At 46.2% G+C, this 72,089-nt stretch overlaps 1 protein-coding gene and 1 pseudogene across 2 annotated transcripts; both read left to right on the top strand.

Moving 5' to 3' along the window:
• The first annotated feature begins 35,449 nt into the window (after positions 1-35,449).
• LOC136484120 (disease resistance protein RGA5-like) lies at positions 35,450-41,066 on the top strand. Of its 2 annotated transcripts, XM_066481306.1 has the most exons (6): positions 35,450-35,736; positions 35,829-36,657; positions 37,070-39,019; positions 39,146-39,214; positions 40,243-40,328; positions 40,934-41,066. In XM_066481306.1, the coding sequence occupies exons 2-3, from the start codon at positions 35,843-35,845 to the stop codon at positions 39,006-39,008; spliced, it is 2,754 nt and encodes a 917-aa protein (XP_066337403.1). In that variant the 5' UTR covers positions 35,450-35,736; positions 35,829-35,842; the 3' UTR covers positions 39,009-39,019; positions 39,146-39,214; positions 40,243-40,328; positions 40,934-41,066. The 2 variants fall into 2 exon arrangements, with proteins under 2 accessions (XP_066337403.1, XP_066337402.1); XM_066481305.1 differs by lacking the exon at positions 40,934-41,066 and having other exon boundaries at positions 40,243-40,562.
• Positions 41,067-47,957: 6,891 nt separating this feature from the next.
• Positions 47,958-48,823, top strand: LOC136480593 (disease resistance protein RGA5-like; annotated as a pseudogene).
• The last annotated feature ends 23,266 nt before the right edge of the window (positions 48,824-72,089 follow it).

Below are 72,089 nucleotides of genomic sequence, written 5' to 3'. Positions count from 1 at the left end.
ATGTACGCCAAGACGCTCGACGAGATGGGCGTCGACTGGATGAACCTCCACCCCATCCAAGCGCCTTTCCATGGAGTCGTACCTGGCAGATAGGCTGTGCCACTGGGACAGATCGATCTGCCCGTCACCTTCAGGGATTAGTCCAATTACAGGACTGAGACCCTCACCTTTGATGTGGTGGGGTTCCTTGGAACCTTCCACGCCATCCTAGGACATCCATGTTATGCGAAGTTCATGGCCGTCCCCAACTATATATACCTCAAGCTGAAGATGCCGGGCCCCCGCGGGGTCATCACCGTTGGCACCTCCTTCCAGCGGGCCTACGAATGCGAGGTCGAGTGCTGCGGCCATGCCACAGCAATCGTTGCCTCCTGCCACACCACAGCAATCCACGGTGGGGCCTATGGTCACCATGCCACACCGAGAACTTTGGTTGGGAACATGTTCCTACAAGGCTTCTACCAGCCCACTATAGTAGCTGACACCGAACAAATCATACGCACCTGCAAAGGGTGTCAGTACTACGCTCGGTAGACTCACCTCCCAGCCCAGGCACTCCAAATGATCCCCATCACGTGGCCCTTCATGGTCTAGGGGCTCGACCTGGTTGGGCCTCTCAAAATGGCGCCCAGGGGCTTCACCCACCTACTGGTCACCATTGAAAAGTTCACGAAATGGATCGAAGCTCGACCGATCTCCATGATCAAATCCGTGCAAGCGGTGCTGTTCTTCCTCGACATCATCCATGGCTTTGGAGTACCAAACTCCATCATCACAGACAATGGCATGCAGTTCACCGGTAAGAATTTCATTCGATTATGCGATGAACAACACATCCGGGTCGATTGGGCGGCCGTCGCGCACCCCCGGATGAATGGGCAGGTCAAGCGCGCAAACGGCATGCTCCTATAGTGTAACACCTCGGGTGTTAGCCTTTCATAACTTGACTTGCATAGCATGAGCATGATCATAAAGCATTCATATATAAGCTTTGACACTTGAAACATTGGATTGAAACGTCTGCAACGTTTGTTTATTATCGCATGTTTCTTAAACATATGCAACTTTTCTCGTTATTTCATGTCTCCATGTGTCTATGCATATGATCATGAGTGGACACATGTACTTGGTGGATGTGAGTCACACAAACATGTAGCCACACCTAGGGTAGCAAATAGAACCTTGTTCAAGGTTACATTTCATGAACCAACACTTAAGCTTTCTTGTGATTACACTAACTAGCTCAATGAGTGACTACTACATGAAATGATTGGATAACCTTCCAAATTGCTTAAACATGTTTAGAATATCATTATGAACAACTTTGATATTCATGGTTAGGGGTAAAAAGGTCATTGAGCCATGCTTTGATGTGTATCATCATATAAATGTGACATGTTTGACCAAGTTTGAACTAGGTGTTACAGACCTTGCATGGAGGAGATCACTAAAGCAAAGTTGTAGTGTTTGACATAAGGAATAACTTTTATTTTTGGGTCATTGACTGAATCAGCTCCTAGCATGCTTGAATGGGTCCCACAAAAATCAGCAAAAATCAACAAATCAACACTTAAGAAATTTTGCTAAGTCCTGGTTCAGTGACAGTCTGACAGCCTGACTTTGGAATGAAATAACTCGAGATTGGTTGAAAGTTTGGGCGTGAGTCCTAAACAAGAAATGAAGATGGTACATCGGTCTACAAGTTCCATTTAGATGGGTTACGCAATAGAGCTACGGGTTAGCTGTTAAATCATTGTCAAAACACGCTGTCAGGCATCACATTTCGGGTCTGAATCGACTGAATCGAAATCTTCAGTGGCCGACACCGGCAGGAACCGCGCGCTGCGTGGAGGTCGCGGTGGCCGCGCGTCGCCGTTGCCCTAACCGCGCAGGCCACGATGCGCCGGAGCGTGGCATTATCACGCCAGCAACCGCCCGCTCTTGTCCGCGCCCTCATTTCACATTTCTCGGCCCTCCTTCGTCCTTGCGCGCAACCGCTGAGCTCCCGCAGCACCGAGCAGCTCTGCCGTCGCCGTAGCCAGCGCCAGCTCATCCTAGTCGCTTCTCCACCACTGCAACACCTCCACCTGAGCTCCAGTGACTCACCGCCTCGGCCCGCGCTCGCTGACCGCACTTGGTAAGCAACAGCGCCGTGCGCTAGCTCGCCGGAGCATCCCCGCCGCGCCCGTCACCGTGGCTGGGGCACCTCCCTCCACCGTAGACCGTGCAACCTTGCGCGATAGGTTTGCCTGAGCCCATGGAAGCTCGTCCGTGCCTTTTAGTGCCTCGCCGTGGTCTCCATCAGCGTAGCGCCGTTGTCCGGCTCCGCCGTGCCGCCATGATTGCCGCCACCGTACTTAGCTCCGTCAATAGGCTCGGTCAAGTAGGTCACTAGGTCCGGGAAGTAGTGGGGGTCATGTCGTGAAGACGTCACCACCGGCAGACTCGCCGTCGACGAGCTCCAGCCGCGCAACGTCGAGCGGCGCCGTCGTGCTCTGTTTTGTCTCGCTGACCGGTGGGTCCCGCGTGTCAGCGACTCCATGTATTAAAGCCAGTTCATTTTGAATGCATATTTCATATGTTTTGTAATTTTTGTATCTTTAGTTTGGTAGCTTCAAAAATTGTGAAATAAACTTGTTAGTGTCCCTTAGGAAGTGTAGTATTTAGGAAAAATATGTTCTTGACATTTACAGTAGAAATTTTTGGAGATTTAAATAGGGATTTGAAATGTGCTTTTGAGTGCATTCAAATTTGTTTATTTTATATCTAGAGTGCCTGTGCTCCAAAAATTATGAAATTTTTGTGGTAAGCTAGTCTTAGCATATATGAGCTCTGGTAAAAATTTGAAGATGAGTGCATGTGTAGATTTGTAGTTATAGATTTTTCTTTTATAATTAGGAGATCCTTGTGTAAATTTTATAAATTATTTAGGAATCCAAAATTCATGAAATTTGTTGGAGGTGATCCTAATACCATAAGTATGCTAAAAAAATTGGAAATCTATTGCTTGACACTTTTCAATAGGGTTTTCCATTTATGCTATTTCAAGCCTTGCTGCCTTGCCATGTTTGTATAGAATGTTCTACTTGGCAAAATGGCATGAAACTTTACAGTAGTCCTTTGATAGCATTAGTAAGGCACTGTAAATTTTTAAGAATTTTTGAAACACATCTGTTATATGTTTATTATTTAACCTAGATATCTAAATAAAATAATAAAGGCATTTAAATAAATAGTTTGGGCTTCACCATTATATTATCTTAAATGTATTTGGTATGCTTAAACTGTTGGTAGATTTTATGTTGTCAAATTTTGAATGATTACATGAAGTAGAAGTATTGTTACTTTGTATTGCATATTGAATAGTTTCCGGACAGATTCTGGAGTTTGATGAGTTGCATGTTGAAAATGATGTGTACTGTAAAAATGGTTAATAACAAAGTTGTAGAGAATTTGATAAGCTTTCCAGAAAGTCCAGGATCACTGTATTTGGATTAGTAGAACTCCAGTTATGAGTGAAACAAGTAGCTACTGTTTTGTGGCATAATCGATGCATTGTGGAAATAGTTAATTAAATAATCGAGAAGAGATATGCACCTACTCAATAAACATGATGCACTTGTTAACATATATGCATTCGTAATACTTATGCCACATTCATGCATCTAGGATCGAAGGAAGAGATCATGTTGCTGGAATTCAAAGAAGCAGAGGAAGGGGACCATCAGGAGAATCCGCAAGCCGCAGCTCCCGAAGGCGTGGAGTAGAACCCTGAAGAGCTTCCGGAGTGTCCTGACCACCGCCCTACTTCCTTTCTGCGAGGCAAGCCCCGGAGCATTATAAGTCTCCCAGTAATTTACAAATGTTTACTTAAGTACTTATGATTGATGCATTAGGTTATAAGAGTTGAATGAAACCACTTGATGCATATAAATTCCTTGTCCAGATATTACACCTTTAACCGGTATAGGTCTAGGATCGAATATATGCTTAGCCATGCTTAGACTGGTAGAAGTTGGGTGATGTCCTGTCACCTGTGAGATGTAGGTGGATACCGGAGCATGGTTGGCTATATCTGCTATCATGGAACAGAACCATGGGGTAAAAGAAAATCAAGACCGGACGGGAAGTCGATAGAGAAGCAGCAAGACATGGAGGTCTTGGGTGTGGATCTATCCCTGTCTGTGTCAGTTAAGGACCGTACCATTGTTGGCGCTTCTGACAAGATTGAACGCATGCCTCTCACTTAGCTAGCCGGATAACTCGTTCTGACCGCGAAGCCGAGTAATTCAACTCAGGCCGGGACCCATTCTGTTGTGCGCTCCTTCCAGGGAACGATCAGACTGAGCCCAAGGGCAGGCTTGGCCTGAGCATCCTAGCATCTGGTGTTCCAGATTGTGTGGCACGGTACGGACCCATGAAATGTGTACTTGAGTTGTACCAAAGGTGACCTAAGGCTATCGTGGCTGGTAGACCTGGGTTTGTGTTAGGAATAAATTTCCAGCTGGTTCAAATCGATTTGAATTGCTGTCTCTCCCGGATAGTGAGAAACTTGGCTAGTCCCAACATCATAGTAACTGTGTTATGAAACATGATGGTTCGAATAAATATGGAATTACAATACCTGCTATGGTTACTATTGTATGCTTCTAAATGATATACCACATGTTTGGCACATGATAGTTGCTAATCTAGAAATGGATAGTTATAATTAACTTGATAAAGGCATCGTAATGGTCCAACTACGTTAATTGCTTTTATGCAAAATGTTGTCAAGTTATGTCCACTTATACAGTCTTGCATAATCCTTGGAGTCATTTTATTTCTGGTTCATGACAGGTAAGTCTAGCTGAGTACCTTCTTGTACTCAGGGTTTATTTTCCCATTGTTGCAGATGTCACTGTGTATCATGGTTATTGCAAGAGTTGCTTCTATCCCGCCGTGGATGAGGAGTAAACCTTGGGCAGGCTTCTTTATTAATTCCTATCCTTGCTTTTGTGGACCGTGATCCGGCTGGCACTGTATTAAACTATGTTGGATACTTTATTTTCGAACTTAATTGCTTCCGCTTTATTTATCAAACTCAGTTTGTAATAACTTTTATTCGTACTCTGATGACGAAATGTATCTGTGAACTTTATGTAATATGTGGCATGTATGTTGAATCCTGTACGATCTTGGTTGTTGTAAATCGTTTATCGAGACCCATCGTAGTACTCGACAGACTACCGGGTTTATATGGGTTCAAGTATGACAGTTCGACCGCTTGCGGGCTGCCATTGTACTTGTACTCTTATAAATTGGTCAGTTCTGCGACATACAGGGCCTCAAGCCCAGGATCTTCAACCGGTTGAACAAGTTCGGCGCGCACTGGGTCACCGAGCTCCCGGCGGTGCTCGGGAGCCTAAGGACAACTCCTAGCCGGGCCACTGGCTACACACCCTTCTTCATGATGTACGGTTCCGAGGCCATCCTATCGACGGAGCTCGATTATGGAGCACCAAGAATCAGAGCATATGACGAATAGGGAGCCGAGGCATCCCACCAAGACACCATGAACCAACTAGACGAAGCCCGCGACATCACCCTCCTCCGTAAGGCCAAGTATCAATAGGCGTTACGATGGTACCACAGCCAACGGGTGCAGGACCGATCCTTCAACGTCGGGGACCATGTCCTCCGCCTCGTGCAAAGCAACAAGGACCGCTACAAGCTCTCCCCACCCTAGGAAGGGCCGTACATCATCGCAGAAGTACTTCGGCCAGGCGCCTACAAGTTGAAAACCATCGACGGCAAGGTCTTCACCAACGCCTAGAACATTGAGCAGCTACGTCACTTTTACCCTTAACAAACGCATACTTTTCCTTATCAGTTTTTATCTTCACAAATCCCCAATCTTTAGTGACATCCGACCCCTACAAATTGCGTGGGATCGGACCTCACTCGGGGGCTGATATAAATGATACAAGTACGTTTATCTTGCAAACACTTCCTGTATTACCTTCACAAACTTTCTCTGGGTCTTCCCTCTTTTTCTCACGGCAAGTCCTAAGGGCTAGAATTTCAGGAACAAAGTCTGAGTAATAACTGGTAGGACTACGGGAAACCCATGCCCTAGTGGCTATGGCCTTCTTGCTCACCAACGTGATCAGAACTGTTTCACCCGCACTCCTAGCCTTTACAACCTGAGCCATGGGAAGGGTCGGAGGGCACTGAAACCTCTTCTACAAAGAAGGGAAGCTAAAAAGCAGTTTGCCATAACAAAAGATGAAAATTTGTTCATTCTTTGCACAAATTCACTGCTTACACAGTGATTTCATCACGAAAAGCACTAATGTACTCATAAATACAAATGACTGTTAATTCTAGGGCTCCCCCACAAACTTATTCAAACACAGTTTCTGACCAGCCCCACTACGGGTACTGCTGTGGCCACCGCGCCATGCTCTCCATCAGCAAACATCTGGGCATGTACATGGGCTAGTTCGTCTACTGCGGCCACCGCGCCATGCTCTCTATCAGCGATGTCCTACCACTCCGTGGGATTCTCAAAGGCGCCGTCATCTGCAATATCGAGCACCATGTCGGCGACTGTGGTGCCCTCCCTGAGGCGTCCAGGGACTGCACCATCGTGATCAGCCGCAACCCCGACAGCAGCACCTACGCTAGAGTATCCAGGGACTATACCATCGTCATCAGCCACAACCCTGATAGCGGCGCCTCTGCCGGGGCGTCTAGGGACTACGCCATCGTCATCAGCCGCAAACCCTAACAACGGTGTCCGCGCAGGGGACGCCTCCCGCCAAAGGAAGGCCACAATGAATGACAGCAAAGTCGACGATGCTCGGCACCCTCCAGTGCCCCTCCTCCTTCGACAGCGGTGGCCCCTCCATAGCAAGGGCGGCTCGCACCATCTCATCTACATTGGATGACCTCCAGCTCAACATCACGCTCTGGATTCACAAGCGGATCTGTGAGTTCTTCTCTCCCTCGCATCACCCTCTCTTACTCAAGAACCGTCACATTCAGTGAAAAAGGAAGGAGAAGAAGTAGCGGCTCAGAGGCTGGCAAGGGAATGGGATGAGAACTCCTCTCCCCCTCCCTATTTAAAGAAGGGGCTCAATAGCAGAGGAAAGGCAAAAGGTTGGGACGAAAGACTCTCTGCCTTCCCCTATTCAATGCAAATGCGAAATCAATGCTGACAAAAATCCAAGGGGACGCACCGAAAATGATGGGACGCGCTCTGGTCGATGGGACATTGCCTGGTCAAACATGACGTTGTCAGGTATGGCCTACCACTAATGTGCATCGAGCGCAAGAACCAGGCACACCCACATGCAGGCGACCCTCCGCTTCCCCAGGCAGGACCATGGAAAGACCCGATGATAGAACCCCCATCCAAGGGAAGCCCAATGGGCCTCCTAGGTCGATCGGACAGCCTAGGTAAAACAACTAATGAATGACCACTGAAAGATAAGCACCTCTGTTTACTTACTTTGAGCGTTAATTTCCTTACCGAGCCTTCGACCCCAGCAACGGCAAAGGCACGGACATTGCTCGGGGGCTGCCTAGGGTGTCTACCTGCTTAGATATCCTCTTCGCCCGACCCCTCCGTATGTATAAAAACTAGAGGCACGGCACACGGGTATAAAACTTTGAGTAAAACTGGACGAACCGCCAGACCCTACACCCCGACGGCTATAGTGTTTTTTGTTCGCCAGAATAATCGAACTCATAGTCCCCCGCATCTCCAGCTTCGGCATCCGCCTTCTCAAGAAGGGTTCGGAGGGGTCCACCTATGAAATCTCCTCCAAGGAGAAGCTATCAGGCCGCCCAAGTCAATCCAACGGCTCGAATCGCCACCAAGATACAGAAACAAAAATTGCGATACTCATATAGGTTGCACCAACCAAATCGCAAAACGTCGGACTTGAACCCCGCATGGACACGTTTGGTAGGAGCTTCCCATCGCTCATACCACCAAGGTAACGTTACCAACCCCACTTTCATTTCAATTAAATTATACATTCAAACATTGCATATGCAAATCACTGCATCCCAATGCTTCGTGTTGCGTCACGAAACGACAGTCGCCTCATTCGATATGAGCGGCAACAACCGAGGTTCGAAAGCCGGCCCTCGAAGGGCTCGAGGCCGCCTCACATCAAACAGAGCAAGGGGAGAAAAACTAAGATGAGCCCTAGCGGCCTCGCCCAACCCCATTCAGAAGCGAATAGGGACACCTCGACCTTTCTCGTTTGATTCTAACCTTGAGCTAGACCCACAGAATCTTCGTCGAGGAGAGGCTAACGGGCCACATGAGCCCAGCGAACAGCTCGGGCATCTACCGGGAGGCGGGTTAAGAAGTAGTGGAATGCCACATGAGGACTCTACTGACCCCATCAACAAATGATGGATCCGGATTCCACATGAACATACCCGTTACCGAGCTCATTGAGCATGGCACTCGAGCCATCGAGGCAAGTGTCGTCAACTCAGCACCTCCAGTTGCGGAAACCAAGGATGGGGTAACATGCAAATACATGGCCAACCCCTATCAGACCCTAAAGGGCTCGGGGGCTTGGGCCGCTCAATCCAAGATCGAGAGACCGAGTTCGAAGGCTGACCAGCGAAGGGTCCGGGACCGCCTCGCGATCGAACAAGAGCTAGGGGAGAAAACACAGATGAGCCTCAACGGCCTTTGCTCAACCCGCATTAAGGCGAATAGGGTCATCTCAACCTTCTTGTTCAATCCAGCCTCTAGCCGAGCCCATAAAACCCCCATTGAGGGGGAATCTATTGGAAGGCGGGCCAAGGAGCAACAGAACGCCACCCGAGGGCTTTGCCTACCCTGTCGCAAAGCAAATAGGATCGGATTCCGTCTGAACATCCCCGTTAGCAAGCTCATAAAGCACATCACTTGAGCCATCAAGGCAAGTGACGTCGCCTTAACCCCTCCGGTTGTGAAAAACCGCTGATGGGGCTGTAGTCACAAATGAGCCGGCCCTTGACCGAATCCCCACCACGCGTGGGGGCTCGAGGAAGGCCAGACCAACGATAAGACTGAATGCATGGTCACACAGTGATCACCAAAATCCTAAGTAAAGGGTACGTGCGAATACAAACGCAAGTTCGCTACCCTCATTCCGGTCTCTAGTAACATCCAACCCCAGCGACCGCAAAAGGTCGGATCTCACTCGGGGGCTAATAAAGGTACGAGTACCTCCTTTCTTTTTTCAAAACAGTCACTACATCATACCTCCTCTGGCGGCAAGGTTTGGGGGAATAGATTGGTAAGGCCGCAAAAAAGCCCATGCCCCGATGGCTACTGTAATTTTGCTCACCAGCACAGTCAAAACCTCCCTTAAAAACCTCAGGCCCTATGGTCTTAACAAACAGAAGGGTCGGTCGCATAAATCTTTTTTCGCAAAAGGGGAAGAAGGTAAGATCAAACAAACGAAACAAAAAATACGAAACAAAGTCATGAATCTACTTTTGGACACAAAAGTACCAACACTTGTTCACATATTACAGATAAGCGTTTATCAAACTTATTCAACTAACTACTTCTGTGAAGGGAGAACCTTTTCTTTCAGCCTATCCGCCAGGTTCCGTGCAAGGGGAGTCACCGCCTTCTCGATCTCTTCCAGCTCAGGGTCTTCATAGACAAGCGCGAAGTCGAGGCTCATTACCTCCAGGTTGATTTCCCGATCATAATGAGAACGGGCAACAACGAAGGCTTGGGTGATCCCGGCGTGAAAGGCATTCTCCTCAAGCTGGCCCACCCGAGCCAAGATACCAGTAGCACAAGTCATAAGGGAACTGGCGCCCTCCTCTTGTGTCACCAATAGGCCATCGTAGACCACCGTGATGGCGGAGCACAGGAGATTATGCTCATCGCTTTCTGGCCGTCGCACCTCGGTGAGATCGGTGCACAGTCTGGTAGAAGCTTCCTCGGCCTCCAACCTTTGGGCCACCGCAACTCCAAGATCTGTCCGGAGGGTCTCAGCCTCCTAACGCGCTTCATTGCACTCTCTGATGGCTCGGTAGCGCGCCTCACGGGCCGTGCTGTGTTCCAAGCAAAGTCTTTCTTCGGTCCGGCGCAACTCGTCCCACTCCCTGCGCAGCTGGTCGATCAGCGTGGCATCCTGATCCACCTTCTGCTGAAGGGCCATGGACCTAGCCTCGGCCTTCCGCCTGAGATCCTACTCCGCCGCCAGCTCATCCAGGACCTCGACGACCCGCTGACTGGCCTTGGCGTCCTTCTAGAGCAGCTTGTCCCGCTCCTTTTGGATCCTGGTGGCTGCCTCCTCATCTAGCTTCACCCTCGCCGACAAATCCTCAAACATCACATGGACCTCCTCCGCGTCCCGGCAGGCCTCGGCCTCCCGCTGCTGGGTGACAACAAGCTACACGCTCATGTCTCCTCGCAGCCGGGCCTCCTCGGTAAGGCGGTCCCACTCCGCCTTTTGCTCGCGGAGGAATCGGGATTTGTTCCGGCTACGAGCAGCGATACACTGAAAAGAAGACCGGTATCAAAAATACGAAAACACAAAAATACGTGAAGGGAGAAGATTAAGCGTGTACCTGGTCAGTGGGAATGAGGATCTCATGTAGGGCACCACTGGCCTAGCTCAAGGCATCCATCACAGCCGAGAACCCGATGTCAAGGTTTTCCCACTGCATGCTCTCGAAAGCATCATTGAGCGTGAAAAGAACAGACGTTTGGTCCTGAGCGGCCATCCACTAGACCGGCGGCTCACCCCGTGCGGGGGAGCGGTTGCCCCATAACAACAAGATCGGGGATGACCTTCTGCGGTTCCTCTCCACCACCGCCACGATGCTTGGAGACCGTCTGGCCATGTCTCCCTCCATCTGGCCTGGCTCGAGCGCCGCGGCCTGGGCCACCGGTGGCGCGGATTACGCCACCCCCTCGGATGCCACCATGGCAGCATCTGACCCCATGCGGGTTTGTCACTATTGCAGCCACCTCTATCTGGGCCCTCGGTGGCATGGACTGCACTGCTTCCTCGGACGCCATCGTGGCTGCATCTGACTCCGCCCGGCCACGTCAGGCGCTGTCGCTTGGGCCGCTAGGGGCACGGATTGCGCTAGCCCCTCAAACACCACCACGGATGCATCTAGCTGCTCTTGGCTTGGTATAGTCGTGGCCACCTGCTCGGCAACCACCGAGGGCACAGGCGCCACCACGGGCGCCGCCGGACTGGCCAATGAGGCCACAACATCAGCGCCGCTCCTGCCTGCAACAGGGGCGATGTCGGGCAGCACCATCCATCCTGCCTGAAGGGCAAGGCTCTTCTTCGGCGCCGGCCCCAGAGGGTGGCCCCATCACAAGAATTTGCAAAAGGGAAAAAGGCATAAGGTTGGAGCAAGAATAATAAAAAGGAGGAAAACAGGGGAATCAGTGGCTTACTCTGGCGACTTTGGGCGGCGGGAATGTTTTGGGGACAAACCCTCAGACCCCTACCCCAACTCGTCTGGGTGGGCCTGCTTCAAGCCTACCCCCTGCTCTCGAGCAGGGGGGCTCGTCTCCCTTATCTCTGAGGGCGCAGCAACAAAGCCGCCCCTCTCCGTCAATACCTCGGGCGGGGCGGCAGCACCACCTGCCTCCATCGTCTCGTGTGGCGTGGCAACAGAGCCGCCCTCCTCCATCAGCACCTCGTGGGCAGCGGCTGGTTTGCCTCCTCCCACCCATCGATCCTCTACCGGCACCCCGCGTGAAGCGGTGGACTCTCCGGCTCCCATCGGCCCTGAGGACGGGCTGGAGGTTCGACCCGCCTCGGCCGACCTCACAGACTCGCTTCCCTCCGCGTGCAACGAGAAGGGTCCCTACATGGATGGGCAGGCACTTGTCAGCGTGTCCTCATCCTCCAGGACGTCCCAATCCATGTCGGCAGCTACCTCATCATCGTCGTCGTCACTGCTTACTTCCTCTCCTCGATCTCGTGCCTGCTGTTTCCATATCATCTCCTTCTTCTTGAGCTCCCTTGTCCTCTTGTCCCACTCAGCCATGGTGCGATTCACCACCGCCAGGACCCGGTCCTTTGGCACCAGGGCCGGACTCTCCTTGAAGGAAAGTCTCCTCAACTGGTCCCGCCATCCCAAAGTTAGCATCAAGGGGTCAGAAATTCAAGCGAAAAGAGGAGCGCGGGGAAACAAAGCTTATGAAGTTAAAAAAACCGGTTTCGGCCGCATTGGGGGATGCCCCAGCACCGGATACACATGATCGAGGACAACGCTGGCGGAGTCCTTCGAAGGCTCCATCGCCTCTTTGATGCGCTGCGCCACCTCAGAGGGAGGAAGCGCTTCATCGACGAGCACCATCCCTTCAAACGACACTCCAGGCACCATCTGGTGTAGGGGAAGCGCGCGCGCCATCAGCGGCACCACCCTCCTCGCATGGTAGGCACCAATGATCCACGACCCCTTCACACCCCGGTCCTTCAGAGTATGGAGGGTGGCCAGATGGTTGGTGATGTGCTTCTTCTCCTTAGTCAGGATGCCCCACTTCCATGACTCTAGGGCCTCTTCGATGAGGCGCCCTAAATACTTCGGCAGGGGGGCATTCACGTCATCCCTGACGTAAAACTACTGCGAATGCCACCCCTTGTTGGCGGTCGACAAACGCATCAACGGGTAGCCCTTCGCCTGGGTATGGCGTAGATGAATGCTAGCACATCCCATCAGCACACTCACCTTCTTCCCCCAGCCTGCCTCTTCGACAAACTGATGGTGAAGAAGTGCCACCACAGATCGAAGTGGGGATCGATCCCCAGGAAACCCTCACACAGGGCAACAATGCCGCCATATGTTGGACCCCATTGGGAGTAAGATGCTGTAACTCCACCTGGTAGTAATCCAATAGCCCCCGAAGAAATCTATGTGCAGGTACGGCGAATCCCCGCTCATGGAAGAAAGCAAAGGACACGACATACCCTTCAGGCGGCGATGGCTTGTCCTCATCACCAGGCAGCAGCCACCCCTCAGCATCGGCCGATGGGTGGAGGAGGCCACGGCGGACGAGGCCCTCCAAACGCCAAGGGGTAATGCTGGATCTGCCCCACAGCTCCATTGAGGTGTCGAGAAGAAAGGTGGGTGCGAGCTTGACAGTGGCTGCGATGCGGGCGCGAGCTTGACGGTAGCTATGACATGGATGCGAGGTTGAGGCTGACAGCGGCGGCAGTACAGACGTAGGAGGCTAAGGCGATTGATGGCGGAAGATTCAGACGCGGTGGCGAGGAGGCAGAATACAGAACCCTGGGGGCGAACCCTGTGGTTTTATAGGGGCGATGGATGCGAGAAGAGCAATCATCCGCCTTGATCTCCGAGCCTACCACGCGCACCGTCGCGTCACCTCACGGGATACGCGCCCGCGATCCCTATCCTTTCCCACCAAAACCGTGCTGGACGGTTCGCCTTCCCAAGCAAACCTGACTCTTTTCCCACAAGGGGGATATGGGTCAGAATGCTTCTTCTCTGGCCCACCTAGGCCTGGAATGTCCAGGGATCAGCCCAACGGTCTCAACGACCAACCCAACAGAGGATGGGCCCATAAGCAACTAGGACCCAGGTACACAAGCGTCAGTAGGGCCTCGATCCAAAGTCGAGCCCCTGCCAGGCTGACCCTGGACTGAATCCCCATGAATGGATACCACGATTCCCTTAAAAAATATCCAGTTGATGAAAAACCAAGTCTCATGGCCCTACCCGCGGAGGGCCCGATAACACCCCCGGACGATTCTATCCGAATCACCCGGGGGCTCGAGGGCTACACCCACCGGGTACGCTCGCGCACACCCTCTGGCTAATTAACTCTGACAAAATCAGAACACCCCCTGGGCGATTCCGTCCAAATCACCTGGGGGCTCAGGGGCTCGGGGGCTACACCCACTAGGTGCGCTCGCACGCACCCTCTAGCGAATTAACTCCAATGAAATCGGAACACCCCCGGGCAATTCTGTCCGAATCACTCGGGGGCTCGAGGGCTACACCCACCGGGTGCGCTCGCGTGCACCCTCTGGCGAATCAACTCCAATGAAATTGGAACACCCCCAGGCGATTCTGTCCGAATCACCTGGGGGCTTGGGGGCTACTATCGGGGACCTAATACCGGGGTATCCAATGAGGTGGTACTAATAACCACCAGATGCTGATTCTTCCAAACGACGGAAGATCGGTTCCGCCTCGCCCGAACAATGGAAGATCGGTTCTGCTTCGCCTGACGGCTAAAGTCCAGACTCCGCCTCACCTGACCCCCAAGGTATGGACTCTGCCTCGCCCAACCCCCGAGGGCTGGGCTCCACCTCACCGAACCCTCGAGGGCTAGGCTCCGCCTCGACCGACGCCCGAGGGCAGGCCCCGCCTCACCCGATGTCCAAAGGCTGGCTCCGCCTCTCCTGACAACCGCACCCCACTCCTTCATGATGATAGGCACAGGGTAAGAAAAGACATTTGGGTCAACCGCAGCATCAAGGACCATGCCCTGTGCCCCTTCAGGAAAGTACCATCAGGGCATGACAGGACCGGCGCTTAGACCCTTCTAGGCGTGGCAGGGCCTAAATAGTGTTGCAAGCGCGTGCTCTTCGCCCTACAGTGTTGTAGGCGCCGTCCTCAGCCCTCGGGCGAAGAACCTGACATAGACATATGATAACTACTACGTTCCAAGAGGGGACTCCCATCCTCTACAGTGGCCGACGTGCAGTCATCCCACCGTCCGCCCCCCACTGGGCTACATGTGCGCGCCCTGATCCGACACGCCGCCCGGGGGGGGGATGGGACATAACCACTTGCTGATCAGGTAAGGGCATGGTGTCGTCAGCAAGTGGGCATCCGGCGAACGTGCCAAGCCTTGACACCATCTGGCCATGTTAAGTAGGGCAGGCATGGGAAAAAAGGAAGACCTGGATCCTTCGAAGGACCTTCTATACCCTTAGGTATTTTCCTCTTTCTCCCATCTATAACCCCTGCTCCCCCCTTGGTCTATAAAAGGGAGGGCAGGGCTCCCCACTTAAGGGGATCAACTCTTAACAAGCACAACTCAACAACACACATCACACACAGCCGAGCTGCCACCGGGCTCTTGGCATCCTCCCGACCATTCCATTAGAGACTTGGGACCAGTCCCTCTCTCGACCGTTTGTACCCCCTACAACAAACCATTTTTGGTGCTAATAACACGAGCAGCAACAGACTAGACATAGGGACATTCAGTCCGAACCAGTATAAACCTTGTGTCCATTAGCGCACCATCTAGGCCTAACGCGCATCAATTATAAATTTACTAGCTGGTGTTTGTTCGAAACACCGACACTTAGCTCATAGCGGAGTTCCCGTCGCTCTCAGCCCTTCCGATCGGAGCCGACCGGGCCTCTAGTACCCCTCATCTTTCTCCTTCTTGTTTGTAACCCCACTATAGACTTCGAGCACCTGGGCTCAGTATTAAGTCACCGACCGACCCAAACTGGACGTAGGGCACGTTGCCTGAACCAGTATAAATCCTGTGTCATTGAGTGCTAGGCCACCTCCGATCACAACGTACAGCAAAACTACAAATATTCACTAGTTGGTCACTTTCTGTACCGACACTACTATTAAGTATGTTTTCAACTTTTAAAATTTGACGTTAGATTTAATCTATTATTTTATTAAAGGAAATCTTGTTTAATTCATAACTTCTTTATTTTAACTCCAAATTTTGTGATCTTTGCGTCTGTGTGATCATAGCGAGACGTAGATTCATTTTACAAACTTTTCATCTTGATTTTTTGCTGATTGGTGTACTGTTCTAATCTATAGCTTTTGTTTGCTATGCATGATTGCTTCTGGATGCTTGTATGTTGCTGTGGTTATCGAGTATAGATGGTGAGCAATTCATGGGTGATCAAGAATACTACTTTAACGAGCAGGATCAACATGAGCAGTTGTTCAAGGCAAGTAAAGCATGGGATCATCTTTGTTTCCTATCAACTTAATACATTTAATTCATGTTGCATGTGTCACCTTGATTGGGATTCCCTAGAATTGAACTTGTACCTTGTCTCCTATGGGATATGCATTGGGTAGCTTTGCTAGTGCTCAATTAAACCATGATCTTATAACTTGACTAATGGTATATGCAATAAACATTAAAATATGACTTTTTAGCAACTTGGAAATAGGGGCCTGGAGTGTTTAGCTACTTTCTAAACGCTTTAGATTCCTCTTCCTAAGGACTTATCTGTAAGCGAACATCCAGGACTTACAGTACAGCTGTGAGGGCTACATGACTCTGGCTTTAGCTCAGTATGAGGACATTTTCTAGCTTGTTAGAGGTTACCTTTATGGCGCAAGAGGGGTGTGTTTCGGGTTGGATATAGTGCGGCCTTTGTTCATCAGTGTATAGGCTGCGTGTCATTGTGCCTATCGGAAGGGGTGCCCTACATTTGCTGGGCACAGAAACCTAGCGGCCCTAACTTGTTAGACGAACCTTTGAAAGGCTTCATAGTGACCCATGCCTGCTCACCTTGAAAGTGTTTTGGGAGTTATAAACCTGGGCATATGGGTATCATGACTCACAGTGAAAGTGTACAACCTCTTTAGAGTGTAAAACTGGTATATCAGTCGTGCTTATGGTCACAAACAGCTTTGGACCCTTATGGAATAGATGATCACTAAGAATTATCCGTTTATGCTATTCATTAATCATGTTTACTTTGATCATGTGTTTTACTTTGGGAATTAAGACTTGTTGGTACTCTTATGCTAAAACTTTGACAACTAAAAGCTGAATGCTGTTAAACCTGCGTTAAGCCTTTTGAGCCTCATGAACCCCATGTTACACTTGTTGAGTACGATATGTACTTACGCTTGTTTATTTTCATTATTTGGATAAAAATCCCGGATGGGTAATAGATGGCTATGGTAATGACGATTTTCCTGATGATTACTAGACTGGTGGTCAACCAGTTGGCATCCCTGTGATATGTAGCTTCCGTGAGAGATTTTTCTTTATACTTCTGCTATATCTATGTGAAGACTCTGTCTTTTTATTCGTGATGTAATAAACACTTGTGATGATACTATTCATAATTTATCGGCTTATGTATGTGACTGATCTCTAGGTGCACATAAGATTTTACATCCCATTTTATCCTTAAAATCAGGTGTGACAGGAGGGGTCGGTTTTGACCCGGCCCCGCGTGTCAGTGGGAGAGAGTAGAGAGGAGGAGAGTGAGAAAAGGTTTTCAACCTTTAATCTTTTTCAAAAAATGAATAAATGTGCTGATTCTTGTTTAATTCATAACTAATTATAGAAATGAGATAAAATTGTGAAAATTTTTGTGTGGCTTTGTTATGAAGTACTCTATCGTTGAAAAATATGAGTTAGCCATTTTCAGTAATTTTGCTATGCTTAAAAATTACATATTTTAATAGAAAAATTCTATATTTATGATTTTTGTAGGCCAAAAATAATAATCGTTTAATCATAAAACTTTTTGTGTAAATGTCATGTGCTAATACCTATCTCCACAAAAAGTTTGGTATTATTTTGATATTTCTAACTTGTTTAATTAATTTAAGTGTGTTCAAATGTCTTTTCCATGTTTAAATAAATACTAAAATGAATTAGAAAATGGATAAATGTTTTGGTGACTTTTAAATGTTGGGTGAAGTCATTGGAACACCCAAACATCTATTGTTCCTTGGAAGATCAATATCCTTCTAATAACAAATCATAACTTGTTTTGAGAAATAAATTAAACACTGTTTAATAAACTCTAGTGATGCAACTGTACCGTAAAGGAAAGTTGGACTCAAGTTTGTTAATCTTGTTTGTGTTCATCCATGCAATTGTATGCATCATGCTTTTTGCATATCATAATGTTAAGCATGCATCCTTTAAACACGTGTAGTGACCGAAAGTGAGAAGGTGATCGTTAATCCAGTTCTAGAGGAAGAAAATCCACCAGTGGAGGTTGGTTTCGATATCTGTGGTTCATCACATGAACCTAACTTTTCTACTAACCAAGGCAAGCCCCGGAGCATACAACCTTTCCTTGTTGTTTACAAATACTTTTATCACTTGAGTCCTATAATATGAACACTAAGTAATAGGAAATGGTTGAATACCAATTGCTGCATGCTTGCCTTGTATTCTAAATACTTATCCTTGTTACCCTTTTATAATGATAGACTAGTAGTGCTTAGCTAATAAGAGTCGAGTGATGAGTTTATCATTCACAAAGGTTCTTCACTCAGGGAATGTCTTGAAAGTTGAATATGAAAATAGATGGAAATGGTGACCGAACGGGGCATGGGATATGTTTCTGGTGGTTACGCCGATAGGGTTGCCAGGTCGTGCTTGTCCCGTCTGTGTCAATTGTGGACTATCCGTTGTAGACCTACATGAGTCAAGACTTTGCAGTACTGACCACATACCCTGGTAGGCCGAATACCTTGGCTATTCTTGTCGGGTTCATAAACCCAGGGTCCCTCGGGGACCGGCTTCCACGCCTAGGCTCAGCCTAGGAAGGCAGCACACAACTCATGGGCTGGCCCGTCAATCTAAAACAACAGGCCGAAAGGGCGGTCCAGTCACCGACCAGAAGGTCTGGCCGAAGATGAACGACGCCCGCTTGTCAACTACTTTGGCCCACCTCTCCGAACGGAGCGCTAGCTTCAGACTCCAGCCGCCTCTGGACGGCCTCTCCGATCGAAAGACCTGGCCCAAGCGCTACTTCCGACTCCGACCCCGCATCTCCGACCGGGGTGCGCAGAAACCCTGCTCACCGCTCTTCTCCGACTAGCGCGACCAGAGCCGACTGGGGCCATCCGACCGGGGATGCCCACTCGGAAGGAGCTAGGGGCGAACGGAGAAAGCAAGCCATGATACCAGGGACCATACCCTATACACCAGGGACCATACCCTGTACACCTGGAGGAACAATACCCTAGACACCTACAGGAATAGTACTCTACAACCGCCCTAACACAAATAGTATTGTAGGCTCTGACATTTTCCTCTACAGTATTGTGGGCGCCGTTAAACTCCCATACGGTAAGGCCCCCCACGTGCCTCTGGGCATCGATAGTGTTGTGGGCGCCAGGATTTACCATATGGGTGAACGTGGTGACACTCCTCACATGCCTCTAGGCATTGTACAGTATCTACAGGTACCGACGTCTACCATTCCTGAAGAAGACAAACGCAACCTCCCACATACATCTGACATTCTACAGTAACATCAACAGTGTTGTAGGCGCCTACCATTATCTTTTACCCACCGGCATGGCAACAAAGCTCAGTAGCATACGTATGCTCACTTGTAAAGCCATCCCCTTTGTCTATAAAAGGGGATGCGCTCCCTCCAACAAAGAAGAAGCTTTTTCTTTTCTCTCTAAGGCCTTTTGGAGAACCTTTATTAGTTCCATTAGTTCAACCAAGTTCACTAGTCCACGGCCACAGAATAGCCAGGTTCGGACCTCAAGCACACCCTTGAACACTTGGCTCATAGCGTAGCTCCTGTCGCTCTTGGCCCTTCCGACCGGAGCCTACCAGACCTCTTGTACACCCCATCTTTCTCCTTCTCGTTTGTAACCCCACTACAAACTTCGAGCACCTGGACTCAGAAATAAAGTCACTAACCGACCCAAACTGGACGTAGGGCACGTTACCTGAACCAGTATAAACCCTTTGTCATTGAGTGCTAGGCCACCTCCGATCACAACGTACGGCAAAACTACAAATATTTACTAGTTGGTCACAATCTGCACCGACAATTCTATTACATGAAAAGACAACCGCGCACTAGGAGTGGGAGATGGCGGGAGTAGCGCGTGTACCCACCCCGGCATAGGGCAGTGGAGTACTGTGTTCTTGGGTAGCGCAGGCTGGTTCACATTTTGGAGGATCCGAGAGAAAGATCGATATATGTAGGTACGGGACCTGCATATGTCGTGTGGTTGGGAATCCCCAGCTGGGTTTAATCGGTTCGAATCACCGTTCCTTCTCGGAGAAGGAGACTCAATTCCCTGCTTTGCATCGTAGTTAATCAATGGAAGAACAATACTTATGAATATGGGATGAGATGTTTAATAAAGTGATTGAATTAGATTAGGTACAAATTGGATACTATCAATGAATTAATGTTGAGTTAAAATATTAAAAGTAAGGATCCATAAGTAGTAAGCTTTTATGCAAAAGCTAATCTTGATTCTTGCTAAACCTTTTTGTATCCCTTAAGCCTACATATCTTTGGAGTCTTTTCTTTTAGTCGGGTAAGTCTTGTTGAGTACCCTCAAGTACTCAGGGTTTGTAACCCCTGTTGCAGGTGAACCCCAGCAACCGATAGGCTTTTACCCTTATTATATGTCAGTTCTGGAAGATGAAGGTCAGCAGTAGATGTAATGTACTCTCATCCTTGGGCAGGATGATATCTAGTTATTGAATAAGATTATGTTAGTCATGCTATCTTACTTAGTATGATAAAGTAAAACTTATGGTATGTAAGACTTGAATAAATGGTTTGTAAACTTATGGTTTGTAATACTTCCGCTATTTAACTCTGATGTAATATTTTTGTATCAACTGTTGTAATACTGCAATGTCTTCTGTAATGATCCTGATCGGATGTGAAAAGTGGATGATTCGGGGTTCCCCAAGGACACGTGACAGACTACCGGAATTGTCTGGTTCCGTGCACAACAGTCGGAGGTCTTTAAGACAATGACATGTGTACGTGGGACAGCATAATTTGGGCGGTCTGTTACACGGCGCGAGCGCAGCACTGGACGCCAGCTAGGGTTTGAACAATTACATTTGTACCTTGGTGGACCGAGCTGCCAGTCGTGCAGACTGGTGAACCCTAGTGTAATTTCACGTTGCCCCTGGGTGTGGTCTATAAATACCCGGGGGCGCCCCAATGTAAGGCCAGAGTTATTTTGGCAATTAATGGGCATTTATTCCGCATTTTCCACCGGATTCCCCTCGCTTGAATAACCCTCGACTCTCGCTCTCGTGGGAAGCCCCCATCCTCCCCCCGCCTAATCTTTAGCGAGGGTGGGTGCCACCAGCCATAATTATTTATGATCTCGATCATGATATTTGACTTAGTACAGCCAACATCCTGTCTTTATATTGCTCCAAAGCATAATGTAATCACTAAATTGGGTCCCCAAACATGTCAAATTAGCATCTTGTTTAAGTCATATCATCTCTTGTAACGTCCTTTATATTATATCATGAGACAATGGCTTCGCCGTCTCCTCTCTCCTCGACCTCGACCCACGTCATCGCTGTCGCACATCCTCACCTCGGTATCGCTCAAGTCGCCGTCTCATCAGGTTGCCCCTCCGTTGCCCGACCTCACCATTGTCTCCGTGCCTCGTGCCATCGTCATTCCGGCGCCTCGGCATCTTTTCGCGCCGCCTCGCCTGCGTTGATATGGTGCCTTGCTTATGTGGTTTAATTTGTCACTTCTCCTATATTTCAGGTGCCTGAATTTTAAGATGATTTCAGGCAACACTCTTGTACTACCAATCAGTACAAGAAAATTATCACTTTTGTAATTTGTTGTTTGTCTTTGTGTTATAACATATCAAATTTTTGTCCTTGTCTGACTATAGAAATAATTGTAAATTGTTAAATTGTCTTTGTGCCAATGTATATAAGATTTGTTTGTGGTTTTGTCTAAAGGGTTTTTTATTCCTAAAACCAAAAATTGCAGATTGTGTCTATAGAAATTGCAATGAACTAAAACTGTAATCTTAGTATAAAATATATGCAATAACCGTCGTCTGAAACAAAACTAAAATTCAGACACCTGAAATTTAGCAAATCCTTTAATTTGTATTTTATTCGATTTCTCCTATTGGATTCATATGGGGAGTCCATCACGTTGGAGGTGGGGACACAAACGAAGGAAAGGAAAATTATTAAAGATCAGATCCAAACTGAACGGGACAGTGAAAAGAGGATTACCGGACAAAAAATAGAATCTGAATAGAGATCAGAGTTGGACGAAAATATTGTGGCAGAAATTTTGCCTCTTTATTATTATTATTATATATATATATATATATATATATATATATATATATATATATATATATATATATAGAACTACTATCCTGTAGCTGGCTACAGAATAACTTATTCTGTAGCCACTTTGAGTTACGATAATTACTATATTAATTTACAAGATTATAGTAACTCCTTACTAAGTGGTTTAATATAACGTTATGGTAAATATCCCCATGTGTTATAGTAACCCAACTATCGTAAATATGTATTGACATTATGGTAAATTAGTATATAAAATTATAGTAAATGGAGGTGGCTACAGAATAACTTATTTTGTAGCCGGCTACTGAATAGTCTCTCCCTATATATATATATATATATATATATATATATATATATATATATATATATATATATATATATATATATATATATATATATATATATATATATATATATATATAGAACTACTATCCTGTAGCTGGTTACAGAATAATTTATTCTGTAGCCACTTTGAGTTATGATAATTACTATGTTAATTTAGGAGATTATAGTAACTCCTTACTAAGTGGTTTAATATAACGTTATGGTAAATATCCCCATGTGTTATAGTAACCCAACTATCGTAAATATGTATTGACATTATAGTAAATTAGTATATAAAATTATAGTAAATGGAAGTGGCTACAGAATAACTTATTTTGTAGCCGGCTACTGAATAGCCTCTCCCTATATATATATATATATATATATATATATATATATATATATATATATAATCTCTCGTATTGCCATCGGGGCCTCCCCTCCCGATTTCTTCAAAATGAAAATGCAATGCTGTAGTGGCATCAATGCAAGCTCCAGCTCAGTTCTGTTTGCTTTGGAAACCCACCAAACCTAAAACACGAATGAAAAAAGCAAAGCCATCCTCACCGATCCCTTTCTTCTTCAGCTCTCCTCCGCTCCCTTTTCTCTGCTCCAGCTACACCGACGCACGGATGTGGAGAAAAAAAGATGCTGTGGCCACCGAAACGAAAAGCAGTCCGATGGCGCATCAAAGATCCCTGTAACACTAGGCAACCGCAACGCATCAACGGAGCAGTGAAATGGCTCAGACTTGAGAGCACGAAGCCGCTGGCTCCAATACTCTGCAGCTTCACTTCACACAACGCTGCCGCGTGCTGAAGAAGCACCACGACTAATCACTGACTGGACTCCACGCGTTCTCAGTTCTCACCTCACTTGGGCACTCGGCCACTCTCATGCCCTACCCCTGCCCTGCCGACCTGTGACTGTGAAGCTACTCCATACAAGTCTCATCATCGCACGCACATGCCATGCCAAGGCGGCAAGGCCCAAGGACCTGTGACCGCGATGCTACTCTTCAGCCAGCTTGGCAGCTAGTAGCGGACTCAGAGTTCAGACCCTCAAGGTTCCGGTGGTGAACACCGAAGGAGACCTGATGAGGTTCACGTGCCAACGGCGACGCGCCCCGTCTGCCGAGCGATGAGCATAATTGATTCAAGTCGACTGGCGGACTGGGGGCCTGCGGACCACCAGCGTTGATTGGCTTTAATCATTCACTCCTCTTGTATTGTCCCTGTTCACCATCGCTCTGGCCGGAGTCTCCTCAGCTGGCTCAGTCACCTCGCCTCCACTCCACCAGATCTCGAGTCCTCCACAACTGCGCCAGCGCTCGCTCTTGCTCTCTGCTCCAGCTACCTCGGGGCAACGAGAAAATGATGTGGATGTCGGCAGGACAGGACGAGCCCCGTTCGCCTTACCCCCATATTCGGCTTGTTCGGCTTATTTTTCAGCCGGAACAGTATTTTTCTCTCATTACAAATTAGCTGGAACAGTGTTTTCAGCCAGTTTCAGCCAAGATTCAGACCAGCGAACGGGGAAAAGACGACGCAGAGGAGCAATTATTTTGCCTTTCGCTGTAGCCGCATCTAATCATGTCCCCTTGTACTACCTCCGTCCCCCCCCCCCCCCCCCCAAAAAAAAGTAAATCCTACTTTTCGAGGTAAGATCAGTTTAGATGTAAAATTACACTTTTGTCCCTCCTCGATCATTCTCCACGTAGGTAGAAACTGAAAAACAATCATTGCATTATAGAATGTTCTTCTCATGGATAAATAGAGTAGTGGTATTTTTAATAGGCAGATCCCATCGGAAAAGGTGATCCCAAGTCCACAATTACATTCTTTTGGGGACAAAATTTGAAATGCAAGATTACATCTTTTTGGGATGGAGGGAGTACATCTTATCTTCCATTGATTTCATTTCCTTCCATTCATCTCTTATCGCCGGTTCTGTCCCAACTCCCAAGGCATCACCAAGAGCCAAGAGCCGAGCAGCAAGCTGGGCGCTGCTAGCAGAAGCAACTTTGAATCCGGCGACACGGGGAGCCTTATTCGTGACTAGCGGTGGACGGTGATGGTGAGTCGGTGAGTCCTAGCTCGCGCTCCACAGCCCTTTCTGCCCATATCCGAATAGCTCCTAGAGTTCAATTCTACCCTTATTAGGCCGAGTTTTATTAAGCACCTCCACGGCACATTCATCTCCACACTTTGCTCACCCTCCTTGTCTTCGTCCAGGACAACACTACTACAATAAAAACTTTTCCAAGGCGTTTGCCAAATGGCCTCGGAGGCGGGCAGGCCGGTTGCCCGCCTCCGTTATTAGGTGGCCGAGTAGCCGGCCCAGCAACTGCCTCGGTTAGTTCTTAACAGAGTCGGGCATCCTAAGGCAACCACCTCGGTAAATCATTAACCGAGGCGGGCATTCTAACACAACCGTCTCGGAAAATCAGGCCCAGCCCTCTAGCCCACACAAGCCCACTACCATCTCCATTATATAAACAAAATCAGAAACCCTAAACACACACTCTCTCTCTCGCATCCTCTTAGCCACACCTGGCCCTCTCCTCCCTCTCTCCCCCGCGCCGCCCCTCCATCACTCCTTCTCTACCCCGGCGCCGCCCCTTCCTCTCTCTCCTCCCTCCTTGAGCACGTCACCCCTCCCTCCCGGATCCGGTCGGCAGCGGCATCCCTCCCTTTCCTCCCTCCCAGATCCAGCGGCGTGGGCGAGGAGGAGCCCGGATCCGACGGCGCGGGCACGGCCGAGGGAGCGGGCGCAGGCGATGCGGGCAGTGGGGGCGTGGGCGCTGTGGCGCTCCTCCTCTGGCCTTAGCTCCTTGCTGTGGCATTACTCCTCGACGTCTGTGTCAACTCCGGCGGCGAGGGAGGCCGGATCCGGCGTCACGGCGGCGGGTGAGGCTGGATCTGGCATCACGGCGGCGGGGGAGGCCGGATTCGGCATTATGGCGGCGAGGGAGGCCGGATCCGGCGTCGGGCGTTCGGATCCAGTGGCGGACAGCCGGATCCAGACCGGATTTCTAATTATGCAGCTTGTTGTATAGTGACTCAAATCCTACTTGATTAGGAATGGAGACAAAGTGTGTTATGAGGACTTATAATTCTATTAGAACTTGAGTTTTATCAATGTAGATATCAACCAAGTCAATATAATGGTCCCATTCAAGGCTTGTAAGGAGCAATTAGGAGCCCTCAAGAGAATTAGGCTAGACGGTTCTATAACACTAGATTCTTATATAGGGTAGACCCTCAAGAGTTATGCTTTATAGACTTTACGGCCGGCTTCTCCAAATCCTAATATCTTTGTGGTTACTTCAACGCCATCAAAAGTTTGCTACGAGATTCATCTACATTGCTCTTGATACGATGCAAGCTTATGTCATACTCGCAGTATCTTTCAAAGATGCAAGTGCTATTGTGTGCATAACTAGGGGTAGGAACCAAACCGGATCGGATACAGATGGATATGAGTGATCCTTCATTTTATCCCATATCTCATATTTTTCGATCTTAGAACCTGATATGGATACGAATACGAATACAGATATCCATATTGACACTAAAATGAATGTTCATTTTGAATGTGTGGGCCTAGTTCATGTATGTGGATGTGCATTTTGAAAGTTTAGAGACCTAGGTGACACAATCTACCTAGTTTAGGTGCTGGTCTAGCATCGCTGGTGCTAGCATGGACTGTCATGTGAGCAAACGGGTCGACCTGTGACATAGCATGGGCCTAGCTCATGTACGTGGATGTGCACTGTATCATGATAAAAAAAAACTAAGGTCTGTATCATTAGCTAAGATGTTAATAACAAGGACATGACAGAATCAGCTGTGTGATTGTTAAAGTAAAAGCATGTACTCTGGTGGCTGCAATCTCATACGAGTCCTATCCTTTAAAATGATGACTTGTTTGGATTACATTTGGTTGATTAAGCGCTACAGTACTATGATGTGTGTCTAGCACACGCTTACAGCTAGCTTGGAGGTCGTTCTAGGCAGATGTCACTCTTTTATCCAAGCACAAATTTCGCTTGTTGATCTCAATGATGCGGTGCAGGGGAAATCTGGGATCTTCCTTTGGGGGAGTGGTAGGCCAATGTGCCGGCCTGATGAACCTGCAAACACAGAAATGAAGAGGGGGAAAAACGGAGGTATTTTAGCGACATGCTCTGCTTTGATGTGCGGACAGTGTTGACCGCATCCTCTGTTTTCGGTGCGCTCTGTTCTGTGCTTCAGAGCAACGTGCCCAGTCACAATTCTTCTGTTGGTTTGTTTATCGCTTCAAATGTCCATGGGACACTAAAGAATGTTGGGTTTGCGCGGAGCACACTTTACTGGTCAAATTTGTGTCAAGCACACCCGGTGCCTTTGCCTACAAGGCTACAACACATCGTACTCTTATCAAAAGGCCGTATTGCCCTTGCCTCTCTACTCCCCATTCCACTCTCATTTCTTCCCGTTTCTCTCGCTGACGACGTGGTTGAGTCGCGGGCACGCTCGCCCCGGCTCCACCCACCCGTCCTAAAAATATTGTTTATTTTTGAGTAAAATGCACCATGGATTCTCACTTAGGTCCGCGAACTAAAAAAGTGGCCATCTAGGTCCTCAATCTACTGTGGTTTATCACCTGGGTCCTCCAACTAAAAATATGACCATTTAGGTCCTTAAACTAATGCTGGCCGACGCGATCGCCGGTCAGCTGCCCAACCACAGTGCAACCATGTGTTGATCTGCCGCTGTTGTGCCCGCTGGCCGACGCTACCTTCGCTCTCGCTCACTACCGTGCTTGTCATCAAGCATGGCTCCGCCGCCGGAAGTTGCCATGCAGCCAGGTCGAGTTGCCAGCTGGGTTGCCGCTTTGCTGCCACGTGCTACTATGTCGGATCGCCGTTGTTGCGCCGCGCCTCTTCACCATGAGTGCGTGCTGCCATGAGGATCGAGCTGCCGGAGTTTTTGACGACGGTGCCGATGCCGCAAGAGTAACGGCATGCTGGACGACGCTACGGATAAGATGTGTCGAGGTGCGCTGGCATGCGTATAGATGGCGGCGGCGGTGCGGCTGCAGCAGGAGGCAAAGCCGATAGACCCCCTTGCCGAGCAAGGACGAACAGATGAAGATTGAAAACGAGTCTATCGCTAGATATGTAGTTGTTAGGATTGATCTCCCACCAGTTAGGCCCAACGATCTAACTGGGCCTTGTTCTCACGCCCTGATCGGGGGCGCCCAACCCTACATGGTTGGTGGGCCCCCATCGCACAGCGCTATAAAGGAAAGGTGGGGGCCGGGGCTCGCGGTACGAGGTTCACCGTGCCGCCAGTCACCCCACCGACATCCTAACCCTAGACCCGATCTTGAGAAGGGGCGCTGCCAGCGACGGGAAGCACCACCGACGCCGGCAACGCCACCCCGACGCACACGCCGCCGCTGAGGACGCCACAGCGCCGACTCCCTCTCCACCGAACGTCGCTGCCGGCGCGCAGATGGCGTCCATCAACGAAACCCCGGCCGGAGCCTCGACCACTACGGCTTTTGATGGTTTGCAACCTATCACCCCCTTTCTCTCTGTCTCTCTGTGATCCCGAACACCTATTCCTACTAACAATACATCCTGATCCGATGAACATGACTAAAAAGAAAACTAACGCAAATCCGAAAGAGAGAAAAGGGGAAGAAGAAAGAAAGAAGGGTCGAACCCTAACCCTAATCCCAGTTTTCCATTCGGATGAACGAAAAGAAAGAAACGAAAGCAAAGAAATCAAATCGATAAGAACGAACCCTAACCCTAACCCTAGTTTTTCCCATTCGGATAAACCTGAAAAGAACAAACCCAAAATCAGAAAGGGGAAAAATGCGTTAGGGTTAGGGTTCGTCGGATGAACCTTCACCGGCGCGGGAGAAGAAGCCGAGCCGGGGGCGCGGGCTCACCGGGCTCGGCCAAGGAAGCGCCGCGGCCAGGCCGCTCGATGGCGGCGTGCTCACCCGTTGGGGAGCACGCGCGCCGGCGAGGGGGCCGGCGACGGCGCCAAGGCTCGCCATGGCCGCCCGCTCTGCTTTCCTCGCTTGCGGCTGTCTTCGCTACGGCTAAAGAGAGATGAGAGAGAGCGGCGAAGAAGAGAGAGAAAGGGAAGGGACGAATGGCTAGGGTTTCCAAGGCGCCGGCCGCAGCGACGCTTTTGATCCGCGCGAAACGGCCGCTCGGCCGTCGGATCAGAACAAACGGTTGAGATTTGCTGGGCCAACTCGCCAGCCCAGGCGGGCGCGAGCGCGCGTAGCGCTTTGCCGGCCTAGGCCCAGGTTGCGGCCTGGGTGCGGCCTGTGCGCGCGAGGACAGCTGGGCCGAGCCAGTTTCAGCGCGTCTTGGGCCGCGCTGGGCTGAAAAGAAGAAGAAGAAGAAAATTTTTCTTATTATTTTCCAGGAGCAATTTTAAATGTATATTTTGATGAATTTGAATGATTTTGATACAATTTTCTGTGCAAATTTTATCCAACGATATTTTGCTCAGAAAATAATGAATTTTTAGTGCTTCTGGAAAATAATAATATGAAAAGATTATTAATGTTTCCGCTGTGCATGATAATTATTGTTCTCTTTGATTAAATTTGAACCAACAGGAAAATTTAATTTTAAGAGAAATGAATTTCTGATAATTTTGATGCGATTATGATATTGTTATTTTCTGACCAACGTTGTTAATAACAATATTATAATTTTTTATCCATGAGAAATTGTGCATTAATTTTACTTCTGCCCAACCGTGATGTAAAATGTTTGCATGGATGAATTATAAGTTTTAATTTGACCAACGTTGAGTTAAAGCATGGAATTTTTATGTATAAATGTTTCTTACTTACTCTGGTGTGATTTCAGGAGGCAAATGCATTATGAACATTGCCAACATCCCGACACTCAACGGAACCAATCACCGTATGTGGCGGGAGAAGTATGAATTGGAACTTGCGTTGGGAGAGGTCGATTTTGCCATCACCTCACCGTCTCCTACTGAGCCAGAGGACCCGGTGAGAGGTGACAATGAATCTGACGCTGATTTCGCTTCTCGAAAGCGTGATCATGCTAAAATAAGAATGAAATATGACCTTGAACATAGGTAATGGACTCTCTCTAACCGCAAGTGCCTGTTGGTAGCCAAAGCCACCATAGAAGAACAGATAAGGGGCTCAATCCCTGAATGTGCTACTGCCAAAGAATATCTTGAGAAAATCAAGAGTCAGTTTACTGGGTCTACCAAGGCCACAACAAGTTCACTGATTAAGAAGCTTGTGAATGAGAAATTCACCGGTGGTAGCATAAGAGAGCACATTTTGAAGATAAACACTACGACATCTAAGCTAAAAGAAATGAATTTGAAGGAGGAGGATTTCCTGATTCATTTGATTTTTGCTTCTTTGCCAAAAGAATATGACACCTTCATTGTGAACTATAATATGTAGCCTGAAAGATGGGGCATAGAAAGACTCATCTCAATGTGTGCTCAAGAAGAGGAGAGGATAAAGTCCTCACAAGGTGAATCTGCTCATTTTGTGAAGGACAACAAAAGAAAGAACTTTAATGGCAAGAATTCTAAACCACAAGGGAAACCTAAGTGGGATAAGTCCTCTTCCTCCAGTTCACAGGGAAAGAAACCCCAGGATTCTGAGAATCAGTAGTATGGTGGAGCTGAAAAAGATCAGTGCAAGCACTGCTTCAAGAAGGGACACTACAAGAGGGATTGTCCAGACTTCCTAAAATCTCTTCTAAAGAAAGGTGATGAATTTATTATATTTGTAGATGAATCCCTGTATTTATGTTATGACAAATCCACTTGGTGGGTTGATTCAGGAGCAACTACTCATGTTGCAAATTCTTTACAGGGGTTAAGTGGGACGAGAACCTTGCAAAGAAGAGAAAGAACGATTAAAGTTGCAAATGGAGTGCAAGCCAATGTTGAAGCCATTGGAGATTTTTCTTTAGCATTGAATAATGGTTTTGTACTTAGACTTAAAGAAGTACTTTATGTTCCCTCTTTGCGTAGAAATTTGATAAGTGTTTCGAAACTTGATGATGATGGAATTGATTGCCATTTTGGTGATGGCAAGTGTAAGATACTGGTTAATAATAAATGTGTTGGTCTTGCCTTCCGACAAGACAAGCTTTATTTATTATCTCTTGCTGAGAATGCGAACAATGTATGTGATGAGAATGTGAATGATTCCCCATCTGCGGATGTAACTAAGAAGTGGAAGAGAATTGATACTGTCTCTTTGAAATTATGACATTGTCGCTTGGGCCATATTTCGAGGGGGAGAATGGAACGATTGGTTAAGGAATCAATTCTCCCGCACTTAGAATTTTCAGATTTAGAACAATGTATTGATTGCATCAAAGGAAAGTATGTCAAGAAAATTAAGAAAGATGCCAAACGAAGCACAGGAATTTTAGAAATAATCCACACAGACATATGTGGTCCTTTTTCTGTGAAAAGTGTGGATGGTTATGAGTCATTTATAACATTCACAGATGACTACTCTCATTATGGCAATATTTATCCAATTAAAGAAAGATCGGAAGCATTGGATAAATTCAAAATATTTAAAGCTGAAGTTGAAAATCAGCACAATAAGAAAATCAAGATAGTACGATCAGACTGAGGGGGAGAGTACTATGGGCAACATACCCCATATGGCCAAATTCTTGGACCATTTGCAAGGTTCCTACAGTAAAATGGCATAGTTGCTTAGTACTCCACACCGGGGAAACCTCAGCAGAATGGAGTGGCTGAAAGACGTAACCGTACCTTAATGGATATGGTAAGAAGCATGATGAGTTACTCCACATTACTGATTAATTTATGGATGGAGGCACTGAAAACCGCCATTCACATACTTAATCGAGTACCAAGTAAATCGGTGCCTAAAACACCGTATGAATTATGGACAGGAAGGGAACCCTCACTTAACCATTTGCGTGTGTGGGGCTGTCCAGGTGAGGCAAAAGTGTTTAACCCAAACATAGGAAAGTTAGACTCCAAGACAGTCAGCTACCATTTTATTGGCTATCCAGAAAGATCGAAAGGATATCGCTTCTATTATCCTGACAGACATACGAAGATTGTAGAAACAAGATACGCTTTGTTCTTGGAGGATAACATGATCAGGGGGAGCATGGTAGCACGAGAAATCAGCCTACAGGAGAAGCGGGTACATGTACCCACTCCGATGGTTGAAGAACCATTCTTCATGCTATCTGCAACTGTTGCACCGATAGTGCAGGACACTATAGTGCCAACACCTGTTGCAAGTTCTCCCGTGGCGACAGTGAATGAACATGAGGAACCTGTCCTTGAGGAACCTATCCTTGAGGAACCTATAGAACCAAATATTGCACATGAGGAAGAACAACAACAGCTCAATGTGGAACAAGTGCCGGAGGCACCTAGAAGGTCTCAAAGAATAAGACGATCAACTATTACTGATGACTATGAAGTTTATGAAACAGAAGAATGTCAGATGGGGGATGATCCCACCTCATTTGAAGAAGCCATGAGAAGCGACCACTCATCAAAGTGGCTTAAGGCCATGGAAGATGAATTGAAATCAATGAGTACCAATAAAGTTTGGGACTTAGAAAATATTCCTAAAGGAGTCAAAACAGTAGGCTGTAAATGGGTCTACAAAACGAAATATGACTCCCAAGGAAATATAAAAAGATTTAAAGCGCGACTTGTGGCGAAAGGCTTCACACAAAGAGAAGGGATTGATTACAATGAGACGTTTTCTCCAGTCTCATGTAAAGATTCTTTCAGAATTATAATGGCACTTGTAGCCCACTATGATTTGGAGTTACATCAAATGGATGTAAAGACGGCTTTCCTAAACGGAGATTTGGAAGAAAATGTTTATATGGCACAATCGAAAGGTTTTGTCGTAAAAAGAAAGGAAAATATGGGATGCCGCCTGAAGAAATCAATCTACGGATTGAAGCGAGCTTCAAGACAGTGGTATTTGAAGTTTGATAGAACGATAAAAGGTTTTGGGTTTGAAGAAAATGTTGAGGACAATTGTGTTTATGCAAAGTTCAAGAATGGAAAGTACATATTCCTAATTTTGTATGTGGATGATATCTTACTTGCTAGTAGTGATATCAATCTACTAATGGAAACGAAGAAATTCTTGTCCTCAAACTTTGATATGAAAGATCTCGGTGAGGCTTCGTTCGTTTTGGGAATAGAGATTCACCGAGACAGGAGAAAAGGGGTTCTAGGATTATCGCAAAAGGCATACATAGAAAAGGTCCTGAAGAAATTTAGTATGCATGCGTGCAGTCCTTCACCTGCTCCTATAGTCAAGGGCGATAGATTTGGGGAACATCAGTGTCCTAAGAACCAATATGAAATTGACCGAATGAAAGCGGTACAGTATGCTTCAGCTGTTGGAAGTTTACAATATGCTCAAGTGTGTACACGCCCTGACTTAGCTTTTGTTACCGGGTTACTTGGCAGATATCAAAAGAATCCAGGAATTGAACATTGGAAATTAGTGAAGAAAGTCCTGCGTTATTTGCAGGGTACGAAAGGCCTCATGCTTACGTATAGAAGATCTGATTCCCTACAAATAGAGGGGTATTCAGATTCTGATTATGCGGGAGATGAAAGAAAATCCACGTCAGGATATGTATTTACTCTCGCAGGAGGGGCTATATCGTGGAAAAGCTCCAAACAAACCGTGACTACATCCTCGACAATGTATGCCGAGTTTGTAGCATGCTATGAGGCAACGGGGCAGGTGAATTGGCTGAAGAAATTCATACCCGGATTGAAAGTGATTGATGATATAAATGAACCACTAAGATTGTATTGTGATAACAATCCAGCGGTACAGTATGCTCACAACAATAGGTCAAGTGGTGCTACCAAACACATTGACATAAAGTACTATGTTGTGAAAGATAAAGTTCGGGATCATATAATAAATCTTGAGCATATAAGTACAGAGAAAATACTCGTGGATCCGTTCACAAAGGGCTTACCACCCAACGTGTTCAGAGAACACGTAGCCGGCATGGGTTTAAGGGAAAACCTATGATTCCTGAACATACGAAGGGCCCAAAGAAAGTTTACATTTCAAAACGGAGAATTGTATTGTGGCTGTTAGTCTAACGGCACTAATTGCTGTGACGATAGGACAGTTCTATGCACTAATCTGTGATGAAATAGGATGGAAGCAAGAAAAATATGAATTGAAAGTTTTGAGTATGATATTCAAGAACGAAGAATAGATGAGAGATCAAGGGGGAGAATGTTAGGATTGATCTCCCACCAGTTAGGCCCAACGGCCTAACTGGGCCTTGTTCTCGCGCCCTGATCGGGGGCGCCCAACCCTACATGGTTGGTGGGCCCCCGTCGCACAGCGCTATAAAGGAAAGGTGGGGGCCGGGGCTCGTGGTACGAGGTTCACCGCGCCGCCAGTCACCCCACCGACATTCTAACCCTAGACCCGATCTTGAGAAGGGGCGCTGCCAGCGACGGGAAGCACCACCGACACCGGCAACGCCACCCCGACGCACACGCCGCCGCCGAGGACGCCACAGCGCCGACTCCCTCTCCACCGAACGTCGCTGCTGGCGCGCAGATGGCGTCCGTCAACGAAACCCCGGCCGGAGCTTCGACCACTACGGCTTTTGATCGTTTGCAACCTATCACCCCCTTTCTCTCTGTCTCTCTGTGATCCTGAACACCTATTCCTACTACCAATACATCCCGATCCGATGAACATGACTAAAAAGAAAACTTATTATATTCAGCATTGTATATATTATTATACGTACATATTGGCTGGCCGTTTCATCGGTTAAAGAAACGTGACGTGCATGTACCCAGAAATGTGACGTGCATGTACCCCAGCAAAGGAGATAATCAACGTGCATGGAGAGCTCTGCTGAATGATTGGCTAGCGACGTAAATATGTTTGCATGCATGTGCGCAAAAATGCCTTTAATCCGAAAATAATTATGGCCTGAAAATATACTCGAGCCTGATCATATCATGTTGCCTTTAAATAGGCTTATAGAGTTTCTAAAAAAATAGGCTTATAGAGTTGATGTGGTGAGATATGGAACTCTACTCGGGTTCCACATTAGTTTAAGGACATAAAAGGTCACGACCTAGATGATAGTCCACAGTAGATTGAGGACGCGATGGTCACTTTTTTTTGTTCAAGGACCCAAGTGTGAATCCATGAAAAGTTTAAGCACCCAGGGTGCATTTTACTCTTTATTTTCTATATATAAATTTGTCAAACTTAATATAGCACAACACTGTTTTAAAATTACAACCTTTTTTTAGAACAGAGGGAGTATCATAATTAGTATGGCTACATGTGAGCCCCCAGATTAAAAGAATTAAAATCTCATGTTCCTTGTAAAAGTTTCAGCAAATTTGATAGAAGTTTTTCGAAATGATGTGCCATACAGTTTTATGCTTCATGGAGATCGGTGTGGATAGATCTATATGTGGATCCCACGTTAAAACCTGACCCTAAAATCCAAACATTTGTTCACACATTAGAGTTTTAGTAAATTCTCCAAAATTTAGTAAATATAGTGTCTAAGGGGCTAATTGCCACGATTAAAAAGTGTTCCTAGCAAAGCCAATATTAAGTACTCCCTCCATCCCAAATTATAAGTCATTCCAAGAATCTTGGAGAGTCAAAGCATCTCAAGTTTAACCAAATTTATATGATAAGATAATAATATTTATGATACTAACTAAGTATCATTAGATTCTTCATTAATTATATTTTCATAGTATACTTATTTAATGGTCATAATTTTTTGTAATTATTTCTATAATTTTGGTCAAACTAGAGATGCTCTGATTCTCCAAGATTTTTGGAATGACTTAAAATTTGGAATGAAGGGAGAAGCAAATATCAATATTAAATAATGTGCTACAGCAAATTTACCCACATGGAAATGGGGAAAGAAGATGATATGGCCACTATGGGAGGGGCCTACAAAAAGCTGTCACCAGTAGGCACCCGGAGCAAAGAGAAAGATGCTGCGGCATGTGGAAGAAGAGAGGGCATCGATATCATGGGTGGAATAGATTATTAATGCGGTGGTGCATTATTTTTTTGCCTTTTGGTGTAGCGTCACGATGATCCTGTCCCCTCTCTGATCTGTTCCATCTTCCAAGGCAGCAGCTAGAGAGCAACTTGGAACAAAAAACAGGAGGCGGCTGTGGCTCCTCGGCTTGATCCGTCGATACCCGGCGCGAAGCCGGATCCGGCGAGAAGGGGAGCCGGATTCGCGACCAGCGGTGGCCGTTGACTCGGTGAGTTCTATCTCGCGCTCTTCCGTCCTTTGTGCCCATCCAAATAGCTCCTAGGTATGCCCACAGTAGCCTCACTCCTTGGGTTTGCCCAGGACATATCTGATCCATGGAGACCGCAACGGGGGCACTATCGAGGGTCATCACCAGGCTTGGTGTTCTTCTCACCGACGAGTACAATCTGCCAAAGAGGATGAGAGAGGAGATTATGTTTCTTCAATCTGAGCTCGAGAGCATGGAGTTTGCCCTCAAGAAGCTCTCCAATACACCGACAGACCAGCTTAACATCCAGGACAAGATCTGGGCCAGAGATTTGAGCAAGCTGTCTGATAACATAGAGGACATTATTGACACACACATGATACCTGGCAAGCTCAACGAGTCATCAGAGTTGAGTCGTATACGGAGATCAATAATTGCCAAAATCCATTTATTCCAATTTTATATGATTGCTACTGGGATCAGAGACATCAAGATCCGTGTCTCAGAGGTGCACAAGAGGTGTCCCAGGTACGATGTTAACCTTGGTGTTGACAAACCTACCAAACCTACTGTGGACCCACGTTTATTTTCTCAGTACACAATGATTAAAGAGCTCGTTGGCATTGATGAAACTAGAGATGAGCTAATCAAGATTTTGATGGGAGAGAACGGAGTGCCCTCACAGCAAGGCAAGATAGTCTCCATTGTTGGATTTGGTGGGATGGGCAAGACAACTCTTGCTAATGCAGTGTATGAGAAGATTAGTGCACAATTCGATTGCTATGCTTTTGTATCAGTGTCTCAAACTCCTGACTTGAATAAACTATTCAAGGACATCCTGTATCAACTTGATAGGAATAAATACGATGACAGCATCAATGAAACTTTTGTTTACGAGCAGCAGCTCATCAATGAACTCAGAGAATTCCTTCAACATAAAAGGTATGGAAGCCCAAGCATTCCTGCAATTAGTGTGTGCATATGAATTGTTTTGCCGCTGTTGAGTTTTGCCCTCCAATCATAATACTACGTCCTAGGGCCAAACAAGGTTAATGAGAAATGTGCATGCATGCCCTAGTTAAATAAAAAAATACAGCCATTTATGTTTTAAACATCATTGTTCAGTGGAAATAATATGAGCAATGACAGTGATTTTTTCCCTGGGTGTCTTTTTTTTTTTTTTGGTTAAGCTTCTGAGTCGACTTATTTTGTCTATGGACATGTTAATCTTGTCTAACTCATGAGTTCATTTGCATTGTTCCAGTTAGCTTAATTGGCACAATTTGGTTCACGAACAATAGAACTTCCCATCGTAATTTTATTAGTTTTTGCTAATAACTTGCCCTGTGTGTAGGTATTTTCTTGTTATTGATGACATATGGGATATCTCAGTCTGGCAAACGATTAGACGTGCCTTTCCTGATAATGATATTGGATACATAATTATCACAACAACGCGTAATTTTGGTGTTGCGGAAGAAGTTGGTGGTGCTTACAAGTTGAAACCCCTTTCCCTGAGTAACTCCCAAAAGTTGTTGTACAGAAGAATATTTGGTAACGAAAACAAGGACAACATTGAAGACACAGAAAAATGTCTGAATAAGGAGCTGGCTGAAGTATCCAAGAGAATACTACAGAAATGTGGTGGTGTTCCCTTGGCTATTGTTACAATAGCTAGTCTTCTAGCATCTAAAGCAAGAAATGAGATTGATTGGTATGATGTGTACAACTCTATTGGCACTGGTCTTAGCGATAGTACTGATGTGGTTAATATGAGAAAGATATTATCACTTAGCTATTATGAAATGCCCTCCCATCTGAGAACTTGCTTATTATATTTAAGCATGTTTCCGGAAGATTATAAAATTGAAAAAGATCGTTTGATATGGATGTGGATAGCCGAAGGCTTTATTCAATGTGAAAACCAAGGTAAGAGTCTATTTGCAATTGGCGACAGTTACTTCAATGAACTCATGAACAGAGGTATGATCCAACCTATATATGAGAGGTACACTGGCTTGATATATGCTTGTCATGTACATGATATGGTGCACGATCTTATTCGCTTCTTGTCAAGTGAAGAAAATTATACTATATTAAATGGTGTGTGGTACACATCTCCATTAAAGTTGTTTAGGAGGTTGTCTCTTCAATATGGTAAAGAAGATAACGCTATGGATATTGGAAGCTTGGAACATGTAAGGTCAGCTGTTGTCTTTCCATCAGCATTTTGTGTAATGCCAGACCTTCAGAGATTCCGAGTTTTACGAGTCCTGAATTTACAAGATTGTGATCTTTCACGAGGTTACAGCCTTAAGTACCTTAAGCATTTATTTCACTTGAGGTACCTAGGACTATGTGCCACACACATTGCTCAGCTTCCTAAACAAATAGGAAACCTAAAATTTCTACAGACTTTGGATGTGAGGGGCAACAATATGTTTAGCTTGCCATCAACTGTTCTTCAGCTCAAAGATTTGATGTGCCTGTACATTGATGAGTTTACAAGAGTGCCAAATGGGATTGGGAGCCTAACAAACCTTGAAGTGCTGTCAACTTTAGACATTACCGTCTCCATTGACATTATAGAAGAGTTGGGCCAGCTAATGAAACTGAGAGTGCTTCATATTTTGCTGTTCATTGGTTGGAGTGGCAAGCTGGTGGAGTGCCTATCCAAACTGCAAAATATCGAATATCTATACATCAAGACTTTTGGAGATAATCAATGGGACTTTGGTGGATTGGATGCCTGGGTTGCCCCTCGACATCTCTGTAGATTGGATATAGAATGGCCATGCTGGTTCTCAACACTGCCAGCAAGGATGAATCAGTCTTATCTACTGGACCTTGTATACCTATCCATTGCTGTGAGGGATTTAGGGCAGGTCAATCTCGAAACCCTTGGGAGGTTGCCAGCTCTCCGTGTGCTAAAACTGTCAGTGGATCCAAAAAATCTTGGAACACTTGGGGGATTCATCATTGGTGCTGGATTATTCCCATGCCTTGTATTGTTCCAGTTCGGAGGATCTATAAGGCCTATAGTGTTTCAGCAAGGAGCTATGCCAAGGCTGGAAATTCTTAACTTTGAGTTCTGTGTACAGGCAGCTAGACAAATCACCTGCAACGGTGATGGTCCTGAGTTGGGTCTGGGAAACCTGTCATCACTCCAGGATGTCAAAATTTATTTGCGTTCTAGAGGCGCTAACAAGGAAGAGGTAAGGGAATTGGAGGCTGCGCTGAGGCATGCAGTTGAAATCCATCCCAATCTTCCCAAGCATCAGATATGCGGATGAAAAAAATCCAGGTCTCGACGCGTAGAACAGTTTTATGAGCATGTTTACTTCTGATTCAATGTAATGGTGTACTGTTCTAATTAAATGCATGTTTGCTTGCATGTTTTGCTCCCGTGTGTGATGCTTGATGCGTTTAGAGGACGATCTGTTCGTGGGAGACGAGGAACAAGTCCCAGAGGAGTTTGAGCAGCCTGAGCTTGATCAAGGCAAGTGCAGGCACCATTTGATCATCTTGATTACCTATTCACTATTTAATTCACCTTTACTTACATTGCATGTGTCTCAATTATGTAAACCCTATGGACCTAACTAGCCCTACTTTTACCTTCCTTGTTACCCCTGGGGTTTTATCATGGGTTGTGTAGTTATGCTTAGCTGCTCCACCCGCAACGACACATGATGATAAACATAATCTTGACTATGGCTTATTGCAACATGATGATGTTTAAAAGATGCTTTTATAGCAACTTGGTTTAAGGTGAAAGGGGGAATGAGTACTGGAGCCCTTCCCTGTTTCAGGGGTACTCGTGTCTACTCTCCCTAAGGACCGGTTCGTGGAGCGACCACCTGAGACTTACCGTACATCCTCAAGCCATATGGCTCTGGCTTGACATATTAGCAGGACCTCTACTAGTAGGGTGTAGCTTATCGGGTAGGCGTAAGAGAGCAACCTAGGTAATGAATATTAAGTTGCGGATGTTCGGGTCCCGTGGCTACGGGGACGGCTTTTGGCGCCTAGGCAAAACCTTGCGGGTTGCATTCTATTAATTAGAACCTGTGAACAGTCTCGTAGTGAGACCCTGCCTACTCACCTCGGTAGTGTTTCGGGGCTGATAACCTCAGGCATATGGGGATCACGACTTGAGGGTAAAGATGTACATCTCTGCAGTGTTTTAAACATGGTATATTAGCCGTGCTCACGGTTATGAGCAGCCCAGACCCTCAACTGATTAGAATATGGACACTTGAACAGCAGGTGATGTTTCTTCGGATGGAGGTGGCTACCTCGGTATATGATGATGATATAATAATGTTCTTCATGATAATTAATGGTTGAGATCTTTCACTCATCTTAGTAATCAGGTTGTACTAATAAAATTTGCCAACTAAAATGCCAATCCGCAGTAAGCCTGAGTCAGCCTACCTTGGTTTTAAGCTTTGCATATCATTTATTTTCCGCATGTACTTGCTGAGTTCGACATGGACTCACCCTTGCTATAATCACAAAATAAAGGCTGCTCGGATACACAAGATTGGGAGGCGTTTCCTGAAGATCTACCTGGGTGTTAGGCTCGTGTTCCTGCCGTCGACCTTCCTGTGGTGAGGTGGATCCGCTACAATGTCGTCATCGTCTTTACCTTTCGTTGGATGCTATCGTTTATGTTGCCGCTAGACTTTGATAAAGGCTTGTAATAATGATCCTTGTACTCGCTAACGCTCTTTTGTACGGACACTGTGTTTTGGACCTTTAATGAAGTCATTGCATGTGTGGAAATTGATCCTGGCACACATGTAATATGCACCTGGTTTATCCCTTCAGAATCGGGTGTGACATAGAGAAGGCTTGATGTTAATATCATGACATCCCTTGATCAATCAGATAGCTTAATGTCTTTTGTTGAATCCAAATTATTTGATCGCTGCTAGTTTTATAAATTTAAAACTTAATGATCCATGCTATCTTCTGCTAAATGAAATTATAACGAGTAGACAAAAAATGTGGTTCCATGTTAGTATGCTTAATTTCATAGTCTACATATATATGTGCTCTCAGGTTGCTCTATTTTCAATGGTTAAAGGTTTCAGAAATAACTTTTCTGTTGCCAGCTTATCTGTTCCATGTCATGGTGATAAATCTTGCTTCTATATATCTATCCATTGGACATCAGCATGCTGATATTTTTAATGAAATTGTTGTCAACCAGTTGATAGGTAATAGACGATTCACAATGCGATCGGACTATAGCCCGCGGCAACGCGCGGGGTTCCTGCTAGTTCAAGGGATAGTTGTATGATCTTAGCAAGAACATCAATGGAGAAACATTGGATGAGAGGCGGCTCATCGACGTAATCAGAGATTTCCTTACTGGTATGAGGTGTACCATTCCATTGGTATTGGTCTTGAGGACAATTTTGATGTGGAGAATATGAGAAAGATTTTGTCATTTAGCTATTATAATATGCCATCCAATCTGAGGACTTGCTTATTATATTTCAATATGTTTCCTGAAGATTACGAAGTTCAAAAAAATTGTTTGATATGGATATGGATTGTGGAAGGTTTTATCCAGTGTGAAAAAAACAAGGCAAGAGCCTATTTGAAATCGGAGAGAGTTACTTCAATGAGCTCATAAACATAAATATGATCCAACCCATATGACAAGGTATATGAATGTCGTGTACATGACATGGTGCTTGACCTTTTCTGCTCCTTGTCAAGTGAAGCAAAATTTGTTACTATATTAAATGGTATGGATCAGATGTCTCCAACAAGTAACATTAGGAGGTTATCAATTCAAGATGGCAAGGAAGACGGTTCTATGACTCTGACAACTAGGAGCTTGCAACAAGTAAGATCAGTTGTTGTCCTACGACTGACCTCTAGTCTAATAATACCGGTCCTTAGGAGTTCCCAAGTTTTACGTGTGATGGATTTACGACATTGTGATCTTTCACATTGTTACAACCTTAACAAGTGCCTTGGACATTCCCGTTGTAGTTGATGATGCACTGGAGCCGCGTCTCGTGGTACAGGTCTGAGTGTTGGTTCCTGCAGACCTTGTCCAACACTCGCTCCGCCCGGGCCTCGTACCCCGGGGCGCACCTGAAGAAGTCCTGCATACATGCATCATGTATCATTTCATTATTTTAAGAACGACCAATGAATACAATAAATTGACCAATGTAGTGCGATGAAGACTTACCCAGTGCTCCTGCTTAATCCGCGCCGCCTTGGTGCCTACGACGTTGTCCGTGGCGAGGGCAAAGTGGTCCCACGTCCAGGGTGGCATAGTCACATTGCCGTTGGTGCCTGCGACGGTGACCATGCCAGGGTAGTGCTCCCGAATCAGAAGGCTCAGGATGCCATTGATCTGGCGTACCTGGCCGGCTCCGGACACAACTTCCCAGTTGCTGCACGAGTCATTAAGAAGAATTATTAGTCTCCATTTTGATTGTCAACATGTCATATGAACAAGTAGAGAAAACATGAATGGTTACATACCCGTCACCCACGGGTCGAATCATCGGGCGCTGGTGAACTGGGATTGGCCTCCGCGGGAGGGTCGACGGCCCGCGCAAGTAGACGGTCGACCCACTAGAGGAAGAGGAACCCCCTGCTGTCGCCGCCTCCTCATGGCCAGATGAAGCGGAACCCCCTGCTGTCGCCGCCTGGTCATCCTCATCCCCCGCGGCCGCCCCCTGGTCGCCCTCATCCCCGGAGGCCACCACCTAGTCCTCCTCGGGCGATGGGGCGCGAGGCGTAGGCCTCGTCCTCAGACGGCCGCGGGGGCAGCCGGTCCTAGTCCTCCTCGTTGACGTCTCCGCCGGCGGCTCCTCGTCCTCCTGAGCGGGGGGGTGTCACGTAGAGCGAGTGGAGACGCCTCTGCCTTCCCCCAGGCATTTTGTCGAGTTCCTGCAATTACAAAGATGCAAAATGAATTTGTAAGTCCTTATAAAGAGATGGAAAATGAACGAAACATAATTGCAAATTAATAATAATAATAATAATAATAATATAGTATTACATGAATTAGAAATAATCTCCCTCGTCATCATCTCCCTCATTGTCATCATCTCCCTCGTTGTCATCGGCATCACTATCAATATTGTCAAAAAAATCGGCCTCATCTCCAACGTTGTCATCATTGTCATCGCCTAAACATAATTGCTCAAGCATTTGTAAGTCGTTGGCATTTTGCACCTCATCTCCATCGTCCTCATCTCCATCGTCCTCATCAATGTCATTATCTACTTCCATGCCCATCAGCGAAGACATGTCTATGTCAAACCTCCCTTCTAGCCCCTCTGGTTGATAGAACTCTCCATCGTATGTGTTTGGGTCAAAGTTGTAATCCTCATCGTTCGGGACATGCACTTTACCGTGCGGCGATACCTTGTGCACAAGGTACCAGCCCATAAGATTAGGGTCTTTTTGGCATGCCCATGGGAGATAATAAACTTGCGTGGCCTGTTGAGCCACAATACAGACATCGTCGCCTCGATAGACGGAATCTTGCCAAATTTCGACTTGCCCAAGCTCAAGGGTCGTTCTCGTTACATCAGGATCGAACCAATGGCATTTGAATACGACTGGACTAAGAGGTTTGCAACCCTCAAATCTGAGCTCGTATATTTCTTCGACTATGCCATAGTAGTCGCGGTCATCGGTGCCAGGCGTACAAACTCCGGTATTCGTGGTTCTTCGGTTTGGGCGACTCTGTTCGTGTCTTGTTATGTGAAAGCGATATCCATTCACATCATAAACGGTAAATGACTTGACCTTATAGGCGAAGCCATTGGCAACCTGTCTCAACTCATCACTCATTTCCGCATCCGTGCTGGCCTACAAGGTGAGGCCAGATAGATCGTTACATTACTCGCTCGTACGAGCAAAGTGGTGAGTCAAAGATAGAACGAGGTAAATTGGACGGTACCTTCTTACTAAACCAGAAAATGAAATCGGGCACACCATCTTTGAGAAGGCTATCTTGTTCTTGAGGGGAAGGAGCCCAATCCTCTTGCCAGTACTTATCCAAAAATTCCCTAAAAAAACGAGAGACAAGGGGGTTGGATGGATGGAGGATAGTGACGACGTATGTAACAAGCTCATTGAGAACTTACCGCAAATACGGGTTCACTTTGTCAAGGTTCAACAACACATACAACATGATAGTGCGCCACTCATCATACTGCAAGGTCTTGGTGCTCGATGCGCTTGCGCTTCTGAGTTGCCCTTTGAAAAGGCTGAGGTTCGATGAACTCTCGTCGGCGTTGTAATGAGGGGGTGGATTGTGCACACTTGGAAGGTTGTCCTTATAGTATGCTATTGTGAAGTTTGACACCTCCTCCATAATGAATGCCGCTGCCACGGACGCCTCAATTTTGGCTTGATTTCTACACTTTTTGCGAAGAACCTTTAGACATCTCTCGATTGGATAGCACCAACGGGCCTGCACGGGACCCCCCATTCATGCCTCGTACGGTAGGTGCAAAATCAAATGCTGCATCGGCATGAAGAAGCCGGGTGGAAAGATCTTCTCCAACTTGTAGAGCAACACAGGTGCCACTTTCTCTAAGTCAACAACCACGGCTCGAGATAACACCTTGGCACAAAGCTGACGAAAGAAATAGCTCAACTCTGCCAGCACACGCTAGACATTCTCGGGGACATATCCCTGGGTCATGGCAGGAAGAAGCCGTTCAATCCATATGTGGTAGTCATGACTCTTCATCCCTAAGACTCGCATAGTAGACAAGTTCACTCCCCTCCTCAGATTCGTCGCATACCCATCAGGAAACATTAACGTCTGGATCCACCACAATACCTCCTTCCTTTCGTCCTTTTTCAAGACGAAATCGGCATGAGGCCTTTTCCATTTCTTGCCGGGCGCAGAAGGCTTCATCACTAGCTTTGGTCTATCGCACAACGTCGCCAGGTCCAGTCTAGCCTTAACGTTGTCCTTTGTCTTATCAGGAATGTCCATGAGTGTTGCCCAAAGTGCCTCGGCGACATTCTTTTCAGTGTGCATTACATCAATGTTGTGTGGAAGAAGGAGGTCATTGAAATAGGGGAGCCTAGTCAAGCCCGATATATGAGTCCACATGTGATCCTGACCATATCCAATAAAACCACCTTTGTTGTCATCAATTTTGAGAGCCTCTATTTGAGCATGAACCTCGGCGCCGGTCATCATCTGAGGTGTAGGGTCAGTGACTCAAACACCTTTCGTGAAGTTCTTGATGTCTCGTCTGAATGGTTGGTTAGAAGGGAGGAATCGACGATGTTGGTCGAACGAAGAGAACTTGCCACCCTTCTTCAACCAATTGAACCTCACAGCTTCCTTGCATACTGGGCATGGGAACTTCCCGTGAACACACCACCCGTAGAATATGCCATACGCTAGGAAGTCATGCAGGGAGTACTGGTACCAGACATGCATTTTGAAGTTCCTCTTTGTAGCTCGGTCGTATGTCAGTACCCCGTTTTCCCAAGCATCGATCAATTCGTCAATCAGAGACTCCATGAACACTCCCATATTGTTCCCCGGGTGTCCGGGAATTATGAGCGACAGGAATACGTTCTTGGGTTGAAACATGACGCCGGGGGGAAGATTTAGGGGGATCACGAACACGGCCAACAAGTGTACGGGGCCGCCATCATTCCATACGGATTGAACCTATCTGTTGCCAGTGCTACACGTACATTCCGAGCCTCCTCAGCTTTATCGGGATGTTTACCATCAAAGTGGACCCATGCATCACCATCGGATGGATGTACCATCTTCTCAGAATTGTATCTTTTGCCATTTTTGTGTCATGCCATCTGTTTGGCGGACTCCTATATCATGAATAGCCGTTGGATCCTCGGTATGAAAGGAAGGTACCATAGGACCTTCTCAGGGATATCAAGCTGCTTCTTCTGGCCATCACTAGAGTCTACCTCCAGAAACCTAGATGATTTGCACTTTGGACAGTGCGTTGCTTTCTCGTGTTGTTTCCTAAATAGGACGCAACCATTCGGACAAGCATGGATCTGCTGATATGGCATCTTCAGTGCACGAAGAAGTTTCTATGACTCGTACATGTTCTTCGTCAGAACATGACCCTCCAGAAGCAGGGTCCCAACAAATGCCAACATAGCATCGAAGGCGTCTCGACTCAGGCTATACTGCGACTTGAACCCCATTAGGCGTCCAACGGCATCCAGTCGTGAAACCTCGGTCTTTTCGTGAAGGGGCTGCTGTGCCGAAGACATCATGTCATAGAACGCCTTTGCGGTTTCCTCTGGTTCCTCCTCCATTCCTTCACCAAACTGTGCCTCATGAAAGTCATCCATCATGTCTGGTACCCCGGCATCACCATCAAAATCCTCGAGGCGTTGTCTCACCACCTCCTCTATCATACGATCCGCTTCACCATGGAAGATCCAGCGGGTATAGTTTGGCGTGAATCTAAACTTGCAAAGATCATATTTGCTCCAGGGACACGGCATCCGACTCGCCCCTTGAGCAGCCGGGCCAAATGCATGGTCTAAGAAAGAGAGGTATTGCACATCCATTCTGGGGTCATCTCTGCGTGGCCCGTGTACATCCAGTCACGGTTATCCATCCTCTGATATATATATATATATATATATATATATATATATATATATATATATATATATATATATATATATATATATATAAGCGAGTAATAAAACCAGTAATTGTATCTACACGGCGTTCCTACTATCTAATAGGTGAAGGATAGGTCCTAATCCCACCCGCGGATGTGTAGATGAGGTTAGTCTCCATGCTCTACTCCTATCCGAGATGGAATTTCGGCAGCACCTCCCCGTTGTTCTCCCGATACACGTCCTGGCAAGGAGAGTGTGTATCCGGAGAACAACATGGAAGAGCTGCCGAAACTCGGTCTCGGACCGAAGCAAACCATGGAAACTAACCCATCTACGCATCCGCGGGCTGTCTAAAAAACATGGACAATCTGAAACAGATACGGTCGTAGATATGCAAAGATCCACATACCTACGACCGTATCTCTTTCGGACGGGAGACGTCTAACTGGGTTACGCGATCTAAGACAATGATACGGGAGGAGGGCTTATTTATACCTAGGGTGGCGGTGGAGTCAGGCTAGCGGGGCAGTGGCGAGTCAGGGCAATGACAAGGCGATGCTGTGTAGGCAGACCCGCAACGCCGATGAAGAGGATCGGGGTCGCCGAGTCCCCTCTGACGTGCTCTTCTCTGCAAAAGAAGAAACACAATACTATAAGTTGAAAATTTCGGCAGAACCTCCCCTGTACGGGGAGGTTTCCAAAACCTGCAAGAAAAAATCGACACGATGGCCGACAACCACATATCAAGGGAACAAATACAACGTGCTCGAAACTTTCTCAAATTTTTACCACAGCCTACCCATACGATAACACGGCATCTCCACAAGTTTCATGTTTTTTCGATTTCGTTTGCATTTTATGGAATTAAAAAACATCTCGCACGCAATTTGGTGGCGTTGCCCCGTGAGCAAGTTGATAGAAATTTCAGGTCAGTTCCTGGATTTGGCCTAAACTTACACTCACAAACATGAATGCCATTTTTTGAATCATTCAAATCCAATATTCGATGCACCTGCAGTTCAAACTCGTATTTTCCGAAAAAATCAACAAAATGGAATAAACTAATGAAATATAGAAAAAATCAGTCAAAATGTGCAAAATTTGAATATGTGGTTCCTGGTACTGTTGTAGGGCTACCAAAAAAAATTGGTGGCCAAAATAAAAAAAAATTGCCGAGTGCCAATCCGTGGCACTCGGCAAACTTAATTATTTGCCGAGTGCCTAACGCCTGGCACTTGGCAAAGTTGAAGGCGTTGGGTCCGTTATGCCTCTAACAATATTTGCCGAGTGCTCTAGTTTGCCGAGGGCCTGACACTCTGGCATATTAAGGTCTGCCGAGTGCCTATATTTTGCCGAGTACTAGGCACTTGGCAAAATAGCCTTTGCCGAGTGTTTTAATTTGCCGACGGCTGCACTTGGCAAACTGAGTCTTTGCCGAGTGCCCGATATTTGGCACTCGGCAAAGTATTCGACACTCGGTAAATTACCAGTTTCCCGTAGTGGTGGAGCTCCCTGAAGAAATAGGAAACTTACAATTTCTTCAAGTAGTGGACATTTCGGAGAATATAATTTCTTACTTGTCATCAAATGTTGTTCAGCTCAAACATTTGATGTGCCTGGACATCAGCCTGTCAACCAGAGTGCCAAAAGGTATTGGGAGCCTAAGGAGGCTTGAAGAGCTGTCAGCTTTAAGCGATGATGAATCCAACATAGACATTATAGAAGAGCTGGGTCAGCTAATGGAACTGAGGGTACTCCATATTTTATTGCACGAATGGAACGGCAAGCTGGACTTCGAGTGCCTACACAAGCTGCAAAGGATCCAAGCAAGATCTTGTTATCTAGGGCCTGGGTGATCAAAGGAACGTCGGTGGATTGGATGCCTAGGTCGCCCCTGGACGTCTCCGGAGCCTGGATACACAACGGCGCAGCTGGTTCTCAACGCTACCACCATGGATGAATTCGTCGCATCTGCCGAACCTCTCCAGGCTATCAATCGCCGTAAGGGAGGTACATCAGGCCGATCTCGACATCCTCGGGAAGTTTCCTGCTCTCCGCTATCTAAGTCTGCTTGTAGACCAAGGATCTCGGAATCCTTGCGGGGTTTGTCGTTGGTGCTGATTCGTTTGCATGCCTGAAGCAATGCGAGTTCCATGGATTTGTTGGGTCTGTGGTGTATCAGCATGGGGCTATGCCTAATCTTAGAAGCCTTGAGTTATGGCTGTGCGTACGAGGGGCGAGAGAAATCGCCAGCAGCTATGACGGTGACCTCGACTTAGACCTAGGGAACCTTGCTTCGCTCCAGGAGGTTTTTTTGTATTTGGATTCTGAAGCCGCCAACAACGAGGAATTGGTGGCTGCGCTAAAGCATGTCACTAAAATCCATCCCAATCAACCACAACTTCGGATAAGCAGGAAACAAGTTCAAGGCACAGGTGTGCTATACTCTACCTACCATAGTTCTGAAATCCATTGATCCAATCATCCTTTTGTTGTTTCCCCTTTCTTCTAAACTTATTTTCTTCTACGTCGGTTCTATCTCGGTTTCAGATTGCCGTTGATGGATTGGGAAAAGGATTTCTAATTGTGCAGCTACAAAGCCATCCGAATCAGCCAATGGTGGGCGTGGGCAACATAAAGAGGTGAATGTGCGCTGCCTACAATTGTTGTTTTTTTTATTGCCTCTTTCGTTTTCCCCTTCCGCGAACCATTATTTCTCCTGTTTCTCTGATTCAGATTCACCTTGCTGCAACCCGCAATTAGTTGTTTGTTAGTAAATTGCAACCTCTAATTAAACCGAATTTGTTAATTAAAATTTTAAAACGTTGGAGAACAATGAGACTTACAGCGATTATGACCTGCATTTTAGACAAAAAGTTAAGAACCTGGAACTGACAGAATCGGCTATGCGAATGTTGAAGAACATTTAAAAATGATTTAATTGAATGGATTACATTTGGTATCTTAAGCACTATTACTGTGCTAAATTTTACTCAATTTTAAGTTTATCTGGTATTATTGTCTTTTGCTGACACTTGTAATAAAGGCTGCTCTTTTTTTTTCTACTATCTTGTTTCGAGTACTGATAACGCTTGCTGACGTCAACAATGCGATCATCCGTGCAGGGTCAATAAATAATCTTCCGTTGGCGATCCAGCAAACCTGGAAAGAACAAGAACAAAGCGCAAGGGTATTCTTTTTTTTTTTGCGAGAAAGGAGAGAGCTCTATTGATTACTCATGAAATAGGTTACAATCTTTCGCAATCAACGACTCCACGCATTGGGGAACCTGCGCATGCCACTCTGCTGAGTGTGACGTGCGTTTCGCCAGCTGCGCGAGTTCATGAGCGATTTCATTTTGCTCTCTCCTCACAAACTGGAATCTCACCTCTGCTCGCATTCTAGACACATGTTTTATATCATTTACAATAAAAGCGAGTTGCGATTTATCCACACCTGGACGGCAAGCAGCTTGAATAACCGATGAACAGTCAGATTCGATAATGGTTTTACTCCGCGTCCATTCCGTTGCCAATCGCACCCCTTCTAAGCAAGCTGAGGCTTCAACCTCCTCTGCATTCATCCCATCAAAGATGGCCTTTCCAAGCACAAATTACAGGCACACCTGCACTGTCCCGTATCACAATACCAATGCCCGCACGTCCAATATCTTGGTTAAATGCTCCATCGACATTAACTTTCACCCATCCTTGTTCAGGAGGCTTCCATCTTTCTGATAATTGCCGAGCTTTTCTTTTTTCTTTGTCATCCCTGCTTTGTTCATATTCTGACAGGATAGGTTTTTTACCTTTCATATCCTCCTTGAATTTTTTTTAAATTTTAACTCTTTTTTGAATATAATTTTAAATCTAACACTGTCAGTTTTTTTAAAACTAACACTTTTGGCCGTGCCTATTGCTATGGCACGGCCAAATGCCTGTGCCACGCCATGCATGGCGGCGCGGCAGAGGCGTTACGTGGCGGCGACTATCACCGCTGACCGCTGACGTGGCAAGGCTCTGCCGCGCCACCGATCCTGGCGCGACAGTGCCGCGCCCTGATCTGTGGCGTGGCAGAGCCCGGTATAAACACAGCCGCTGCCTCTTGCCCGAGCAGTCGGCGTTCCGCGAGAAACACAGCAAGGCAGTGCCGCTGCGCCCGCCTTCGCCCGCGCCTGCCCACGGCCGAGGACGCCGTCCGCCGCGGCCGCGGCCGCTCGCGCCAGCAAGCCAGCCGAGGCAGTAAGCGAGCAGCGCCTGCCAGGCCGCCGGCCGCCCGGTGCAGCCACCGCGCCCGCACGCAGGCGTGCCTCCCCCTCCGGCCCGAACCTCCGGTCACGCAGGGCGGCTACCCTAATATAGTTAGCACAGTTAATAAAGTTAGTAAAATTATCAAAGTATAGCTAATATAGTTAGTAAAGTTAGTTAGTTTAGTCAGTATACATAATATAATAAGTTAGTATAGGTAGTAAAGTAAGGTAGTTTAGTTAGTACAGTTATTTACTCTAGTTGTACATTGGATTTAGTCTAATAAGTTGTTGTAGTTAGCCTTGTATAGATGTTAATATTTGATTAGTTAGTATAGTTATAGTTAGAAAATGTAATAATGTTAGTATGGACATTACGTATGATGATTTCGACAACTTCATGAAGTTTCTTGGAATGCTTTTGCAGATGAATTATTGTGTTAGAGTTTTGTTTGGAGGAAGTGTTAGGAGAGAAGATGGTATGTTTGAGGATATGGAAGAAGAATTGGAATGGTTTGATGAACCTCCTAGCTTCAACGACCTTTGTGTCCGTTTGAATATAAAGTTTGGGGGTGATTTCACACTCAAGGAGAGGTTTGATACTGGGAAGACTAGGGCACACTATGTCCTCATGCCCTTGTGCGACCCTGCTCACTGGTCCCGCTACACAAGGGTTCTCCAAGGTTCCAACGTGCCCATGGCTGAGGTGGTGGTGGAGAATGGGTACAGGGTGCATGGTGTGAAGGACGGCCCATCCATTAATGGTTTTGGAGGCAATAAACAAGAATTAGGTGTCGAAGGGGAAGCAAGTCAAGATAACATGGATTTGGACGGTCAGTTGACACAGGAGCAGTTTCATTCTACTACAGTAGGCTATATAAGCAATGACTTCGATATGAATGAGTTCGAACAAGAGGAGGAGGAGGACAGGATCGGTGATGTAGTTAGCAGTGATTCAGACGATTCTGATGATGACCAAGGAGGTACATATGCTGTGGCAACACCGGCTGATGCCATGCCAGTACCGGTTCATACTATGCCATTACCAGTACGAACCGAGGTTTTACATGGTGTCCATGTTCAGGGTAGACTAGTCACTGATTTGGCTGTAGATGATAACCCCTAAGATTCATGGGCCAGAATTAGCGAAGTGCAGCAGTACGTTCCACCACCACCTTACACAGTGACTGAGCTTGAGCAACTAAGGTCCAAGAACGTACCTTTCAGGGGCATTCCGAACTATAGGGATGTCAGCATGACGGATATGGCAGTTTGTGATACCGGTCTCCAGCTGTGTAGGAATTCATTGTATAACCATGAGAAAGAACCCCTTAGGAAGGGGATGATATTCAACACAATGTCAGAGATGAAACTCTTCCTTCAGGACTATACTGTGTACCACCATAGACCGTACACCGTCACTCATTCGGATCAGGAGTTGAGGTACCACTTGATATGCAAAAACCGTTGTCTGTGGAGGTTAAATGCACGAAGGAGACAGAGTGATGGCAAGTGGAAGATAACTAAAGTTGTTGAACCCCACACTTGCCTAGACAATAGGGGGAAGGAAAATCATCAGCAGCTCATTGCACGTTACCTTGCCTGTTGTATATTGGGCCTCGTTGATAACAATAATGACATCTCAGTGTCTTTTTTACAACAGTCCATATCTGGATTCGTTAGGTATGATGTGTCGTACGGAAAGGCTTGGCGTGCTAAGCAAATCGCTCTCGCGATTCGATGGGGTACTTGGGAGGAAGCATACAACAGGTGCCCCGCATCTTATGTGCAATGCATTATTACAACCCTAGTTTGAAATGGTTTGTGGACACCGGAGGGATGTTTTTTCGGGACCCATTGAGGCATGTCCTCTATCGTGTGTTCTGGTCGTTTGCGCAAACAGAACATGCATTCCAGTTTTGTCGGCCAGTTGTACTTGTTGATGGCACTTTCCTGACAGGAAAGTATAGGGGCACCTTGATGATGGCTGTTGTTGTTGATCCTGAGGACTAGATAGTACCCGTGGCTTTTGCTTTGGCAGAGGGAGAGACCAATGAATCGTGGTCTTGGTTCATGCGGCTACTACGTGTCCAAGTGCTTGGCCCAACTCGCACTATATGTTTGATCTCCGATCGTCACGTAGGGCTTCTTAATGCTGTAGGTGAGCAAATAGATGGGTTCCCGCCTCTAGTACATAGATGGTGCATGAGACACTTTGCCACAAATTTCTAGCGGCGTCAGCGGAAGAAGGAGGTATGTGACAAAGTAAAGGCTCTATGTTGTGTACGTACAGAGCACGAGTTCAAGGAGACAAAGAGAGAACTAGACAAGATGGTAAATGTAGCGGGAAAGGCCTGGTTAGAGGCGTAGATGGAACAAAAGGCTCAGTGGGCGTTAGCATATGACGAGGGGGGTTTCAGGTATGGCATCATGACTACTAACTCCTTGGAGTCCTTCAACCGTGTATTCAGCGGAGTTCGATCGTTGCATGTGTCTGGAATTGTTGAGTTCTCCTTTCATAAGTGCAATGAATATTTTATGAAGAGGTGGGAACTTGCACAGAGGAATATAGCTGAGCTGGCGCGTTTTGGAAAGGCCGGAGCTGAACATTTGAAGGAGGCCGAGGAATTGGCCAAGCAGCACACCGCCGAGCCGTATGGACCCCGCCGCCATATCTTTAGTGTACAGGGCAAGGGTGGCACAAGCTTGGGCAGCGAACATTATGGTGGACGAAACTATCGAGTTGATCTTGAGAAGGTAGAGTGCAGTTGCAACATCCCTCAGATCATGCATGCCCCTTGCTCTCATATGATCACGGCCTACAGGGTTCGTGGGTACAACTATGAGGATCTACCATATATGTCAACCTTGTATCTCTGTTCGAACACCGTTAGTATTTGGGAGATGAGCTTCGAGCCATACCTAGACCCAACATAGTGGCCACCTTATAATGGTTATGACTACGTGCTGTATCCGGATCTAATGAAGGTAGGGAAGGGTAGAAGGAAGAAGAAGCGACTGAAGGGGGACATGGACGCTATGAGAGGGTACGGTGAAGACATGTACGTCGGGGGAGACTTCAATGAGACCCGTGGCAGGAATCTTTGCTCCATTTGCAAGCAATCTGGCCACAAGGCTAGGCGGCATAGAAGACAACAGGTGATTTTATATTGTGTTCGTATTACATAACAAGTAGTTCAAATTGTGCTATGGTACATAATGTTTATATGAAAAATATTAGTTTGAATACTCTAACCCTTTGTTTATCATTTTGTAACAAGATGGCCCCTCCCACGCTGCACCAGCTGTACCCCCTTCTTGATGTGGAGTACGACGACCCCCTTATTCTACTGGACGACGAGGTTTCCAAGAGGCGTTCAAGGGATCCTTACATTCGTGGGACTTAGTTCATTACGTAGAACTTATGTCGAACGAATATTATCGTTGAAAACTTGTACTCATAAACAAATGAAAATATTATGTGCCAACTCGTCGTCCATTTATTAGCTTAATGTTCGTTTTGTACAGCATTTGTAGTTTAGCACAACACCGACAACAACTAAATTGTTGCTGGCTGCGGCACAGACCGCCGTGGCCTATGGCGCGGTAGAACCATCCTATGTGGCAAATGATTATGTTCGTTTTATAAATTTTGAATGCATGATACAAACAGTTGTGATCACTTAAGATCGATCATGGGTAATTCGAGTACATGATACATGGGTACAATACATCAGTAGTTCAAATCGAATAATGCATGAAACTAACAGATGTCACAATCAAAAACTCTCAGTCAGAAACATATTGAGTCAGCAACTCGTCGTCCGAGTACCAATCCTCAACCACAACCCTGTTGTTGTGGCTAGGGTCACCTGCATTGCGCTGATCTGCCTTTCGCCTATAGTAAGCGGCCTCCGCTTCATCTGTGGTCTCTGCGGCCTGAGTGAAGAACGCGTCGTCATCCTCCTCCGCCTACAAGCCCGCCTCTGCTAGAGCGATGAGCTTGCTCAGTCTGGCAATGTCGTCCTCAGCCTCCTCCACTGGCAAGCCCGCCTCTGCTAGAGCGATGAGCTCGCTCAGTCTGGCAGTGTCGTCCTCAGCCTCCTCCACCGGCAAGCCCGCCTCTGCTATAGCGATGAGCTCGCTCAGTCTTGCAGTGTCGTCCTACTCCTCGTCCCCCTCATTAGACACCACAATCGGTGATTCAACGGTGCGACTAGCTCGCTTTCTATGCTCATCTAGCTTCTTTTGTTTTGCTTTTGGAGGTTCTTCAGGCCATTTGTTCTTAGGACCATGCAACCACTCCTTGAAACGACACTTCGCCATTGAATACACCTAAATAACGTGACATTAGTACATGACACATATAGCTCAACTTTTGAACAAATACACTTTGCACTTACTTCATGCTTGTTTGGACACACAAACTCCAACGTATTGTCAGGGTTTATCACGGCTCGGTCTCCGCAATGGCACAGAGGAGGTTCCTTGAGTCGTCTAACTGTGGCTAAGTGCTTCTCCTTAGCCGTCATTGGAGGGGGGTTAGGGGGAGGTGGAACCCACCGCTCGAAGTGCTCTCGTAGATGTCGCCCTCTCCACCAATCGTCGAAAAGGAGGTACCTGGGGTCAAACTTGTCTGCACCGTCGATCCACTGAAAGAAAAAGCACCTCTCATGGTCCTACACAACAAAAATTCAACAAAATATTAGTAACCTAGTAATACAAATGAAAAGAAAAATATACAGAAATAATTACTTACATTAAAACGACTGCACGTGTAGAAGCAACGAGCCGCTGTGTCCGGATGTCTCAATTAAAACACGTCGGTCGGACGACCACAGTCACAATTAGGGACAGGGAGTTCAGGAGGGATGGTGCCATCTTTGCTAGACTCGTCGGGGTACATTTCTCTAGAACGACCCCGTTTTCGCCATAACTGCTCCCGAAACATGTCTTCCATCTAATAAAACGGTTCAAATTAAACATCAATCAAAACAACGCAAATTAATGAAAAATGTAATCATTTCCAATGGAACTAAAATATTATAAACAACAATTATAGCAACAAAAAAATACATGAAAAACATACTTCTAACTAAATAATTAACCTTAACATTGACAAACTCAAATTTATATCTTCACCATAGTTTCCAAACAAAATTTTTCTGCTAACCTTAACTCCATTCATAATATCATATCCATTACTTAAACGAAAATAAAATATGTGTCAGAACCTTAAACGAGGACGAGGAGGGATGGAGGCAGCTGGAGGGGGAGGCGCGCCTGCGTGCGGGCGCGGTGGCGGCGTCGTCGGCCACGGGCAGGCGCGGGCGCGGCGGCACTGCCTTGCGGCGTTTCTCGGTGAACGCCGACTGCTCGGGCAAGAGGCAGCGGCGGTGGTTATACCGGCCTCTGCCGCGCCATGGATCAGGGCGCGGCACTGCCGCGCCAAGATCGGTGGCGTGGCAGAGCCTTGCCACGTCAGCAGTCAGCGGTGATGGTCGTCGCCACGTAAGGCCTCTGCCGCGCCGCCATGCATGGCGCGGCACAGGCATTTGGCCGCGCCATGGCAATAGGCGCGGCCAAAAGTGTTAGTTTTAAAAAAAATTGACAGTGTTAGATTTAAAATTATATTAAAAAAAGGGTTAAAATGAAAAAAAAATCTCCTCCTTCGGTGTCAGGCAATGGCTTAATTGCAAAGAATCAGCATAATTAAGTAGAAAATTGACAGATACAGACACATGTATTAGTTTAGCACCATGGACCACCTCATTTCTCAAGAACCATGTCCTCCATAACATGATAGCCGTTAACTCCGCCATTTTCTTGGGGATATGGCTCAGAAGAAGAAGTAACCAAATTGGTACAGTAAAAGATAGCAGCTCCTCACTTGGCAATGCCCAGAATTTTCTCATAGCAGAGCGCAGGTTTCTTGCATGATCGCACATTACCAAAGCATGGAATTCCGATTCAACCTGCAGCCCACACAACTCGCACAAGCTATCCTTTTCTAAAGAGCGTTTCCATTTGTTTAGCCTCGTTACCAAGCCATGGTTCACAACTCGCCATAGAAAGACTTTTATTTTCTGTGGTACATTTAGCTTCCAGATCGAGTTCCACAAGGACCTATTCCCCGAAGGGTTACTGCTGCTACTGCAGCAGGAAGAATTTTCTCTGTCCCTCGATTGTACAGCAAGCTGGGGTAAGCACTGCGGACTGTGAATATACCTGATTTTTCATAGTGCCAAGCAAGTAGATCCCCACGATCCGGACCATGGACTTTTATCTTCAAAATCGCCTCTCTGTCATGTGGGAGGAAAAAATGATCCACACGATTCCAGTCCCATTGGGTTCTAGACTCATTTAAATGTTCGCCAACTCTTTTTAGGCCTCGTTCACTTTGCAAAAAAAGTGACCCCGATGAATAGTACCACTTTCGTCTTATTTGGCAAATATTGTCCAATCATGGACCAACTGGGCTCAAAAGATTCATCTTGTGATTTTCAACTAAACTGTGTAATTAGTTATTTTTTTACCTACATTTAATACTCCATGCAAGCGGCTAAAAATTGATGTGATGGAGAGAGAGTGAAAAAACTTGGAATTTGGATGGCATCTAAACAAGGCCTTAGACGACAGGGACGTCTTTTTCCTGTAACTTGGAGACCAATTTGCCTTGGTATCCAATTATGCCTCCAGATATGAATTTTATCCCCATTACCAACTCTCCATATGAGCCCCTTTTTCAGGAGATCTAGGCCATGAGAGATAGCTCTCCAGGTTTGTGAGATGACTGAAGGAAAGGCTGTGTCAATAAGATCACTATTCCAGTACTTAGATTCCGCAAACCTCACATTACAGGGAGTACCAGTTGATTGCAATAATGGTTCTATTTGTTAAGGCTGCTTCGTAAAGCATTTTTTTGTGAAGGTATATACAGTATAAAGCAAAAGTAATTTGCTTTGAGCATCTCCAGCAGTTCCCCAGTAATCTATTCCCAATATGTATGTATTGGGGTAGCCCAATATTATCTTTTGTCGATATTGGTGGAGTTGTTGCAGCATTATGTCAATATATCTCCACTAAATACCCATATGGAAGGTGGGCCTCACAGGAGTGTAAGGCCAGTCCCAGTGGAGAGTTTTATTGCGTTGTTTCTAAGACTACCAAGTCATATAGAATGAAATGAAACTTAGATGAAACACCTACTCTCAATACAAAGTTTCATTCCATGATTTCATAGACATTTAATTCTAAGACTCATAGAGATTTGCTAATCGTGTCAAGAGAGTTTCATCCCTATTAAACTCATTTCTTCTCTCTTCATTAAAACATTGACATGTCATCAAAAATGCATATGTGGCATGCCATTAAATGAAAATAAAACTCTAATGAAACTCCCACCTAGACTGGCCTAAGAGGAAATATGGCTGAAAAGTGCTAGTTGAGGTGATCCCCATGGTACCGGGGGAGTTGTATCTCCCGCTTTATTTGAGGGGAGATGAGATAAATATTGGTGACAAAAAAAAAGGGAGAGGTACTGGAGAACTGCCGAAGCAAGGAAAAAAATTGTTGTCCCTAATATAACAGTTTTATGGGGATAGCGGAGATATTGGAGAACTGCTAGAGATGCTCTTAGCTTCTACGGTGTATTTATTCTACAGTAGGAATCTACGCGCGTGTGTAGGATGTTCGACAAAAAAAAAAGAACGTGATGTTGTTTTTGCACCAATTTAATTTGCTGCTTTGTGCGACCTTGAGCAGTTTGTGAGTCAGTGAGACGTCCCAACATAGATGCCAGTACGCATGGCTGCTGCTTTCTGGTTTAAGACAGCTGATATAGTAGTAGCATTTTTTTTTCCAATTACGAAACATGCACTGTTTTGGCGTGCAATGTGATTACATATTGGACAGTATGTAGGCCCGTAGGCTCTGTTTCGGTGTGCTCTGTTCTGCTCTGTTCTATCTACAGGACTGACCCAATAATTTCTGTTGTCCACTTAAAACTAAATATAGCGATTTTATTCCATATTGTTGTTGGTGCGGGATCTACGGGATACCCCACAAGGAAGAGAGAAGACCTAGTCTAATTAGGATTCTTCTCCTATAATCTTAGTAGCAGTATTACTCTGTAATCCTACTATGAACTCTCATTGTGAACCGACTAGGACTCTGGCCTCCTGACTAGATAAAGGAGGGCAGGGCTCCTTGGATAGGGGGTTCAGACAACAATTGTACAACATAACACTTTACAATCAATCCAACGCAAAGGCTAACGCCGACTAGACGTAGGGCTATTACTTGATCCACGATCGAGAGCCTAAACCAGGATAAATCGACTGTCTCTTGCGTTAACCGTCGAGTTCTGCATACGCTGAAGCCCGAACATACTGCCCCGGGTACCCCCATGGCAGGCTATCGGTGGTCAAACATCGACAGCTGGCGCGCCAGGTAGGGGCTTTCAGCGACTTTGCATCCGAGAGCTCGATGGACCTCGACAACATGATCTTCTCGAAGGGATCGACCTTCATCTTCGGTTCATGGATCTGCGAGGCAGGCGACGATGGCAAGCTCCAAGGCCGTCTCCTCGAAGATTCAGATCATCATCAAGACTTTTCTATTTCGGCGACAACAACAGATCAGCTGACTGGAAGATTCGCATAGCTCGTAATGTCCAATCCGACTCAGATTTCGCGACTTCATGCATCCGATTCAAACTCAAGTCCCGCTTCCGAAACGAAGTCTTATCCGAGTTCTTTCGGAAAACCGAGTTCTTTTTTGACAAAGCTCCGGAACATGACGTCAACCTGCCAAGAATACTACTCGGAGTACACCCAGAGTACTTCAAAGAAATCGGGTCCTCTTCCGTTCGGACTCCACAACATGGCAACATCTTATCAGACATGGCCCGAAGGATCCACTTATCCCATGCTTAGAATGCCGCTGAAGGGAGCCCAGGAAGGCCTCGTTTTAACCATAACATCTCAAGACTGCATCATTCACTAGCCAGGTATCGTTCCTGAGGATGACGGCACCCAACTAGTTGACGATACGACAACAGCAATTCTACCCTACCAAGAAGGAGATTCGATCTATGACTTTGAAACCTATACTGAAGTTGTCAACAGCTCTGGCAGTACGGAAATCAACGACGATGACAGAACAACTCACGCTAGAGAAGTATTCATGATTCGCTGTCCTCGATCACCATTGATCCCCCCCTAGAAGCACCCGACGTAAGGTCTTCAGATGAATCCAAGTCCAACATATCACCGTTTATCCAGGGGCACGATGGTGAGACTGAGAGTTAGAGGCAAGCAAGAGAAAGAAAGAACAAATTGAAACAAGGACGTCAACGTCGTGCTAAACAGCGAAAGGACACTTGGATCAAATATGAATTAGACCTAGCCGAGTACAATAGAAGAAAATCAGAACGAGAGGTCGAAGAAGGACGAGCAGCGAATACACCCTACGATAAGATCCGAGAAGCACTAGAAGAACTCAGGGCGACCTCATATCCCAACGAAAAACAAGAACATCTCCGAGACTTTCTTCGATCAACAGTATTTAGGACACATGATGGAAGAGCAACATCTCATGAACAGGAAGATCAAAATCAAAGGAAGTCCGCTTTCTAAAGACTTGGACCAGGTGGAAGTCACAACGGAGAGAGCTGAAGAAATCATAGTCAAAACAACCGAGTCGAACAACCAAGAAAGGCCAGAAGCAAAGCACCTACTCGAAGAGCCACACAGAACTACTCTCACCAAGACGATAGTTGGCAAGAAGGGGCGTAGAATCGGAATATACAGAAGCCAGAACGCACGACAGATTCCCCTGTTTTGCAAACAGACTTGCTTCAATACGACTACCTCACAAGTTTAAGCCGTCCAACCACTCCAAGTATGATGGCAAGACCGAACCAAAGCAATGGCTCAGGATTTACTCACAATCAATTGAATTGGCCGGAGGAGACGATGACATCAAAACCTTGTTCTTTCCCATGGCCCTAGAAACCATGCCACTTCAATGGTTTGACAAATTGAATCCAGGATCAATCAGAAATTGGGAAGACTTGCAAAGAGCATTCTGTGAAAATTTCGCGAGAATTATTACACATCCAATCACCCACATAGAATTAAAAGGACTCAAGCAGAAATGAGGTGAAAGTCTCAGAAATTACTATCGACGATTTGGCGAACTACGAGCTCAAGTACATGATATCACACAACGAGAAGTAATCGAAGCTTTCTCTCACGGAATCATGGCTAGGTGGCAATTTCAAGACTTCTGCAAAGAAAACCCAAGAAACAATGAAGAATTCAGAAGAACAGTAGAAAAGATGATTACTGCAGAGGGAAAAACAAGAGAAAGATTCTCGGATAGAAACAACAGAGACAACCCAGACAGGCAAAATCCTCGAAACAACAGACATTAGGAGAGAAAGCGAGGTCCAGACAACACAGTAGCAATGGCTGACAAATCAAAGAAATTTACCAAGCCCAGAAGATATGATGACATTGAGAACATACGTTGCCCCTTGCACCCCAATGGAAAACACACCATCGGAAATTGCTATACCTTCAATGAAAAATACACTAGAAAAGATAGCAAGGGAAACAATAAAGAAGACAATCAGAAAAAAGAAGGAGACAACCATGAAGACAAGGGACTCCAAAAATCCAGAGGGACTGTGGCAGTAATCTTTGCCGGGGTTCCAGATTCTAGAAGCAAACATCAAGAAAAACTAGTGTGACGAACCATCATGGCAGCAGAACCTGCTACACCAAGATATCTCAATTGGTCAGAGTATCCAATCCAATTTTCAAGAGAAGAGCAATGGACCAGCATAAGAAATTCAGGCCATTACCCACTGGTTCTAGATCCAGCCATTGCCGGTATGACTGTTACGAAAGTACTAATCGATGGAGGAGCCGGACTCAACATTATTTTTTCAGAAACCCTAAGGAAGATGGGACTACAACTCGTCGGGATGATCACACCAACAAGCACACCTTTTTATGGCATAGTACCTGGCAAGGCAGCGATGCCACTTGGACAAATCACTCTACCGGTTACTTTTGGGACTCCCTCAAACTACCGCATAGAATTCATCAAGTTTGAAGTTGCGGACTTCGATTCATCATATCACGCAATCCTCGGGCGCCCAGCACTAGCAAAATTCATGGCAATACCGCATTATCCATACCTGTTGCTTAAGATGCCAGGGCCTAATGGCGTTCTTTCTCTTCGAAGTGATTTAAAGTGTGCATTTGACTGTGATGTTCAAGCAATCCAAATTGCAGCAAAAGCACAGGCAAACAATGGAAGAAAAGAAATAGCCACTATTGCCGTAGAAATAAGCCAAGAAGAACTAGAGATACCGGCTAAAAGACCAAGCATCCTAGCACCACCAAAAGAAGCCGACGTCAAGCAAATCGACCTAGGCACCAGTGATCCCTCAAAAACGGCAACCATCAGTGCCCACCTATCAGCAAAATAGGAACTCGCGCTCACCAACTTTCTTCGGGACAACAATGATATCTTCGCTTGGAAGCCGACCGACATGCCAGGGGTCCCAAGAGAGTTGGCTGAGCACAGAATTGATGTCAATGAAGGCTCCAAGCCTGTGAAGCAACGACTACGACGATTCTCTCCCGATAAGAAGGCAGCAATAAAAAAGGAAATTACAAAACTAATGGCAGCTGGATTCATCAGGGAAATCCTCCATCCAGATTGGCTAGCAAATCCAGTTCTGGTACAGAAAAAGAACACGGACGAGTGGCGCATGTGTGTTGACTACACAGATCTCAACAAACACTGCCCAAAGGATCCGTTTGGGCTACCATGCATTGATCAGATAGTTGATTCAACAGCAGGATCTGCCCTATTATCCTTTCTTGATTGCTATTCCGGATATCACTAGATTGCATTAAAAGAACAGGACCAAAGCAAAGACATCTTTCATCACTCTGTTCGGCGCCTACTGCTATAGGACCATGTCGTTTGGACTTAAGAATGCTGGAGCCACTTACCAAAGAGCCATCCAAACATGCCTTGGTGATCAGATCGACGAAAACGTAGAAGCATACGTGGATGATGTGGTTGTAAAAACAAAGAACCCGGACGCACTGATTGAAGACTTAAAACAAACCTTCGAGAATCTAAAAAGGTGGAGGTGAAAATTGAACCCAAACAAGTGTGTATTCGGAGTTCCTTCAGGACAACTACTCGGATTCTTGGTCAGTCATCGTGGAATCAAAGCAAGCGCCAAGCAAATTCGAGCCATAACAGAGATGGGCCCTCCTCGAAGCGTCAAAGATGTACACAAACTAACAGGCTGCATGGCGGCACTCAATTGTTTCATTTCAAGACTCGGCAAAAAAGGATTACCTTTCTTTAAACTACTAAAGAAGACAAACAAGTTTGAGTGGACGAAAGAAGCCAATGAAGCTTTCAAGAAACTAAAGGCATACCTCACATCCTCACTAGTCCTCACACCTCCAAAGAAAGATGAAGACATGATGCTATACATTGCGGCAACTTCTACTGTAGTCAGCACGGCGATAGTAGTGGAAAGAGAAGAAGAAGGGCGCGTTTATAAAGTACAACGCCCAGTATACTACATCAGCGAAGTACTGTCAGAATCAAAAATCCGGTACCCACATGTGCAAAAACTACTCTACACCCTACTGATCACTTCACGCAAGCTTCGTCACTATTTTGAAAGCCACAAGATTACCGTGGTGACAGATTTCCCACTAGGAGACATCTTACACAACAAAGACGCAACTGGGTGCATATCCAAGTGGGCGGTTGAACTCGGTGCTCTCAACATCGATTTCATCCCGCGGAGAGCAATTAAATCTCAAGCCCTTACTGATTTTGATGCCGAATGGACAGAAATTCAACAACCCGTGTCAAGCACCATCCTTGATCATTGGAAGATGTACTTTGATGGATCACTCAAACTAGGCGGAGCCGGTGCAGGCGTCCTCCTAATTTCTCCAGACAAAAAACAACTCAAGTATGTCCTTCAGATATTATGGCAAGCTACCAACAATGGAGCAGAATACAAAGCTCTCATCCACGGGCTAAGAGTGGCTATTACCCTCGGAATCAAGCAACTACTCGTATACGGTGATTCGGCAGTAGTCATCAACCAAGTCAACAAAGATTAGGATTGCACCAAAGAAAACATGGGTGCTTACTGTGCTGAAATCTGAAAACTTGAAAAACATTTCCAAGGATTAGAAATTCTACATGTCCTGCGTGATTCCAACATTGCAGCAGATGTCCTCGCCAAACTTGGATCAGACAGGGCAGAGGTCCCACCCGGTGTTTTCATAGAGGAGTTATCAGCCCCCTCTATCAAACAACCCAATGAAATAACCCCTCAAATCATAGCAAAAGGCACCCAGATCTTGGTAATCACCACTTCATGGATCCAGGTTTTTATTGATTACATCAAAGAGAATAAGTTGCCAGCGGAAAAACAGGAAGCCACACGAGTCGTTCGCAGAAGCAAGAATTACGTCCTAGTAGGAGACAAGCTATACAGAAGAGCCGCATCATCAGGAGTACTCCTAAAATGCGTCTCATTTGAAGAAGGCAAACAAATCCTAGACGAAATACACTCAGGTTGCTGTGGAAATCACGCCGCTTCAAAAACACTAGTCGGCAAAGCGTTTTGCACTGGTTTCTACTAGCCAACTGCTTTAAAAGACGTAGAAGAACTCGTCAGAAGATGCAAAAGTTGTCAGATGTTCGCAAGACAGGCTCATGTGCCAGCCCACAACCTCATCTGCATCCCACCTGCTTGGCCTTTCTCCTGCTGGGGACTGGATCAAGTAGGACCTCTCAAGAAAGCAAAGGGCGGTTTCGAGTACATCTTTGTAGCAATTGACAAGTTCACCAAGTGGATCGAATACAAACCACTCGCAAAATATAGCGCAGCCAAAGCAGTCGAGTTCATCCAAGACATTATGCATCGCTTTGGCATGCCCAATCGAATCATCACAGACTTGGGTTCTCCCTTCACAGCAACAGAATTCAAAAGTTGGGCACAGGATTGTGGCTTCAGCATTGATTACGCATCAGTCGCACATCTAGAAGCCAACGGACAGGTAGAAACGGCTAATGGACTCATACTAGCCGGATTGAAACCAAGACTGTATGAAGAACTAGTTGACTATGGATCAAAATGGATTGAAGAATTACCCAAGGTTGTATGGGGGCTACGGACTCAAATAAGCAGAGCCACCGGATACTCACCTTTCTTCCTAGTGTATGGATCAGAAGCCGTACTACCCACAGACTTGATCTGGACATCACCAAGGATAGAGCAATATGACTAAGGAGAAGTAGAACACACCCGAAGATTAGAACTCAACAGTACAGAAGAAGTCAGAGTAAACGCTACCCTACAATCAGCAAGATACCTCCAAGAACTAAGGCGCCACTACAACAAAAATACCCAGTCTCGATCATTACAAATCGGAGACCTAGTACTAAGAAGAATACAAAAATCCGACGGACGCCACAAACTACTCAGTCCATGGGAAGGTCCTTTTATCATCACAAAAGTCATCGGACTAGGCACATACAAGCTCATAACTAAAGACGGAAAAGAAGTCAACAATACATGGCACATCAGTCAGCTATGAAGATTCTACGCAAAAAAACAACTCAAGGGAAAATATGTATACAAGACACAAGAGATCAACGTTCATGATCAACAAAGATAGCGCTCACCAAAAAACATATGTATCATTATGACATATCAATATTCATGATCAATAAAGATGATTCTTTCTCGACAAACATATGTCTCATCATGGCTTCATCCGAGTTGTTTCTTAAATGCAAAATGGCTGAAAAGACGCCTGAGCATCCCGGCCGAGAGAAAAATAGCTGAAAAGACGCTTGAGCCCGCCGATGAGGGTAGCTAACAAGCTAACACCCGAAATAAAATGCAAAATGGCTGAAAAGACGTCTGAGCATCCCGGCCGAGAGCAAAATAGCTGAAAAGACGCTTGAGCCCGCCGATAAGGGTAGCCAACAAGCTAAAACCCGAAATAAAAAGCAAAATGGCTGAAAATATGCCTGAGCATCCCGGCCAAGAGCAAAATAGCTGAAAAGACGCTTGAGCCCGCCGATGAGGGTAGCTAACAAGCTAACACCCGAAATAAAATGCAAAATGGCTAAAAAGACGTATGAGCATCCCGACCAAGAGCAAAATAGCTGAAAAGACGCTCGAGCCCGCCGATGAGGGTAGCTAACAAGCTAACACCCGAAATAAAATGCAAAATGGCTGAAAAGACGCCTGAGCATCCCGACCGAGAGCAAAATAGCTGAAAAGACGCTTGAGCCCGCCGATGAGGGTAGCTAACAAGCTAACACCCAAAATAAAAAGCAAAATGGCTGAAAATACGCCTGACCATCCCGGCCGAGAGCAGAATAGCTGAAAAAACGCTTGAGCCTGCCGACGAGGGTAGCTAACGAGCTAACACTCGAAACAAAAAGCAAAATGACTGAAACTAAGCCTGGGCATAGACCAGAGCAATTTCAAGACAAGACCCTCCAACTACTTGTTCCAAATAGCAAGAGGCTCGGGGGCTACACTGGAGATACCCAAGAACAAAAAGACCTACATATAACGAGTTGTTTACATGGCACAGAAGAAGGCCAGACAAGCACTCGACAGATCAAGAAAGGTTGTCAACACAAAGATCTATATATATAACGAGTTGTTTACATGGGACAGAAAAGTACTCGACAAATCAGACAAGCACTCGATAGATCAAGAAAGGTTGTCAACACAATATAAAACGAGTTGTTCACATGGGACAGAAAAGCACTCGACGGATCAAGAAAGGTTGTCAACATAATATAAAACAAGTTGTTCACATGGGATAGAAAAGTACTCGACAAATCAAGAAAGTTTGTCAAGATAGCGCGCAGCGTTGTTTACAAGGCAAAGACGAAGGCAAGACAAAGTACTCGGCAAGTCAAGTAACTCTGACCAACTGGACAAATCATCCAAGGAATAAACAAGGCATCCAGGCAAAGAAGACATCAACAAAAAATCTTCATTCAAAAGAAGCATAATGTCATATTACAAGGCATGGGCATAGAGGTCAAATACATTAAGCCTCATCATCAGGAGGAGAGATAACAATATTAAGATTATCTACAATTCTACTAGCTAAGTCTTCAACCTCAGGTTCCATCCTCTCAACGGCATCAATGTACTCTTGACTATCAGCTTCCTCTGCTATCTTGGACAAAGGAGCCACTGGAGCAAGAACCCGGACCTAGGCCAGGACATTCTTGGTACACAGTTGGGCGCACCTCTTCACAAACTCTTGGAAACAAGTCAGAATTCGAGGAATTAACTGAGCCCAAGATTGCCCATCATCCGCTGGAGTTCGGAGAACATCGGCTACTGAATGAAAGGATTTCCACAAAGCTTTCCAGTTTTCAGTAGCCGTCGCCAACTTGCCAGACAAGTCTTCAATAGTTTTTTGGGCCTACACAAGATCTCTATTAGCTCCACGCCTAATCAACTTAGCAAGCGCAAGTTCCTCCTTAGCATGAGTAATTACCTCCTCAGCCTTGTTGTGACTCGTGCGAACAAGAGTCTTCATTTCATCAACGCCCTCCGAGAGCTTCTGCTTTTCGACCTGGAGAGTTGGGCAAGGCAACAAACAACAAGTCAGCAGAAAGGAGAGTTTGAATGCAGAAGGAAACAAAAAGGACCCGCAATACCGTTGCATTCTTTCTTCACGGCCTCCAAGTTCTTCACGGCTTCGGAATTCTTTTGAGCCCCTTTGCTTCTCAGTCTCAACAACCTAGGCACGAAGAGATTTTTCCTCCTCCTGATGCGTTTGATGCTCAGCCTCCATCTTAGCCTGGAGGAGGTCAAGATCAGCTTTCAGGGCACTCACTTCGGAAGACAACTTTTTCTCATTTTCAGACGAGAAAAAGAAACCGGTATGATCATGAGAGAAGGACTGAGCAAAAAGAGAAGACAAAGAAAAACAAGGCATGAGGATAGAAGAAAAGCGAACATCCAAAGAAGGAACGGCGAAAAAACTTACTTGGAGCTTTTCTCCAAAAGAAGTCGCAAGGGACGATAAGCTTCCCCAGGCAGCAGTTAACTCCGATAGCCGATGAGTGGCATCAAACTGCTGCACCATATCATCAGCAAAAGGCGGACCACCAAAGGCAAGAGAAGGAGAAGGAGAAGCCGGCCGAGGCGATGAAGGCATGACCAGAGCAATCTCCCCGGAAGCCAAGGCCAATCCCTCAGAAGGACCCGCCGCAATGGCCACGGTCACCTCCAGGGCAACCAAGTCAGCAGCGGCATCATTGCTAGAAAGCCTTGTCGCCCCCAGAACCACTTCACTAACAGTGTACTGCGAGTCCTGAGGCTCGGTACTCGATGGCACAACAAAGGGCTGAGAAGAAGTCGACGGGGGGATGAGAGAAGACGAAGGCCTAAAAGTTGATAAAAGAACTCGCCAATGAGAACAAGAGAAAAGGAAAATAGAAGCAAAGAGATGAAACCAGAATCCACTCACCCAGCTATCTTCTTCTTCGCAAAGCAAAAAGAAGACCTCGCAGGGGGAACCACGGTGGCAAAAACGTCCCCGCCACTTGGCGGCAGCAGCGGTATAGCCGGTACTGGAGCCCCGGAAGAACTCGGTACCAGAGCTATAGAAGAACTCAGTACCAAAGCTATCGAAGAACTCAACACCGGAGCTACAGAGGACACCGGCGCAGGAGCCTCAGAAGAACCCATACCTGACGTCCGATTACTACAAAAAGATCAAGACTAAAGTCAAAACAAAAAGGAGGAATTCAACGGCAGGAAAATATGAAAACAACTCACCGCCGCATGATAAGGGGTACATCATCATCCTCTTCCTCCTTGGTCTCGACCAAGGCCACCAGGGCACCCGCTGAAAAAAGAACAAAAGTACTCAGTTCAAGATAAAAACAAGAAAACAAAGGGACAGAGAGTATTAATATGCTCACCTAAGAGCATGCTAGCTACAACTGGAGTACCTAGACGAGTACTTGGCTTGCGAGACTTCTTGGAAGCAGGCAGACCAAATGAAGAACCATCCATTCGCCCCCTCTTCGAGACACTACGAGGACCTCGAGGGACTGGACGAGGAACATATTCTTCATATACATCAACAAATCCGGAAAAAACCCCAGGAAACACTGTGGTGATTGGGAACTTACTGGTTACAGAAGCCCCAGCAAGGTTCTACCCAGTATTCACCATGGCAGGGAGGACATCAAGAGGGATCGGGTCAACAAAGTTGCGCCCCAATTCCTACAAAAAGAATAAAACAAGACAAGGAAAGTTAAGCAAAAATGGATACAACAAAAAAAATACAGAAAGTACCCGCACAGCTTTTTGCACGAAGAATAAGCGACTTATAGCTGGAGGTGGGTTGTTGGCAGAGAACTCGGAGATAGTAATCGGGACAACGCTTGCTCCTTTCAGCATCTTTTAGAGACGCTCGAGTACCTCCTCGTTGGTCAACTCAAGGGCTGGGACCATGCGTGAAGGATCCTTAGCCCTAGAATACTCAAAGCCAAGGTGCTCTCGCTCCTTTAGAGGCTGAACTCAGCGACGAAGAAAACTCGAGACAATACCGAAACCGGTCAAGCCCTGCTATTTCAGAATACTTATCCTATTAAGAAATAGCTGGATTGCCTGAACCTCAGCAGTCGTCATAGGGTTCTTATCCCATCGGTCATTAACCAAGGGACCAGATCCAGAATGAACAACAAGAGAAGGAATCAGATTGGTGGCATAAAACCAGTCGGCACGCCAATCCCTCACAAAATCAACCAGGTCATAGTCAAAGAACTTGCTCTTAAGACCCTAGCAAAATTGAATCTCGCAGCCACCAAGAACACTGGTGTCTTCGCGGCGGGGTTGGGGTTTCAGACGAAAGAAGTAGCGAAAGAGAGAAAGAGAAGGGGAATTCCAAGGAAAGCTTCACAAAGATGAACAAAGACAGAAAGGTGAAGGACTGCATTAGGAGCAAGATGATTCAGGCAAATCCTAAAATAGTTGAGAAATTGATGAAGAAAGGCAGAGGCAGGAAGGCAAAGTCCAGCATGAATGAAGGAGACGAAAAGAACGATCTCACCAGGACCTGGAACAAGGACCCGATGCTCGCCTGGAACTCTCCATTCAGCAAAGGCCTTGCTCTGGATCAAACCATCGCTGACAAGTTCCCGAAGTTGATCTTCGGTTCTCATCGGAGCCGGCCAAGCCTTTTGGGCAGCCCTCATGGCCATGAACTCTTGGTTCTCAATCATGGAAAGTGATGACTCCTCATCCACAAAGTTAGACTGGGACTTGCTCGTGGTTTTCTTCTTACCCATGTACTAACGGAGGCAAAAAAGCAACTAGGGAAAGAGAAAGTTTGGATGGCGGCGCTAAGACGGCGGCGGTAATGGCGACGGTAGATTTATGAGAGCTAGGGTTTCAAGGCAAGAGAAGGGCAGTAAAGAAAAAGAAGATGAAGGGTCTTTAAATAGATTTTACAGTGATAAAAATGGCCCACCAGACCCGTTAAAGCACCGTGTGAGAACGCAATGGTCCATTTACTGACACAGCTAAAATGACGGAGGGCACAAATCCACACAATGGTACAATTCAACAGGCAGATTTCAGACTTATCCATCCAGCACTACGGTAGAGTTATCAGATTACTACAAAAAACAACCCGTCAACCATGAAGAAAGGAAGGGCTACCTCACAAGGAACATAAGAACTCGGTTCTTACGGAAAGAACTCGGGAATCTCATGAACAACTAGGGCTATAGTAGAAAAATGAATGACAACTCAGAAGACAAGATTCTTTCCATTACAAGCGACTTCAAAAATAGAAGATTACAAATCTTACAAGGCCCAACAAACTCGGTACCATGAAAAGCAAAGTAGCAAAGAGGAACCCGGACACGGCTAGGCTCTGGAACGACTACGTGTCCCAAATCGCTACTCGGAAGGACAAACCGCCCTCAGCTACACTATTTTCTTCAAAGGACAGATGCAGTGCATCCAAGGCGGAAATCAGCAGCACGGCGGGACAACATGGAGCAGAGAAGGCCGGCAGGCATCTGTCTACCCAAGACCAATGTGATGCTAGATATGGTGTTGATCTACACTAGACAGTCTCAGGACAGGCGATGAGGATCAACCCAGAACTGCCAGATGAAGGAACGAAGCCCACACCACAAGACTTCCTCCAAATACTACCATGTACATCCTGATATAATGCTGCTATGGGATTAGCCTACCTCTAATCCCTATCACAAGACTTCCTTCAGCTACGACAAGACACACAGGAACTACAAAACACGCCCAGGGGCTGCTCTACTTCACAAACTACCATATTCATGACTACAGAGACTTCAGAACAAGCAACAAAATGCTCAATGAATCAAAAACGGCACTCTAGGAAGATATTTATAGACCGAAAGAGCGGTGCACATGGACCAGGAGCACCAATGAAACAAGCCTAACAAAGGACACAGTGAAAACACAGAATTCAATGAAAGAGAACTCAGGCATGAAGGAACAGTACTCAAACAGCAAGCATATTCGGGAGAATATACCAACACAGTATAACCCGTGAACAAAAGGCATTTACACTCAACCACCACCATACGACTACATCTGACAACAGCAGACTATCAGAGAATACGCCAAGACCTTGCATCCGAGTTCTTCCTGAACAAAACAACCTGAATATATGCTCGGGGGCTGCAAAAGGAAAGATATACAATTCTTTCGAACAACTTAGATTCAAGACCCTCCAACTTTTTGTTCCAAATAGCAAGAGGCTCGGGGGCTACACTCAGTGAGTGCGCTTTTTAAAAAAAGCGCACGTCACTCAGAAGACTTCTTCAAGACAGACGACTTCAAGGCCAAAAGATAAAAAGAACCCGGACATAACTAAATCTGAGCTCTTTTTAACAAAGAAAACAGGTATATGCTCGGGAACCTTTCGATGAAGAGTCAAGGAGATTTCAAGAAAAGACCCTCAAAGCTTCTTGTGCCAATCAGCAAGAGGCTCGGGGGCTACATCCAAATGGGGGTACTTTTTTCTTCAAAAAGGTACACACCACGCAAAGATCTCATGAAGCGCTACATGGTTTCGCTCAAGAAAGCACTCGGACGACGCTTGTTCCTGCTCGACGAGACTTGAAGGAACAAGACGAGGCTTTCAGAACTCAACCATGAAGTGCTCGGGGGCTTGTCGGTGCGGGATCCACGGGATACCCCGCAAGGAAGGGAGAAGACCTAGTCTAATTAGGATTCTTCTCCTGTAATCTTAGTAGCAGTATTACTCTGTAATCCTACTAGGAACTCTCATTGTAAACCGACTAGGACTCTGGCCTCCTGACTATATAAAGGAGGGCAGGGCTCCTTGGATAGGGGGTTCATACAACAATTGTA

This window comes from Miscanthus floridulus, chromosome 9 (genome assembly GCF_019320115.1).
Source record: "Miscanthus floridulus cultivar M001 chromosome 9, ASM1932011v1, whole genome shotgun sequence".
NCBI lineage: Eukaryota > Viridiplantae > Streptophyta > Magnoliopsida > Poales > Poaceae > Miscanthus > Miscanthus floridulus.
The sequence above is the reverse complement of the archived record's forward strand: the minus strand, read 5'-3'. Positions and strand labels throughout refer to the sequence as shown.

What these genes read in the sequence shown, in the direction of transcription:
- LOC136484120 (XM_066481306.1), top strand. Translation starts at nt 35,843, where the DNA reads ATGGAGACCGCAACGGGGGCACTATCGAGGGTCATCACCAGGCTTGGT. An exon ending in GAATTCCTTCAACATAAAAG is followed by an intron (nt 36,658 to 37,069) that starts GTATGGAAGCCC and finishes CCCTGTGTGTAG; the next exon opens with GTATTTTCTTGTTATTGATG.